This window comes from Adiantum capillus-veneris, chromosome 16 (assembly GCF_014529385.1).
Source record: "Adiantum capillus-veneris isolate H3 chromosome 16, ASM1452938v2, whole genome shotgun sequence".
NCBI lineage: Eukaryota > Viridiplantae > Streptophyta > Polypodiopsida > Polypodiales > Pteridaceae > Adiantum > Adiantum capillus-veneris.
In genome coordinates this window covers 130,880,559-130,952,647 of record NC_140946.1, presented here as the reverse complement: position 1 = coordinate 130,952,647, position 72,089 = coordinate 130,880,559, and the positions used below count along the sequence as shown (strand labels likewise).

Genomic DNA, 72,089 nt, shown 5'->3' with positions numbered 1-72,089 from the left:
ACATACAAGGAGAAGACAATAACGAGCATCACTTGATGCTTTTATGGGCTTAAAAGGGATTGCAATATCTTTCTCTACATTTTGCATTTTTGCATGAGCTCGTGAGGAGGCACCATCGACAAAGGACTAGCTCTTCTTCTTCACTATGGCAGCATTGATGCAACAGAGATTGCCATGGTTTCTTTTCTGCTTCATATTGGGAGAACTTTTGGGTGCCCTAAGGAGACCAAGGGTCATCACAAGGGCCCTGCCTCACTTTCCATACAAGTCACACAAAGGATGGAAGTCGCACAAGGCTTTGACTTCTCCAAGGTGGAAGATCTTTAAAGAAAATTTTGTACAAGCAAAGAGGTTTCAAGAGCACAACAAGAGTACAAGGTCTTATCAACTTCAAGAACCGTAGCTCACCTCAGACTCCACAAGAATAAAGGCACAAAAAGTGGTTTCAACGTTTGCAAGGGGAACCTCATTCAAGGCTGCAAAGTAAATGGGTGATTCTAGGATTCAGGCACTAGACAGAGCACAACAATCGGGATGGATCGTAAGGTTTGAGATTTCATCTTTTGGGGTTTCATAGCTTTATGTATAATTTTATATTGTAGGAAAATGTCATCATGTTAACCTTGGCTATGGTGTCCCGAGAGCCTACATATAGCACATGGGTCCAACTCATTTGTAGGGAGCTTTGTTTGTCCCTCTTTACTGCTCACAAGATTGTTCCTGGTTGAAGCAAATTGGGGCAATGGCCACTTGACTAGAAATCTGGCATCGTCGTGCACTATGGCCATCACCACGTGTGCCATGACAATTTCCTTTGTCAAGCTTGCCTTTGCCTTTGTCCTCTTGTGAGTTCCTGCTTTTGCCTTTGGCTTCACATTCCCAAGTCAAACAAAGCATCTTCTCGCATTTATAACAATGGCTCTAGGACCTCATGGGTATTGAGACAACTAATTGCGCATGGGTCCTACTGTCCTTGTCAAGCGTGCCTTGGGCTTTGTTCTTTTGCGAGATTTGAACCTTGCCTTGGGCGTTACAATTCCAAGCCAAATGGGTTACCAGATCCCTCGAGAATTTAGTACATGCTAGGGTCGCTATATGAGTACTAGCCTTGCTATCCTTGTCAAGAAGCAAAGATTCTTCACATGTGAGGTATCTTGTGCTACGACTTTCAATTCCAAGGACGGTTATTCAAGAAAGTTGGTAAGTTCATTCAATTTAAGGTTTACATTTTTGAACTTATTAGTCTTGCAGAATCTTCTACAAAGCTATCTTTACAAACAACAATTTCTTTGATCATGAAAGTTTTTGTACTAAGATGAAGTTGATAGCTAAATTTCATGAGCTACCTTATTTCAACATTGGGGGATCTAAGGTGCTTTTGTGATTCTCAATATGATGTATTATTCAACAAGGTCAATTATGTGTAAATGATCGACAAGGTTGATTTTCTTTTACCTTGATATCTATATGTCAGCAAGAGCACATGTTAGCTATGAGCACATGTGCTCCATAATGTTTTATCCTTTCAATATACTTATGCAAAGTAGGCTTCCCATTTAGGAATATTACATACAAGCTTCCAAAGTTTGAAATATGCTATCAATATACGGACATGAGAGAAATTTGCAGCATGTGTGAATGATATCTCACAAGGCGTCAGTGGGAACGAGGCCAAGGGGGCATGCTTGGTACATACAATAGATCTAAATTTATCAGCATGCATGGTTATGAGACAAACTCATTAGCTACATGGACATGAGCCAAAGTCAAGAACGGACAATAGAAGCCGATTGAAATTCACTCTCATGCTTGGTACATACAACATATCTAAATTTATCAGCATGCATGGTTATGAGACAAACTCATCAGCTACATGGACATGAGCCAAATTCAAGAACAAACAACAAAAGCCAATTGAAATTCACTCTCAAGCAAGAATTTGTTTTAAATTTCAAGACAAATTACTGTAGAGGGGCAACAAGGCTTGCAAATTTCATGTTCTTCTAGCTTTTTGGTGTTTTCAATTTTTCAAATGGACAAGATCTTCTTCTTTGCAAAGCAAAGTGCTTTGTAGGCCATATGAGAAATATGGATTCTACCCCATACCGAGATATTGCTCACTTCTTTGTAGACCATATGAGAAGCAAGGCTTCTATCCCATATCGAGATACTACTCATTGGTCCTTGGGATCAAGAGAAATGGTGGAAAGGTTTGAGGCATTGTCAATAAGAGGATATAATCTCACATTTGAAGTTTGGCAATGTTGAGTTGTGATGTATCTATGCCAATACAGATTGTGCAAGGCACGCATGATATTGACTCAAACGATTGAGATATTCATTGTAGCTAGGGCCTTATTACTATATTTTCCTAAATTGCATACATGGCATGCTAGTAAAGTAGAAGTAATTCCACCCTATCATTTTTTACGATTCCTCTATTACACTAGCTACTCTATCAAGGACATCCTTATTTGACTCATAGTAACGGTGGATTCCACTCAATTTAATGTCCACATGCACTAGAGTTACATGGTTTTTAGAGTGACACTAGTATGGTCGGCCGCCTCCGGCAGTCTCTTTCTCTCTCTCTATCTCTCTCTCTCTCTCTCTCTCTCTCTCTCTCTCTCTCTCTCTCTCTCTCTCTCTCTCTCTCTCTCTCTCGTGCAGTGCTCAATGTCATCATGGTCACAGGACACATTGGCGAGAGCATACATGATTTGGTTTGAATCAAGTGTGTGTGTTTGTGACGATTATTTGTGATCACATTTTGGTACAACAAAGGAGCCACCAAGGCAACAAAAAAGAAGAGAACATTCCCAAAAGCTATCAATAAAACACAATAAATTCTTCCAGTTCCCTCAATTATTTCAATTATAGTCCTTCAATAAGAGACAATGAAAAATAGAATGACAAAGACCCAAAATATACTTAAGCTTACACGTGGAATAACCACGGTCCAATGTTGCCTCTCAAACCTTATATATTTGTTAGTTGTAAAACCTCTTTGTACACAATGTTTTGAGTGTAAACCATTGGAGGTCTTCGGATTCACTTATATTCAATCTTTGAGCATCATCAAGAACTATTTTGTAGCTAGATACAAACCCAAAACTTTGAGTGTTTGACCTTGTGCCTTGTTGATTGTCGTTCCAAATGCAAGCCTCACAGGAAACTATCTACGCTTCATTTCAAAAGGTAGTCCCTAAGAAGCCCCTATAAAAAAGTCTATTTTGGGTATGAATACCCTTTCTCCAGCATGTGACCCAGTGATTACTTCTGCATCAATAATCCTGTGGTGAAACTGCTTACATATCAACCTTGTACCATTGCACAAACCTTGTCGAGGATCCAAGTTGCGAAGAAGCATAATTGGGTCATTCTCTTTCAATTGCAAAGAGTGTGGTGGAAAACCTCCCCCAAGCTCAAGAGAATTCAAAAATTCAGTTGTATAAAGAATACTGCTACAATCATATGAACATACTGAGTCTGCACTCACATATTCCTTGAATATTCCTCTCATTTTACCCATGGCCAAGTCATTAATGGCATCAACCTCCTTATTGCGAGGAGCAAGTATACCTCTATCCTTAAAAAACCTCTTGTAATCTTGAATGTGTTTCATATCTCCATATATACAATCAATGAGCCCTTCAAGACTATTTTCTGGAAGAAGCATATGATTTGGCAATGGGACACGTTCATTCAAATCTCCATGACCATTACCAATGCAAAGTATCCAATCTACAAATTCTCTTGCAAGTGCATTATTTGAGCCTTGAAACACACGCATATTGTCTGTTAACCGCAAAACCTTTATATATTTCCATATGTGTGAGTGACACAAATATGCATTCACAATATTTGCACGACTTCCTTTACGGACAACATGCAAGATTTGTCTAAAATCACCCCCAAACAAAAGCACTTTTCCTCCAAACAATACATCATTTTGCATCACGTCCCTTAATGTTTGATCTAGTGCCTCATAAGCATATTGATGGGTCATGGGAGCTTCATCCCATATGATCAAGGAAGCTCTCTTCAAAAGTTCAGCAAGCTAACTGTTCACTTTGATACTACATGTTGATTCCGAATGCAACTCTAATGGTATTTTAAACCTTGAGTGAGCGGTCCTTCCATTGCTAAGAAGTAAAGCTGCAATGCCGGATGATGCACATGCCAAAGAAACATTTTTTTGACCACGAATGCGAGAGAGCAAGGCATTATAAAGATATGTTTTTCCAGTTCCACCCGGTCCATCTAGAAAAATAAATACTTCCTTCTGCCTTTTCAACTGCCTCCATGACTTCATTATATGCAATGTGTTGCCCTTGATTCAAATAACTCTCCATTCTATCTGCCAAATCATTTTGTTCATGTGCATTGAATATTGTCTCCTCACTTAGTAATCCACCACTACGCTGGAATAAACGTGCTTGATCTATGCTAGGCATTCCAGAATAGTCAACAAGTCGTTTTCCATATTGTTGAAGCATATAATTTAGGGTAGATAATGCTTGGTTGTTTGCTATTTCATGACGAACATGCTCATCAAGCGTACGTGTGCGCAAAGAATAAAAAAAGTCCTCAGAAAGATCTTTGGAGAAATTATTCCATAGAGTACCTGGAGACAAAGGCTCACAAAACACCAAAATGATCACAAATAATTGTCGCAATTGTGATACATAACGTGCCTCTAGATAGCTCTTAATTTCATCAAGAACACCTTCACCATCTTGCGGCAAGACTGTGGCTCTATCATGGCCCTTATACACATATTTGTAAAGATATTTTACAGCTATGATAGTCGAGCATATTTCGACATTAATGTGAGCTTTATATCTCAATGAGAGAAGTGGATTATATGGCACAACCCATCGATTATCCAGCTTCATTTGTTTTGATAGCACATAATTTCCATAATCTCGTCGCATGTATGTTGGATATCCAGCGCCATCAATGCAAGTTTCTGCACAAAACTTGCGTGGATATTTAAATCTGCACCTCCCTTCTACCATGCATGGTGCATTTTGACTCAAGACACCACATGGAACGTGAATGTTACAACTTGTTATAACATTGTGCAAATCAGGGAACTTGTCTTTGTCTGGTAGCTCATCACAAACCATTTTATCATAGTGTGAAACATCAGTGGGATTGTACTGAGATGCAAGTATCAACAAAATATGAGCATGAGGAAGTCCTCTTTTCTGGAATTCTATCACACTGACATGGCCAATGACATCTCCAAAAATAGAACCCTATATAAGCAAATGCATCAAGTCTTTAAACTTATGATAAAAGACTCGTGATGTCAAATCAGGACGATCAAAAGCACTTTGCCTTGGCAATAAGGCATCATCAATCTCTTTCCAACGTGGATTGCATGTGAAAGTTATAAATAGGTCTGGCTTCCCACGCTTGCACACAATTGCCATGGAATCTTGATAGAGATGATACATATGTCGTGGGCCACCCACAAAAGACGAAGGCAAAACAATTCTTTGTCCAACATTAATACCTCTCACTCCTTCCACCACATCCCTAGCTACCACCATGTTTGCAAGGCCTTGATAAGCTTCAACACGAAGTTCCTTCTGATGGTTTCTCAACCATAGTAGCCTAGACTCCTCCATTGTGCTGTAAGCATCAACAATCTATTGCTGCAATAACCTACCTCCTCGTAAAAGACACTCTGCGGTGTCACTCCTTACTTGTATCCGAAATGTATAATACTGCTTTTGAGTCATAAAGTGTGTTCTCCTTTCAGTATTCCCACCGGCATCATCATCGGAGTTAGCATCATTATTGATATTGAGAAGAGGTATGTACCGGTGCCAGCAATCTTCTCCTCTTCGAAACAACAAAACATATAGTAAAGGCATATATGAGCGATGCAAGGAAGAAATTCTTTTAAGTCCTCTTTGATATTGCAATAAAATATCATGATGCCCCACATTTCTTTCATCTCCATGCCCAGGTATGATTGCTGCAACTTCTGAACCACGGGGTGCTAGGTACTGCCAACCATTTGAAAAAGCTAGAATATTGGTTAAGCTAGCAGACCGGCCACAGTAGGGATCCAAAGGAGAGAAAATAGGGATCCAAAGGGGGGGGCCATCTACAAAAGAGCCACGTGCAACAATGGGCTAAAAAGACCCTAAGGTTCAGCCCATTAAGACTTCCAAAATGCTAAGGTTCCAAAATTCAAAGGTTGTGTCCAAAGGTCAAACCTAGGGGAAATTGGATGCTTTGTGTGTGTAAAAAAAGTCTTTGCATATCCCTACATGGGAGGGGGCGAGCCCTGAAGGTAGGGGATGAGAGAGAAAGTCACACACACACACACACACACACACACACACACACACACACACACACACACACACACACACACACACACACACACACACACACAGGCTCCCTTTACACAAAGGGAATGAGGGACACATGTCAGCTCCCTAGGCCAGATGCCCACAAGGTGTGCCCAGTTTCTATTGGATGACCCTTGAAGTGGACCAATGAGAATTAAGCTAGAGTAAATCTAGTTTAATTAATTAAAAAACATTTAATAAAAGAAACCAATGAGAATTAAGTCTCCTAGAAGACTATTGGGCAGTCTCCCAAGGGGTCCAATGAGCATTCAAGAGCCCAATGGCTTGCCTGATTCCTATTGGGCAGGAGGCAAAGGGGTCCAATGAGAGTTTAGTTTAATTATTTAATTACCTAAAGCTCTCACAAAAGGGGAAAGGGGGACACATGTCAGAAGGCTATCACTTATGCTGCTTAATGGTCATTGGCTTGACTTGGGGAGAGCCAATAAGGGCTAAGCAAGAGAAAATAGCAAGAGGGCTCGCCCAAGAGAGAGAGGGGGCTCATTTTTTCAAGGCATTTAACACACACACACACACTCACAATCTCATGTGTGAAGCAAAGAAGACTATCTCTTCCCAAGCTTTAATGGAGAGCTCATCACCTACTCCAAGCTTGTGAGATAGAAGCCTACATCAACACTCTCTTGGCATGTGGATGCAAATCCAACCAAGAGCCAAGCTTCAATGCATGCTCATCTCCTCTACCGAGCTAGTTACTAAGCTAAGCTATGCTAATATGAGTGATTATGTGAGGAGATGTACATCTTTCTCGTAAGATTCTCCTTCTCCCTCTCAATCTATTCTCATACCCTGCTAGCTCTCACCATCTTCAAAGGTGTGTGAGGGCTGGGGTCTGAGAACGGGGATAATTCAAGTTGTGTTTGCTAAGTGTTTTGCTTAGTGCATGAAGATTTCATCTTCATAGCACTAGCTAGTCTTGAAGGAACACAAAGAATTGTATTGTACAATGTCTCTCTTGATGGGAGAAACCATATTACAAAGCCTTTTGGAGGGGAGACCGGCTCCATGCAAATTTGGTCCTCAACTGTTTTCATTAGCTTAATTTCTCTCTCTTTTGAAAGTATTGTCGATGCTATCTAACTAGCTGTTATGCTTTTTGTTGCTCTCTCCACCCAAGCACTCTTGTAATTCTCATTAGGAACCTATTCTAATGAAATGCCCACTATGTTCATGCTCATTTCCGCTACACACAAGTTAATAGGCCATTAAATGTTACATTGGTATTAGAGCTCAAGGTTTCTCTTTTCTTGCTCAAGAAGGGAGGTCCTCAAGCTAGCTACAAATGGTTGGTATTATTGATTGCCTGTGAGTAAGTAGAATAGGGATTTTTCAGCCTTGCAGTGCGCCTGTCTTTGTGCAGTTAACGGGGCATCACTGTCGAGAGCTATGGTCTTAATAGTGGAGTCCTACGGGGCTTGCCTATGGCTTAACCACTATTGAGCTATTAGAAGCTTGACAGGAGCCGGTGCTGTTTTGGTGTCGAAAGACCCTCTCTTCTATTCCTTGCAATTAATGGTATTCGAGCCGCGGGTACAGTAGCTTGAGTGCTTTTTTTAAAGGGGTAAAGAGGAGTAGCAACTAGGGCTTGAAGTGCCAAAGTACACCTAACTTTGCGGTTGTGTATGCCTGCCTCTTTCTTTGCTTTTTAGAGGAAGGCATGAATCTCCTATCTTCCCCTTCCCTTCTCTATTTGAGAAGGTTCATAGATGATGCCTTCGGAATATGGGGTGGTCCTCTCTCTAGCCTAAAAGTTTACACCTAAAAGTTGTTAGAATGGCTGACAATAGTAAAGAGTGTGAAATTAATGTTGATAACTTTGATTTTGCTCATGATCAAGCTACTAATGATGCTTCAATGCTTGTTAACTATCTTGTTTCTAGGCTTCAACAAGACATGGGCAATCCATCTCTCCAAAGTGAAGTGCAATGGCAGCTCCGTGCTCACGGGATTCTCCAAGCTCATCACCATGACGAGAGAACACCTAGGAAGACTCCTTGTGAGACTACCAAAAGAGGTCTCTCTCCGATTCGGGAAGAAGAAGAGAATCCATACGAAGGGCTCAAGAATTTACTTCTTGACGACGTATCTCCTTCCCAAAGGAGAACTCAAGAGCCTCCACAGAAGGAACGAGAAAGAAACGAGTCTCCCGCCACCTCGACGGAGATGGCTCCACGAAGACGGCGGGCTAAACGCTCTCCATCACCACCAAAGCGGAGAAGACCATCATACTCTTCTCCACGCCATAATTCAAAGAGGGATGATAAAAAGCAAGAGAAGAAAAAGGCGAGAAAGAGGACACCCTCTTCTCCATCTTCTTCATCCTCTTCCTCTTATGAAAGCTGTGGTGAAGACGACAAAGATCAAGACAAGAAAAAGGCGAGAAAGAGGTCACCCTCTTCTCCACCTTCTTCAAATTCTTCACCTTCTGAAGAAAGTGATGGTGCAACTTTTGAACCATCAAAAAGAAGAGGCCATAGGAAATCCTATGCCGCATGGAAGAGGTCGTCCAAGCTGAAGAAATTCAAAGAGGGAGGGAAGAGCATCTATTTCCTTACCTATGATGGCACCTTTGGTGCTACGGACAAAGTCTTGGCCTTTATCCAACAATTCGATGCAGCGTTTGGAGATGAGGGCTTCACAGAGTCCTCTAAGCTACGCCATGTAGCTATGCACTTTCAAAAGTCCGCCAGACAATGGTGGTCTAGCCTACGAGCCAACGGTGAAGCTCCACAAACATGGAAAGCTTTAAGAGCTTCCATTATGAAGCAGTTTTTGGCCACCGATGCCAAAGACAAAGTACTCACCGAATGGCGAAGCTTAAAGCTCTCTCCCAATGAATCCATCCACAAATATGTAGACAAGTTTTGGGACCTACAACGCAAAGCCACTGTCTTCAAAAAGTTGGATTTTGGGGAGGAAAAGCAACAATTTTGTGCTGGCTTAACCGAAGAAATGGCGGAGTATGTCAACTCCCAAAGGCCACGTACCATATCGACGGTAATACACCACACTATGGTGGCCTCTCGAATCAATTTCCAAGTGGGGGTAAAAGAAATAATAAGCCCCCGGAAAACAAGGGTTCCAATGAGCCTAAGGGGAAGGACAATGTCCAAAAGTCTCCTAAGGGCAACTCCAACAAAGCTAAAGAGAAGGGATTTTACAAAGGTAAGAATAAACTCTCTCCTGAAGAGCTTGAGCGTTATCGTAAGGATAACCGGTGTTTCAAGTGCGACGAACAAGGGCATGCGTACCGCGCTTGTCCCCAAAGGAAAAACCGCCAAGATCCTCCTAGAGCTTCCTTGGTTGAAATCCAAGAGGAGGAGACTCACCAAACTCACCACAAAGGATCTCCTCTATGCCATGCTTGGGGAAAGGTAAGAGAACATGATGCTTTTATTCTCTTTGACCCTGGTTCTACTCATAATTTTATATCTATGGAGTTAGCCACCAAGCTAGGCATAGAATCCTATGAGATGGGAGATGTCCTACCCGCAGACAGTGCCTTCAAGGGGCAAGAAGCTTCAGCCACTCCCTTAATCGAGAAATTGAGGATTCATGTCCAAGGCTATGTGGACAAAGAGGACTTCTTTATCTCTCCTCTCAAGCATGAGGATGTAATCCTAGGGGCACCATGGTTTGACCGCCTGGCTGCCGATGTTAAATTTCCTGAAAGGAGAATCTCCTTTAAGTTTAGGGAAAAAGACATGTATATAGATGCTAAGGAAATGGGTAACACTTTCCCCATTGTACATACACCAGCTTTCAACAAGTCAATAAAGAGCTCTATTTCCGTGTACATGATTTTTGTTAAAGACTCTCAAAATGAACTTAATGCTTTAGCAAAATAAAATAAAAGCAACCAAAAGGAATTAGAGTTATCCAATTTTCTCAAGGGGTTTCAAGATGTTTTTATTGACGACATCCCTTGTGAGCTACCTCCTAAACGAGGTAATGATGACCATGCAATCGAACTTCTTCCAGGAAGTTCACCGCCTAAAAAACCTCCTTATAGAGTTTCTCAAGCTCAACAAGAGGAGATTATGCGGCAAGTGCATGAGTTAGTTGAGAAGGGTATGGTTAGGCCAAGCTCATCTCCATTTTGCTCACCTGTGATATTAGTGCAAAAGAAAGACGGCACATATCGTATGTGTGTCGACTATAGAGCACTAAATAGGATCACTATCAAGAATAGGTTTCCTGTTCCACGGGTAGAAGACCTATTTGATAAGCTACAAGGATCGACCTACTTCAGTAGGATTGACCTAAAAAGTGGCTATCATCAAATAAGGATAGTTCATCAAGACATTGTAAAGACCGCATTTCGTACCACATTTGGTCTTTACCAATACATTGTCATGCCTTTTGGCTTGACCAATGCACCAGCCACATTCAACCGCTTGATGGAGAAGCTATTCAGGCCTCATCGAACCTTCACTAGAGTGTTCTTTGATGATATTATCATCTACTCTAATTCATTGGAGGAACACAAGCAACACCTCCAGGTAATATTTCAAGTTTTAAGAGAGAATAAACTTTATGTTAATCGAAAGAAAAGTGAATTTTTCTTGCAAGAGATTCAGTATTTAGGTCATATTATCTCTCAAGATGGCATCCAAATGGATCCATCTAAGTTAGAGGTAATAAAAGGATGGCCTAAACCAAGGAATCTTCATGAACTAAGAAGCTTTATAGGTATGTGTGCATACTATAGACGCTTCATAGAAAAGTTCTCACAAATTGCGGGACCATTACATGACCTAACAAAGAAAAGCGTTAGGTATACATGGTCTGCTAAGGAGAACAATGCTTTCGAAAAGCTTAAAGAAAAGCTTATCTCTCAACCTGTGCTTACACTACCGGATCTCTCAAAACCATTTGAGGTCCAATGTGATGCTTGTGGTGATTGCCTTGGAGCTGTTTTGCTCCAAGAAGGGCATGCCATAGGCTATGAGAGTCGAAGACTCGACCCTGTTGAGCAAGCTCTAGGAATATGTGAAAAGGAACTCCTTGCATTTCTACATGCCTTAGACTCATGGAAGCACTATTTATTGGGGACTCCTTTCATTCTGCGAACGGATCACCAAAGTCTTAAGTACTTCATGACGCAGACAAAGCTCTCCGACAAACAAAGGAGGTGGGCAAATTTCCTTTCGTAATTTCCTTTTCATATTGCTCACATTGCTGGCAAGCATAATCAAGTAGCTGATGCACTCTCAAGACGGCCGAGAGTGAATGCGGTTTCCATAGCAACTCACAATGATCTATCTTCAATGATAGATGAGTATGCTATTGATCCCGATTTTAGAGATGTGATTTCAGCCCTTGAATTGGGGAAGAAAGAAGAACCATTTACCTTACAAGATGGTTATCTTCTCTATGGCAATAGACTATGCGTTACTAACTCACTATGTGAGAAAGTAATGTATGAATCTCATGCTCCACCTTATGTGGGGCATAGAGGGATTCAGTCTACCTTAAAGGGAATTGAAACATATTTCTATTGGCCTACCATGAAAGTGAACATACAAGAGTATGTTTCTAAATGTGTGGTATGCCAAAAGACAAAATTTGATAGAGGGAAGCAACATGGATTGCTTCAACCCTTGCCAATCCCTAATTCACCATGGGAGAGCATATCCATGGATTTTATCTTTGGATTGCCTAAGTCTATCCATGGGAATACGGGAATATGGACGATAGTAGACAGGTTCAGTAAACAAGCTCATTTTATACCTGTCAAAAAGACTATCAAAGCCCATCAAATGGCAACCCTCTTCATTTCACAAATCTTCAAGTACCATGGCTTGCCAATGTCCATAGTGTCGGATAGAGATCCTAGAATGACTAGTAATTTCTGGAAGGGTCTCTTTGAGAATTTAGGGACAAGGCTAAACTTCTCTTAGGCCTATCATCCACAAACGGATGGCCAAAGTGAAATAGCTAACCTAAACATTCTCGATCTACTAAAAGCCTATGTAACGGAAGTAGATCAAAGATCCCAATGGGAGAAGTACTTACCCTTAGTGGAGTATGCTTACAATAATACTGTACATACTTCCACGGGAAAAGCACCTTTCGAGGTAATTGAGGGAAGATCAAAAAGTCCCTTGCTACTTAAGGTACATGGGAAGATCTTCGCTGCAGATGAGTATAGCCGAGACCTACAAGAATCTTTCCAAAAGATTAAGGATGCTATCTCTATCTCACAGCAAAGGCAAAAGGCTGCTGCTGACAAGCACAAAAGAGCCCAAACCTTTAATGAAAACGATTGGGTCTTGTTAAAGTTTCCCAAGGCTCGATTAAGGCACACAATGGGCAAGAATCCTACGGGCCACCAAAAGTACTATGCTAAACTAGCAAAAAGGTATTATGGTCCCTTTCAGATTCGTAGGCCAATCAATGAGATGGCCTATCAACTCAAGTTGCCCAATCATTGGCTCATACACAATGCTTTCCATGTGAGCCTATTAAAGCCTTAGAAAGGAGAGCCACCTCAAGAACCAACTATTGAAGACCCACCGGAGATCGAGGACCAAGAGGAGGTGCTGCAGCCCGAGTCCATTCTCCGACATGAAGACAAGGTACTAAGAGGCGGTAAGACTATCCGACGATATCTTATTAAGTTTAAGAATTATCCTTTTGAAGATGCTAGATGGATGCAAGGCATACAATTAAAGGATAACCTAAACCTTGTCAATGCTTACAATCCTTCCCAAGAGTAAGCAAATGTACAAAATGTTAAAAATGAACAAAGTTTTTGTCTTATAAGACTCTCTTTTTCTTTATTGTGCACAAAAATGAAGTAGTATGCATGCTTAGATCAAGTTTGCAGAGACGACGTCTCCCAAACACCAAGTAGAACTTGTCACTCTACTATGGAAGACTGATAGGACTAATGTGCAAACATGCTTGCGGCAGCCTCAGGCTCTCAAGCACCAAATGGACTAGTCATCCATTGTGGAATGATGTCGTAGGGTAACATAGGGATCCTCTACCCGCTAAGAAAAGGACTTATGAATATGCTTTATCTTCTCTACACCATATTCGAGGACGACTATGATTTCAAGAGAGAGGTAATGTCATAATAATCAATATCTAATTCTCCTAAAAGATTTTCTCATATTAAACTGATCATTTAATGTGGGGAAGTGCCAGGCGAGAAAAAGCTAGAATATTGGTTAAGCTAGCAGACCGACCACAGTAGGGATCCAAAGGAGGGAAAATAGGGATCCAAAGGGGGGGCCATCTGCAAAAGAGCCATGTGCAACAATGGGCTAAAAAGACCCTAAGGTTCAGCGCATTAAGACTTCCAAAATGCTAAAGTTCCAAAATTCAAAGGTTGTGTCCAAAGGTCAAACCTAGGGGAAATTGGATGCTTTGTGTGTGTAAAAAAAGTCTTTGCATATCCCTACATGGGAGGGGGCGAGCCCTGAAGGTAGGGGATGAGAGAGAAAGTCACACACACACACACACACACACACACACACACACACACACACACACACACACACACACACACACACACACACACACACACACACACACACACATACACACACAGGCTCAGGCTCCGTTTACACAAAGGGAATGAGGGACACATGTCAGCTCCCTAGGCCAGATGCCCACAAGGTGTGCCCAGTTTCTATTGGATGACCCTTGAAGTGGACCAATGAGAATTAAGCTAGAGTAAATCTAGTTTAATTAATTAAAAAACATTTAATAAAATAAACCAATGAGAATTAAGTCTCCTAGAAGACTATTGGGCAGTCTCCCAAGGGGTCCAATGAGCATTCAGGAGCCCAATGGCTTGCCTGATTCCTATTGGCCAGGAGGCAAAGGGGTCCAATGAGAGTTTAGTTTAATTATTTAATTACCTAAAGCTCTCACAAAAGGGGAAAGGGGGACACATGTCAGAAGGCTATCACTTATGCTGCTTAATTAATGGTCATTGGCTTGACTTGGGGAGAGCCAATGAGGGCTCAGCAAGAGCAAATAGCAAGAGGGCTCGCCCAAGAGAGAGAGGGGGCTGATTTTTGCAAGGCATTTAACACACACACACTCACACAATCTCATGTGTGAAGCAAAGAAGACTATCTCTTCCCAAGCTTTAATGGAGAGCTCATCACCTACTCCAAGCTTGTGAGATAGAAGCCTACATCAACACTCTCTTGGCATGTGGATGCAAATCCAACCAAGAGCCAAGCTTCAATGCATGCTCATCTCCTCTACCAAGGTAATTACTAAGCTAAGCTATGCTAATATGAGTGATTATGTGAGGAGATGTACATCTTTCTCGTAAGATTCTCCTTCTTCCTCTCAATCTATTCTCATACCCTGCTAGCTCTCACCATCTTCGAAGGTGTGTGAGGGTTGGGGTCTGAGAACGGGGATAATTCAAGTTGTGTTTGCTAAGTGTTTTGCTTAGTGCATGAAGCTTTCATCTTCATAGCACTAGCTAGTCGTGAAGGAACACAAAGAATTGTATTGTACAATGTCTCTCTTGATGGGAGAAACCATAATACAAAGCCTTTTGGAGGTGAGACCGGCTCCATGCAAATCTGCTCCTCAACTGTTTTCATTAGCTTAATTTCTCTCTATTTTGAAAGTATTGTCGATGCTATCTAACTAGGTGTTATGATTTTTGTTGCTCTCTCCACCCAAGCACTCTTGTAATTCTCATTAGGAATCTATTCTAATGAAATGCCCACTATGTTCATGCTCATTTCCGCTACACACAAGTTAATAGGCCATTAAATGTTACATACCATCTGGACCTCAGGTATTAAAAAATCTTGCATCATTGTAGCGGCATGACGAAAGGTATTTGCATATGGGTTTTCACGATGCATCATCGTTTGCAAAATTTGCAAAACATCTCTATCCACATTTGGTACATGGTGTAATCGATTATTCAACTCATTCTCTGTGTCAAAAAAGTACAGTTGTGCAAAGCGAGGGATCTGATCTATCGTTTCCCTTGAGTCATAGGCCCAATATTATGGTACACAGATCCATGAACTTTAAAAGTGTATATACCTCTGCCTCTAGAAAATTTCTCATCTACATGGGCCCCCAATGATGCAAAAGCTAATGAATTATTATCTGCCCTTATGTTTCTGAGAAATCTTTTTCTTCTAGGAGTCGTCCCTTGCATCAACTTTTTAAGCTCCATTGGTGGATCACTTAAATTAAGCAAAGAAAATTTACCCGATGAGCAACAATACTTTCCCACAAATGTTTGTATTGACCTCCCTTCTACCTTCCAAGAAAAAGCACCACAAATGGAACATCTAAATTCCAAGATGCCCAAGTTGTGTAGTACGCATTTATTATGGTAAAGAGAAAGCATGGAGCTATGCTTTAAGACCAAGGAATCTAGATACACTGTACGAAAAGAAAGGCTATATTTCTCAACTTTGGAGAAGTCATCCTCTCTAAGAGCATTGTGAGGATTTGTGTGGACATCCTGCAAGGGTCTATGAGTTTCAGTATTGTAGAGATTATTTTCAGAGTTAGCAGCAGTTGGTACTTGCTCATTGATAGAAACCCTTGATGAATAGGGGTCATTCGAAATATCAATCCTTGATGAAGAGGGGGCATTGATATAGACCATTGATGAAGAGGGTTCATTTGAAAAATCTACCCCATGCAGAGATCTTCGAGACCTAGACTGTGCAACTTCCCGTCTTGATTTTCGAGTAGCATCACACAATCTGCTATGTCTTGCATGTCTAGGAGTCAAAAAACGTGGTCGAGAAGACACCATCTGTTTCTGTTTCAAATAGAGATTGAATTATTCTCACATTTACATATTAGATCACATTACATTACAAATGAACAACATACATCATCATCATCATCATCAAAAACATTCTTAAGAAAAACAATTGTTCTTAACATCAAAACATCATAAGTATCATAGCTCATCCCTCAATAAGAGCTTACATATTGGGTGCATTACTTGGTGCACCTGGACCACTTGGCATAACTATACGACCAATCCTTTTTTCAATTGCATTCAAACGACTAATAGATATTTTTAAGGATTGAACTTCATTCCCTAGTTTGGTTACTTGCTCTTTCAAGGCTTCAACTTGCTCCTTGTGCTCTTTAAAGAGTAAAGAGAGTTTCTCCATGACCTCATACTGAAAGGTTTCAGTAAACCTATAGAGCTCATGTTGATTGAGCTACAAACGTCTCATTGTTGAGAAGAACTCTTCTCGAAAAGTCTCTTGGTCACTTTCACTTGTAGGTGCTTGAACCTCTTTCCAAATTTTACATAAATATTAATTGGACTCATGTTGGTTAGCTTCATTGCATTTACAAAATCCTTGAATAATGTGTAAACACTTTGAAGAACCTTCATCATCCCCATAACCTCTTGATCTAGCAAGTTGCTTTGTTGCTCGTAGGCTATTACGATATGGAGGTGTAGGCATGATAACCTCATCAACACCATGTCCTCCTATAGCAGCAATTGGAGAACCACTGGAAGGGCTATTCATCACTGCACGGACATATAAACATGAGTTATCTGAAAAAGGAACATTTATGTCTATCATGGACTTTGTTTTAATTTTACTACCTCTTTTTTAATACTGTATCATTTCTCTCTATTTATCCCATTCTTTCTTTATTTTTGGATCGAGTTTAATTTCGATTAACTTCATTTTTTTTGCAATGTTTACACTAAAACGGTCATCTATTAGTTCAATCCTTAAAAGTACACGACTAATAGATGATTTTTTTAAGGCATGCTAGAGAGAGAGAGAGAGAGAGAGAGAGAGAGAGAGAGAGAGAGAGAGAGAGAGAGAGAGAGAGAGAGAGAGTCGCCATGCTTGTCATTTCTCTCTATTTATCCCATTCTTTATTTTTTACATCAAGTTCAATTTCTATCAATTTCATTTTTTTTTTTGAAATGTTTACACTAAAATGGTCATCTATTAGTTCAATCCTTAAAAGTATACGACTAATAGATGCTTTTTCGAAGGCATGCTAGAGAGAGAGAGAGAGAGAGAGAGAGAGAGAGAGAGAGAGAGAGAGAGAGAGAGACTCCCCATACTTGCAGTGTCTGCACACAACAAAATCATAAACTAAAAAAGTCCATAGTCCAAACCTATGTCGACAAATACTTTTTTTTAAGGCATGCTATAGAGAGAGAGAGAGAGAGAGAGAGAGAGAGAGAGAGAGAGAGAGAGAGAGAGAGAGAGAGAGAGAGAGAGAGAGAGAGAGACTCCCCATGCTTGCAGTGTCTGCACACAACAAAATCATAAATTAAAAAGGTCCATGTTCCAAACCTATGTCAACCTTCTCATAAATTAAAAAGGTCCATGGTCCAAACCTATGTTGACTGCCTGAGAGGTCGAGGCTAGCAGCACTCTCTCTCTTTTTCTCTCTCTCTCTCTCTCTCTCTCTCTCTCTCTCTCTCTCTCTCTCTCTCTGTAGCATGCCCAGCTTCGAGAGGGTCCTGCTCTGCTCGAAAAAAACCTAGGTTTAGTGTAATCCCACCTACAACCTCTAAATTTTATATTTAAAGGTGAGAAAACCTACAAAAATTTGAAAAAAATGTGTAATTTTTGGTGTAAAAACCTTCAAATTTTGTCATTAGAGAGAGTCGTGCTTTGCGCTCGCGTCCTCATTAACGCTGGCAGGACCACCCTGGCCTCCTCCATGCGGTGTGAAACTGCACGCAGGGTGCGCACTTGCAGAGGTCTCTCTCTCTCTCTCTCTCTCACAGCATTCCTGCAGTGATGCAAGCACCTTGAACATGCAGAGCTGACTCCCGATTGTCTTTGCCCGGTTCGACACTATAATTATCTCTGGCGAAGAACGTGTCGGCAAGACCTCTCAACAAATATTCATGCAAGTTGCCTTGCAAAAGGCGGGTATGCGCCATGTGCATCATTGCACGCAGGTCATGCAAGTTGCCTTGCAAAAGGCGGGCATGCGCCATGTGCATCATTGCACGCAAGGTCGCAGAGGGTAGACCAGAAAATGTGACGCCCAAACGGCTGGCAGAGTCTGGCATAGCAAATTCATTTAGCTCTGTGGCTGCTCCTTTGAAGTCAAGGACATCACCTTTGGTCTCTGTATGTCTAGTGGTACTGGTGAGTTACTATGTGTCCACAATTTGAAGCAAAGTCTATGCTTGGATGTCAAGATGCCAGTACTTTACTCTTGTGGGATATGCAGGGCATCATCATACTACTGGCCTATTCATTTTCTAACTCCAATGAGTGTGTGTTTGACTTAGTTGATTGGTGGCTAGCAATTCAGTTTCACTGATGCTTGTAGTGTTTTTCCAAAGATTTGCAAGGGAGGGATCAACACTTGAAGGCTTCTCAATAAGCTTTGAGGATGAAAAAGGTTTACTTTCAAGAATGATCACAGCTTTGCGAATGTGTAATTTTGTTTCTAAGTTATCAAGCTAACTTGTTTTTTCTTTGCCAGAGGAGTTTGCTTCTCGGCCAGAGTGTACAACAACTGTGTGCCAAGTGTTCCCGTATCTAAAGAGAATATATGGAGAAACTATGAGTCATGTGCTTCATGTCGGGCCTTCTGCTTGTGGTGTGGTCTGTGTGTGTGTGTGTGTGTGTGAGAGAGAGAGAGAGAGAGAGAGAGAGAGCTCTTACTGCACGCAGGTCATGCTGCGTGTGTGTGTGTGTGTGTGTGTGTGAGAGAGAGAGAGAGAGAGAGAGAGAGAGAGAGAGCTCTCTCTTACTGCACGCAGGTCATGCTGCCTTGCAAAAGGCGTGCTGAATATGTGTGTGTGTGTGTGTGTGTGAGAGAGAGAGAGAGAGAGAGAGAGAGAGAGAGAGCTCTTACTGCACGTCGATTTTTTTGTGGAAACGCTGACTTACTGCTCTTAAAGCTTGACCCCTGGCCTGCAAAAAAAAATAGAAACGCAGAGTTAGAAATCTCTCTCTCTCTCTCTCTCTCTCTCTCTCTCTCTCCCCTAGAAACGCAGAGTTAGCAAGCTCTCTCTCTCTCTTTCTCTCTCTCCCCCACACACACATACCTGCGCTTGGAAAATAACCTCAACTGAGGTGTGGCTTCTTATAGCTGCACCAATATTCAACTCGACGTATTGCTGCCCGCAACCCGACAACCCGCAACCCGCAACCCGATTCTCAATCTGCCCGCACCGATTCTGCATCAATCCGCAGCCCGACGCAGAGCTCCACGCGGTAGTGCAATCGTCTTATAGACTGGTAGGGCAATGGACGCGGCAGGGTAGTAGGCTGGACTTCGATGAGCAAGCCTCCACGTAGGCTGGACTGGAGAGCAGGAGTTTATTCAAGCACTTAGGCTGGAGATCGGGTGTTGCTGCCACCTGGCAGTTGACCTTCTCAAATTAATATAAATATAGATATAAGATAAGGCCTTATTTGATTTTGAAGATTTTTCTTGATGCTTTTACTATTGATTTTAAAGAACGCATCCAACGAACCTCAAGAACCCACAGAACCCATAACTATAACCTTTGACTCAATAGCATTTGAGGCTGGTATATTTGTTTAGCTACGATAGCGGACACTTTATATCATTAGCTCTATGCACAAGGTGCAACCAATACAATTGATGATTTCAGTGAATAGTAAGTAGGCATAGCCTTACTATCAAGTAAATGATTAATGGGATGACATGAATCTACTACGAGAGCCTCAAGGTAGGTAATATTTTGTTTGGGAAAACCAAATAAAAAATAGAATGACTAGCTTCTTTTTGGTATTGGTAATCTTTCCTTCTTTTCAAAGATCCATAGATTCCAACTTTCCAGGATCCCATGCTTAGTTTGTAGCACCAATTGTGTCAATAGACATGTTCTATTCAAGGGTATGACCCAACTAATGAAAGATCACTTCCTAGGTGTTGATGGTCACTGCTTGGCCTCTTCATGGAAGTGCTTTCGAGGAAATACATCCTCAATCTTCCAAGGGGTAGTAGGATTTTCCCAAAGGTTTTGAATTTTCATACTCTAACCAAAGGATTTGGATTGTCATGGTTACACCTATGGTTATCAACTACATACTGGTTTATTTTCACTGAATATCTAATTTGGTGTTTATTAACAGGTCAAAGAAATACTAGGACTTTTTGAGACTGAGTTCGGGCAATGTACCTTTCAAGTATGGAATGTGCACTCGACTCCATGTAAGTGTGGGTTTTTCAAGCCTCAAGACCACCATAAAATCAAATTCAAGGAAAACGAGTAACCATCTTATAGTTCTTCCCATGGAGCATGGCTTATTTACTACATATAGTAGCCCTTGGTGATCGACATAAAACACAAACTTGATGGCAAGAAAATAGTATCAACATCTGTTTACTACATAAATCATAGCCAAACATTCTTGCTCTATAGTGGTGTAGTTCATTTAGAAATCATTAATCTAGCAACGAGCAAATATGATGGGGTAGTCCAATTTATGTTCTCCTGGGGGACTGAGTAAGAACACACCCACACCTAATAGCAAAATTTGATGCGTCAATATGCACACTGAAAATTAATTCGAATCGAACACTCATAAAACTAGAGCACTTGTGAAGGCCTTGTTTAGTAACTCATCAGCGTGGTCACATTCCTTGGTCTAATTAGATTCAATGAGAAGCTTGTACAATGGATGAGCTATCTCAATGAAGTGTAAAATAAACCATTGATAATAAGTGATGTGGCCCATGAATCTCTGAACCCCCTTATAAAACTAGAGCACTTGTGAAGGCCTTGTTTAGTAACTCATCAGCGTGGTCACATTCCTTGGTCTAATTAGATTCAATGAGAAGCTTGTACAATGGATGAGCTATCTCAATGAAGTGTAAAATAAACCATTGATAATAAGTGATGTGGCCCATGAATCTCTGAACCCCCTTATAGTTTGTAAGTGGTGGTAGTTCTAGAATGAATTTAGTTTTTCCTTCATATGTAGAAAAATTCCATTCTTGGACACTATATGCCATAAATGACTCCATGTTTAATCCATATTTGGGATTTGAAAGGGTTCAATGAGATGCAACATAATCTACACCTTTCATAAACGTGACAGATACCCTTTCCAAGAGGAATAAGTACAAAGTTCATTTAAGAAAGTTTCACAAAACTCCCTTAAATACTCTTTGAATCCAATTTTAGTAATCATTTGAAGGTAGAAAGGGAGTTCGTTAAGCCAAAGGCCAAGACAAAAAAATGCAAACAATCCAGATTCTATTATAACAGTAGTTTTATCTTGGTCCTCTAGTGCAATCATGATTTTATTGTAGCTAGAGCACCCATATAAAAAGCTATAATCATTCTTTCTTACAACTCTCTCAAAGCACACGTGCCAAATATGGAAAGGGATAATGATCTCTCCTAGTGGTTGCATTAACCTTTTTGAGGTATATAGACACTTTGAGTTTTCCATTCTTCTTTGTCACAGTGACTATCAGAGAAACCCATTTTGAGTTTTAAATAAGGTATATGATCCCACATTTGATAATATGTTCAAGTTCTACTTGAGAAATCTTTGCATACTTAGGATTCATTGGGTGTGTTTGTTGGAATCTCTTAGCAATATTAATCATTGGAATTGTATGTTGCACTATGGAAGGTGAAACATCCTTCATATCATGATATGAATATATCATAAACTCCTTTGAGGAGCTCCTTAATTACAACCTCTTCAATCTCAATAAGATCTTGGGCAATCAAAATTGGTTTAGACTCCTCACTCGAGTTTCCAATTCTATCTCCTTAACTATTACCACACCATTGTAGACCCACTACTTCCACCAATGTTGGGCTTTGGTGTACATAGCTTTTTTCTCGCATGTGGTATAAGCTTTGAAATGTTTATGCATAGGGTGTAATTCTACGAGCTTTTGTTTTGCAAGGCTCTTTGATTTAATTTTTTATTCATTTTTTTGTTGAACTAACTTTCAATTCTCGCATCTCCTAGCAGCACGACTCAGATTTGGCTTCTCTACAATTTGTAGTTGTGCAATGCCAAGGGGTCACAAACTACACCACATGACCTTCTAAATGTATTCACCCCAATTTTCTACTAAATTTCAATAAGCATCACATGCTCCCACATAACCGATTCATCATGTGGTGGATATCTTTTCTTTTATCCTAGCACATACATATGCTCAATATTATTCCCTTTTATATCTCTTACTTCTTCTGTCTAGTTTCTAGTTTTGGGTTGCTTTTGATACAGACTCACTATATTTGTCTTCATTCATCCTCTTCACTCTAGGATAAATTGTCAAAGGATGTTGTACCTGGACTCAAAAGTTTTGTTTCCAAACTTGAGCTAATTCCTTATCAAGCTCATAGTCAATTTCTAATGGTGATTCAATCTATATGTCACATTGGTCACAATCTTTTGACGCACTACCAATTTGGATGGCATCTATATCTTTATATTTTATGTCATTAGAGAGTATATGCATTAAAATCAACATGTTTATTTGGTGTCAATTGCGGCACTTTTTCCACCCCAAATGTTACCCAAGTTATTTCTCTACTTCCCCAAGTGTCTATGGTTGTCGCTAGATGTACCCAGTTAACGTTGTCTAGCTCAACCATTCCAAGTAGGACATCCATATAAGTAAGTCCCTTCCCTATGTTTGTCTCCTAAAAACATTTCTTGAAAATTTGCAAGATCAACTCAAAGAGCAAAGTCTTGGAGCTGTAAAGTAGACGTGGATTTTAGTCTCAGTCATGCACCATTTTTGCTTCTCTCATGAAAGGACGTCCTAAGATCATCTCATATGACATAGGATGCTTGGAGGAATCCATAATGATGAAGGTATGGCTTCCTTTGTGGCCAAGGACTTTGATCTTGAGATATTTAATCAATAGGTTTTGCAATAGTGCCATTGGCCATTTTTACCACTATGTTTGTGACTTTGAGGTGAGGTCTTCCCATAATTTTCCAATAGTTTCTAAGTTACAATGTTGACACCAACACCACCATCAAGGATTCCTTTCACAATTGCTTCTTTAGTAGTGATCGGTAGGGTTTCATTAGATTCATCACTTTCAAAGTATTGTCCCAACTTGTTAACACTATGTTGTTAATGGGACACGTATATGTCTTGGACACTTTTATGGTTTCCTAAGACCATTTTTATTGTATTATTTGAGTAGTTTTGAGAAGAAACTTTTAGTTCTATATATCAAAAAGGTTGTCTTATGAGTCAAAGAAAACTTGAGAATTCTTTTGGCTACTAATTTTGACTTTAACTTTATTGTTGCAAAGCATTTCTCAACCTGAACTGTGTAAAAAACCGTGTTTTGTTTTTTGCGTTTCTAAAAGAAATTGCATCTATAATACATGAAAACTCATCTTTGTGATATCTGTAGTGCTAGAGAACTTTTATTGGTAGTTCTCAACATATTTTCATGCTTATAAGGAGAATCAAATTCTACTATTAAATTATGATCTAAATACAAGAATTTCTTAATTTTGATTTTTTAATCAAATTTTACACCACTATTTTTTTTAGTGACTTTAATAGAATCCAAAGATAATTTTGATTATGCACATGGGTTTCACAACATGAAACTTTTCATCCTTGAGTTTTGGCGCACCCAATACCCTATGTAGCGAGCTATACAAGCAAGGTTGAGTTCTTTGATTCAAAAAAAATTAGAGTCATTCTACATTAACAACTTTCATAGTTTTGCTAGTTTTAGTGACCAACTATGCAGAAATTGTAGCTTATATCCATATCTAATCACGGTCTCTAAATTTTCCTAAGTATTGAGAATTCTCTAAGAGAGTGAAAATATCAAGATAGGGAGCCCAATTTTTTCATATTTGTTGTTTTAGTACTTTTGTATGATGCACAAACATTTCAATGGTGAAACTTTCTTTTAATATTTTTGAAGTTGTCCATAGCTACTTTTGAATGTAAAATTCCAAGAGGACCTCAGAAAACATGTACTTAGCAGCACCAATGAGCATGGCTATACAATCTTTGATGAGATGCCAACAAAATGGAAAAAACACACCTTTTTTGAACCTTATTCCTTGTCTCAAAACAAAATTGGTGAGGGGTGTTGATTTCATTTCCAAAATAATTGAAGGCTTTTCAAAAACATCCTTGCAAGATGAACTTGTAGATGCTGACTTATTTCAAAGAATAGTCGAGGAAGATCCAAATCCAGAATGGCAGGAAGTGTATGATTTCCTTCAGCTAGGCAGATTTACAAAAGATTGGTCTCAAAACAAAAAAAGACACTAATTATTCAAAGTTTGAAGTTCACCATTATTGCTGGAGCGGTTTATAGACTGGGTAGTAATGGTGTACTTCGGTGATGTGTGCCATTAAAGGGACGAATGCAGGTTATCATCGAGGCACATAATGGTGATGCATGTGGTCATTTTTCAGTTGATATCACATACAAGAAAATTTTTCAAGTAGGAATATGGTGGCACTCGATGATGGTTGATGTCAGAACTTTTTGCCAATGTCAAAGGATGGGTAGATGTACAACAATTGATATGACACCTCTGACTCAAGTTTAGCCACTAGGAGTTTTTATGAAATAAGAACTTGACTTCATGGGACCATTCAAGAGGGTAATTCCTAAAAATAACAAGTATATCATTATGGCTACGTGCTATGTAAGAAAATGGGTGGAGACTAAAGCACTTCTAGATAACACTGCTAGGTCACGAGAATATCATTTGTTGATAGGCTCTCCTATCAAAATAGTGTCATACCAAGGCACTCATTTCATTAATAATACGATGGAAATCCTCATGGATAAATATTCAATCAAAAATAAGAAATCAATGGCATATTAACCCAGATGCATGGTCAGGCTGAAGGCAGTAATAAAACCATCAAAACTATCCTTACTAAGATTGTTCAAAAGAAACCGTAGCAGTGGGATATCAGACTTTAGACAACATTATGGGCATATCTCATTGCTTACAACTACAGGAATGACTTCATTTGAACTAGTTTATGGAACAGAAGCAATAGTGCCCATGGAATTCTTTATTACAAGTTTATGAATGGAAGTTGAGTATGGGATGGATTTTTAATCAGATCTAAAGCAATGCTAGATGATCTACTATAATTGGATGAGACTGGACAGAGGGGGATATTGGAACAAGAAGTGGTGCAACAAAGAAGGAAGAATTGGCATGATAGTAGGTTCAAAGTTAAAGAGTACCAACGAGGTGACTTAGTACTATCATACCACTCTAAATTGGGACCAAAGAAGTCAAATTTTAAATTAGCTTGGTCAAGGCCCTATGAGGTAGATTGGGTATTCTCAAACAGGACAGTGAGATTCAGAGATTTTTTGGGTCTACTATTGCCTGGAGTATACAATGGGGCCAAGATTAAGCTATATTCTTCCAAAATAGAGGAGGTTCAAGTTGAACTAGAATCAGAACCACAATCAAAACCTCAAGGGAAAGTACAAGATTTGTTCTATGTCAGTTCAATCATGCAACCAATTGAGGAGTCAACACCAGTACCGTTTTTTGTCTTTCAGTCAAAGTCAACAGTTTCAACGCACCAACGCAAATTCTAGTCATTCGACCAGTCCAGTTAGGAACAACCAACCTAGTCATAGCACTGGCCAGTCGCAAGTGGCAGATGCAAACAATCTTGGAACAAATTTCACTAGTAAGATTGATCAGACAAGCCAATGCATGTTTGACACGTCACAAGGATAGTGCAAAGATCAAGGGTGGGTAGCTAGTGGAGCATTCATGGCAAGGATATGTATAACTATGCGACGGGTTCGTTCATCTACATTTTACTTTCAAACTCTCGCACCACTTGGATCTCAACCTGAAGAACACGCTTCGAGTCCACAACAGCCTGACTCTTCTCAGTGTAGTGAAACACCTTCAAAAGTCACCATCCTTGACACACCTCACTACTCGTTTAGTGACTTGTGTATGACATCGACAACAAGTAAGTCATCTTCAACCGAAACTTCTTTGTCTGAGTCATGCATGGGCAGAAAAGTAGAGTCACAATGCATGGAAGAAACATTGGACAAGATGACCGCAGAAACAAAAGGCATTAAGGAGTCATTAGGTATGGTCCCATACGTTAAGATAGCAAAAAAAAAAAAAGCAAAAGAATGAACCATTTTTCCACACTGTTTTGGTTCAAAAATGTTGTGCAAGAGTAAGGCTAATGATGAGATCAATATTCCAAGTTTTTTTCATCTCATAAGGAAACTTTGTGGATATATAGCACCTAGAAATTTAGTTACAAACTCTTCATATAATTCAAGCAAAATGGCCACTTAACAATACATAAAAGTGTCTCAGGACATAAAAGTGTGCCATTACCAACCTATTGTTAAGGTCCTAGACCAGTCTCTAGCCTTCCCACTGTCAGAGAGCGTGGTTCTCCAAGGTCAACCGAGAAAGTGTCGAGCTTTTGGTTGTTGATAAGAAATTGGCATAGAATCAAACCAAGTGAAATGAGTGTAGTTAGGGGTTATTTTAGTGTTAATAAAAGCATGTACTCAAGATTAGTGATTGATTACGAGAGAAAATTGAGTATTATGTCAAATTTACAACTATAGCAATAGAAAATAAGAACACGACAGATTATGATCTTTGATAACCTTGTTACAACTCAATCGCATACTCCATCATTGATATGCACCTCAGTCTGAAACCCCTAATAAAAATCCCCAACCCGATGAAAAAAAGTGGTTGCCAAACATAGATCCCACCCTGTAAGATTCTTATGGTCCTGAATCCCCAAGATTCCCATGTAATAAAACCCTTTTTCCCTTCATCGCATCCTTCTCCTACCCTTTTTGTCCTTCAATGTGTGCCTTGCAGCTCTCTTGCCTTGCCAAGAGTGATCTATCCCGTGATGAGATTCTGGGAGAGCACAAGAGAGCCTTTTTTTGCTCACCCATCCTTCCCCAATCAAAAGTCGGCCAAGTCCCTTCTTTATCTTTTCCAATCCAATGTTATTTCCCTCTTAGGAGAGATATATAGATGGATATCCTCCTTTGAGCATGACAGTGAGAGGTATCTAGAGAGTTATCGAGTTTGACTATAACCTTTGAGATTATTAAGATCCTAGAGTGAGCTATTGAACCTTTTTGAGAGAGAGGTATCTAAGGCTTGATGCAAATTGAAGCTTCACAATATATTTGAAGTGACAGAACATGAGGGAGAGCTATGGAAGATTCGGCATGAGAGAGATATGAAAGCTTATGGCCCATCGATCATGAGGGAGAGAGAGATACAACAGCTTGAGAAAGATATGGGGAGATTCCAAGTTTTCCAATGCATATAAGATTTGAGAGCCTCCAAACTGAGATCATCCCTTCTTTTTATTAGTCCCCCCCCCCCCTCCCCCCCCTCCCCCGTGGCCTCCTTCCTACCACTAGTGCTAGCGCTAGTAGTTAGCATGGTCACAAACCCTATGATGATGTGGTAGTTGATCTCTCATCATGCACCAAACTGAGAGTAAGATGCACCAAATATGATCTCCCTTGAAGGCCCTATTTTTTCCTCATGTCTTAATAATCAATATCTAATTCTCCTAAATGATTTTCTCATGTTAAACTGATCATTTAATATGGGGAAGTGCCAGGGGAGAAAAAGCTAGAATATTGGTTAAGCTAGCAGACCGGCCACAGTAGGGATCCAAAGGAGAGAAAATAGGGATCCAAAGGGGGGGCCATCTGCAAAAGAGCCATGTGCAACAATTGGCTAAAAAGACCCTAAGGTTCAACCCATTAAGACTTCCAAAATGCTAAGGTTCCAAAATTCAAAGGTTGTGTCCAAAGGTCAACCATAGGGGAATTGGATGCTTTGTGTGTGTCCAAAAAAGTCTTTGCACATCCCTACATAGGAGGGGGAGAGCCTAGCATGTAGGGGATGAGAGAGAAATCCACACACACACACACAAGCTCCCTTTACACAAAAGGAATGAGGGACACATGTCAGCTCCCTAGGCCAGATGCTCACAAGGTGTACCCAATTCCTATTGGATGGCCTTGGAGGTGGACCAATGAGAATTAGGCTAGAGTAAATCTAGTTTAATTAATCTAAAAACACTTAATAAAAGAACCAATGAGAATTAAGTCCTCTAGAAGACTATTGGATAGTCTCCCAAGGGGTCCCAATGAGCATTCAACAGCCCAATGGCTTGCCTGATTCCTATTGGCCAGGAGGCACATGGGTCCAATGAGAGTTTAGTTGAATTATTAAATTACCTAAAGCTCTCACAAAAGGGGAAAGGGGGACACATGTCAGAAGGCTATCAGTTATGCTGCTTAATAGTCATTGGCTAGCCCTGGAGAGGTCCGAGGAATTCCAAATTGCGAGCGAGATTTTTCGAGCGAGCTTTAAACCGAGCAGGAAAAAACAAGGTACTTCATAAAAAAAAGAAAACCCGTCAAGGTTTACCTATTGCTTTGAAACACCACCACAAGTGTAAAAGAAGAAATTTTCTCATGTCTCCTTGATTATGGCCTTGAGGGAACATCCCCCTTGGGTGTAATAGTTGGAACCATTTATGGGCATGTAACCTAGATAATGGTACAACAAATGAAAGATATTTTATTTTTATTGACCTTGGCTATTGCTATTGCATGCTATGGACCTTGGTTATTGTGACATTGACATTAACAATTCTTGGACATAGTGGCCCCATGATTTAATGGATACCATTCTTCAATTACTACCTTCGTTCGTTGTGACCAAATGAGGGTGGTTATTCCAAATACAAAGTGAAAAATAGGGCACTCAAAGGAATGTTATGAGCACGACTACAAATTCTCCATCTGCACCGAGGGGTACTGGGGTTCCCAAATAAATAGCAGAGTATTAACTCTATTCCCACTAACCCCCTGGTTGCACCCAACGCCAAGTACTTGAAGATATTAAAGATCTATTGGTTGGTTGGGTTTGAGCGCAGACAGTCCGGGACAAGGAGGTGGCAAGTGGAGATGTACGTGTAGTTGAAGGCGAACGCAGCAAATTTACAGGCTGCCACTACAATACTAAATGAAGATATCGACGCGCCTATATTGACGGCCATGCTTTTCCACGCGTATATCGACGACATTAGCGGGCGTCGCTATACGCGTCGCAATGTGCGTCGATATACGAGTGGAAAGGCTTTATTTGCCACGCGTATAGAGACGTGTATATCGACGCCAAAAAAATTGGGGGAAAAAGCGAAACCCACGCGCAGAGGCCATTTTCACCTGCTCGGATCTTGGCCGAAACCTGTTGCGCAGGTATTATGTCCATCTCCACCCTCCCCAACCCCTCTCTCTTGCTCTCTCTCTCTCTCTACCTCTACATCGTGTGTGTGTGTGTGTGTGTAGGAAAGAGAGAGAGAGAGAGAGAGAGAGAGAGAGAGAGAGAGAGAGAGAGAGAGAGAACGGTGTGTGTGTGTGTAGAAAAGAGAGAGAGAGAGAGAGAGAGAGAGAGAGAGAGAGAGAGAGAGAGAGAGAGAGAGAGAGAACGGTGTGTGTGTGTGTAGAAGAGAGAGAGAGAGAGAGAGAGAGAGAGAGAGAGAGAGCGGTGTGTGTGTGTGTAGGAGAGGGAGGGAGAGAGAGAGAGAGAGAGAGAGAGAGAGAGAGAGAGAGAGAGAAATGTGTGTGTGTGTGTGTGTGTGTAGGAAAGAGAGAGAGAGAGAGAGAAACATGTGTGTGTGTGTGTAGGTAATCAAAGAGAGAGAGAGAGAGAGAGAGAGAGAGAGAGAATTAATGTATGCTTAGGAAATTAAAACTAAAGAAAAAAAAATTAAATAGAGAAATGAAATGAAATGTTATATTAACATCTTCGAAAGGCCAAAGTGACCTATGAGACATGAGACAAGAAAGTTACAATGTGATGGATCTGATACAAAGTCAGAGTAAGAAGATGACAAAATAAAATATTATGGAATCCTTAACTGCTGGGTGTGGACTAACCGGCTAAACGAGCTAGTTGGGATAGGTAGATCTCCTCTATGGTCAGTACTCTGACCGGACGTTGTGCATGTCGAGCCAAAGTGACCTAGCTAGATCCTCTGATGCAGCCTCTGTCGATGTTGTGTAGTCCTCCGCAGTCGTGGGCGTCTAGATCTCCCTAGATCAGTCGCTCGTTCGATCATTAGAGAGATAGGGAAGTAGAGAGCGAGAGAGAGAGAGAGGTAAGTAGAGAGAGAGAGAGAGAGAGAGAGAGAGAGAGAGAGAGAGAGAGAGAGAGAGAGAGAGAGATAGAGAAAGAGAGTTTTATATATATATATATATATATATATATATATATATATATATAGAGAGAGAGAGAGAGAGAGAGAGAGAGAGAGAGAGAGAGAGAGAGAGAGAGAGAGAGAGAGAGAGAGATAGGGAAGTGGAGCTCCAGGAGTTACGGCAGAGAAATAGAGAGAGATAGGAAAATAGAGAAAGAGAGATAGCGAGAGCGAGATCAAGAGAGAGAGAAAGAGAGATAGCGAGAGCGAGATCGAGAGAGAAAGAACGAGAGATAGGGTACGTAGACAGCGAAGAGGCAAAGGGGTTTTGCCTGGTACATGCATTTCCATGTACACCTGGGAGTTCATGTATGTGTCTACCCATATAGGATTTGACCAATAAAGACGAGATTTTGACCCGGTGGTCCTGATCTCCGTACACCTCTGGACCGAGGTGTACGGAGATTGGGCAAGACTAGAGAATGCGAGGTAGTTTACATTGTGAGGAGTATATATATATATATATATTAAAACAACGTTCATAATCATTGTAGATGGCAACGTCATCAACTAACATGGAGGAAAAGATTGCATGCTTGTGCACGCTCTGCAAGTATCAAATCCTGCACAAGCGTAGGATATGTAATGAGCATGTGCACAAGTACGGAGAGTTTGCTAGAGAAACCGTATAGAATCTGCGATACAACTCCTACGGAACGGGCATTGATTTCCACGACATAGCACCTACATCTGAGAGAGAGAGAAAAAAGATTATGCGTGAAGGTCCGACCAATATAGAGCCATGGATGGAAGCAGAAAAGGGCTTACAGACAGAAGACGACGGCATGGAGGAGATGCTGGATGCCTTCTTCCAGACAAGCGAGGAGAACGCGAACGAAGCAGCACCAGAAGCCGTGCACCTATCTCCTGAAGACATGTTGAGAAAGTTGGCACGTCAACCAATCTATGAAGGCGCCAAAATATATGTGCTTCGTACTTGTCTGGCGTTTTTGAATCTTCAGTCAGTGTACGGGTGGTCAGATGCAAGCGTCACTGCTTTGTTTAGGTACGTAATTTACAAAAGAGATTTTCCGATTGCAACGTGATGTGCTCGGAGAGCTTTAATTTTAATTTAATGTGGCTTAAACAGGTTATTGTGGGAGCAACTTCTCCCGACTGGCAATGAAATGCCTCCCTCCAGGCCAGACGCAAAGAAACTTCTGACCTCAGTTGGCTTGGACTACAACAACTTGGATTACAACAAGATTCATGCATGTCCAAATGATTGCATTCTTTTTCGCAATGAATTCGCAGATTGTCTGTCGTGTCCTAAGTGCGGAGCAATGCGCTACAAACAAGATGCAGTTGGCGAGACAGTGCCAGCTAAAGTGTTGCGACATTTCCCTATTATTTCTAGGATAAAAAGCATGTTTCGTTGTGGTTCCATTGCAAAGTTGATGTGGTGGCATTCTACGAATAGATCCACTAACGCAACATTTAGGGTGCCCGTTGATTCGAAGGCTTGGAGGCACATTGAAGATACCTGGCCACATTTTAAGAGTGAACCACGCAATTTGCGTTTGGGCATGGCAATGGATGGAGTCAATCCATTTGGCTTGAGAAGCTCGTCATGGAGCAGTTGGCCTGTGTGCCTTATCAATTACAACCTCCCGCCGTGGCTTGCTATCAAGAAGGGTCATTTGATTTTAAGCTTGATTGTACCTGGTAAGTTCAAAGCAAAAAACATGGATGTTTATCTAGCTCCACTAGTTGTCGAGCTCCAGGAGTTATGGCATGGGATCGACATAGCAGATGCGGTTGAACCAGTAGGACAACAGCATGCAAGGATCCATGGACTTCTTATGTGGACTATGCATGATTGGCCAGGATACAGAGAAGCTTCTGGTAATGGTTATTGATTTACAAAATTCTCGCTATTCGCAAGCCCTTTTCCTTCGCCTGATTCATGCTTTGATATATGCACGACTAACAACCTCGGGATACAATGCATGTCCAATTTGCGGGCAGTCTTTGGATGTGCGCTATTCTACCTCTCTTCGAAAGACAATTTATCAAGGCCACCACCGTTATCTTCCAGATGGCCATCACTTGCGCGAAGGCCAGCTTGGTCGCGTCGAATGTCATCCTATGCATGTACAAGAGTGGCGTCGCCGATGGGAGCAACATGAGGGGCAACCTGTTCCAGGAATGAAACGTTTGTCCATTCTCCATACATTGCCATACTGGGGTGATCTACAAATTAACCATTTGCTGGATCCAATGCATATATTCAAGAATGTGGGAGAGCTCCTCTGGAAGACAATCATGGGAATGAAAGACAATCGAGCTTCACGAGATGATTTGCAGTCGGTTGGAAAGATGCCAGAGATGTGGCCTTTCACCAATGCAACTGGTCAAACAAAACTTCCAAGAGCGCCATGGGTATTGCTAAAAAACGAAGAGCGACAGGTGAAAAGGGTGATTTCAGAGTTCAGGACGCCAACAGGATATATGCGATGTCTCAAGACAACATTCACCCGTGACGATCAACTGTCAGGGTTGAAATCGCACGACTGGCATAAGTTCTTGCAATTCATTCTTCCAATTGCGATCAAGGGGTGTTTAACGGAGAGGAGCCGCAAGGGCAAGACTGGTGGGAGAGGAGCCGCAAGGGCAAGGGGTGCCGAAGAAAATGAACCTGGCCATGCGAGAAAAGATCATGAAGTTCTGTATACTAAATTCAGCGCTGATGCAAAAATGGCTTGAAAGGTATGAAGAAGAGAAAGAGAGGCGCAATCTAGAGCGACAGGATTTCAGGAGAAGTCGAATGACTAGAGGCTTACACTTGCCAGACTATCTCTCTCCTCTACCTGAATTCCCTACAATGGCATGGTTGGACAAGACAGTGAGAGCAGCTTGACAGATCGTAGAACCCATATATCTCTAGAAGAGGAAGAGCTGGCTATTGGATGTGACTGGAAGTATCATACGTACATACATGGCACTGTGGTCGCATGGAAAGCATTTTAGAACACAACAAATTGACAGCAGAAGAAACACGTTTGACAATGGGGTAATGGTTAGTTTCATGCAAAAGAGCAGGGCCAGTGCTAGAGACACGAATGAGAGCACTAGCAACCTGGATTACTGTGGTCTGGTGTCAGATATCCTGAAAGTAAGCTTCAGGCGGTTTGAGATGTTTTTGTTGGATGTGAAGTGGTTCAAGGTGATTACTTCTGGTCGCAATGCAACGGTACACAGAGATGGAAACAAACTTGTGCAAATAGATTCTACAAAGACTTGGACAGATGTGAGCGACACATTTGCTCTCCCCGAACATTCCGAGCAAGTGGTCTTTGTACCGGACCCTCAAGAGCGACAATGGTGGTTTGTGGTTCAGGTTGCTCCAAGAAATAAACAAGTATTTGAAGGGCAAGATCTCCTGGAGGAAAGTCAGTCAGACGACGTCCATACTAGTGTGACATTAGATGAGATGGACGAAGGTATGGCAGAGGAAGCTGACAAATATACGAGGGATGACGCAGACGAGCCAGAATTGACACTTGTAGATGAAGATGCAATGGATGAAGACAATCTGCCAGAACGAGTTGGGGCAGAGTTATGTTTGCAATTAGAGATAGACGATGATACGGTGCAAGATCTTATCGATGATGCCTCACTCGTCGAGGCCTAGGCCTGTAAGTGTTTGTGTGAAGACTTTGATTTAAAATTAAGCTTAAAGTTAATTTAAACAACTGTGTTCTGACGCTTTATTTTACTTTCTTTGTGCAGGACTTTAGTATGGCAGACGAGATTCCAGATCCCGCTTCCATGAGTGCAGATGCATTCATGGGCTTCGTTACACAGATGACGCCTCCTCAGATGGCAGAGGCTTCTCAGTACTGGGTAGCCAGAGGCACGGGTACTACGCCTCCGGGATTCACACACGAGGGTCCGACGCCTAGGGGGGGGATGCCTACGGGGTTCAGGACGCCTATGGGTACGACGCCTTCTTCTCCCATCACGGCCGCTTCGACACCTAGGGGTGGGGAAGAGGCGGGTACATCCTCATCTCCGCAGCACAGGCATACTCGCAGATCTCGACGATCGTCAGGTGGAGGTGGTGGTTGCTGTGGAGGAGGGTCCACAGATGCTTCGACCCCTCCTCGCTCATGACCCCCGTCTTACCCAAGCACACCTCTCGACACACCTCTTGGCACACCTCCGACACCTTGGGGGGCACACGATCCTAGTGCCTCCAAGCTCTATACTGTACGGGGAGATGGTTCTGTTGACATGGATAGAGTCGGGACTGAGATGCGACAGCGGATTCGCCAGGTCGTGGAGCTATAGTTTTCGACCAGCATTCTGACGTCTTGGGATCAGCAAGAAAAGAAAAAAGTCACTTACATAGTGGAGACCATCCTGAGAGAGTACTAGCCTGCTCCAGGTTCTTCCGTTGTTTCGGCGAGGTGGGTCAAGGGTGTTGCACGGGACACCATCAAACATCGATGAGATGCAGCTCGGAAGGCTTTCAGGACCGGCTCGCCGAAGCCTTCGGGCATCCCACACGAGACGTGGCTGCTGATCAGGGAGGATGAGCGGACAGTGGCCACGCGGTTTAGACAGCAGCGTGAGGCCGCGCAGGTACGACAGATGACTAGGGGGACATCTCATCTTGGCAGCGGAGGCTTCGACACCTTTCGCTATGAGTTTGTGAGTTTCTAATCCAATCTTAACTATGGCGTTTTTTAAAACGCGATGAATCATGTATTCTTATTACTTTGAGTTTTGTATAAACGCAAAATCTTGCGATGCATCGAGCTCCATCACGCGAGGAGGAGTCAGATGGATATCGCAGAGGTAACTATGAAGTACTGAATGATCTTGAAGCTTCAGGAGAGCCTGTAGACTGGGAGGCCTTACAGTCTCGCTGATCGCTTGAGGTGAGACGTTAATATGTGTGAGTTGATTTAATTAAGTCAGTATATGTGAAGTAATATCAATACTAATTTTGTGAGTTGTCCTATGTGCAGGTTGTGACGCCTAGTCATTAGTGGACCAGATTTCATCTATATGCTTTGTGAGACACAGACACGCTTCTGTGTCTCTTTTTTGTACAAACAGTGTGTTCAGACAGTTATTGTTTCCCTTATGGTTATGATTATTGTCATTGTCATTGTATAGACAGTTATTGTTTCTCTTTCTGGTTATGCTTATGGTTATTGTTAATTTTGTTTATGGTTATGGTTATCTGCATTATGGTTTTGATCAAAGTGGTTATAGCCGGTTATGGTTTTAAGTTATGGTTATGGTTCGTTATGGTTATGCTTTTAAGTTATGGTTATGATTCGTTATGGTAATGCTTTAAAGTTATGGTTATACTTTTAAGTTATGGCTATGCTTTTCAGTTGGTACGGTTGTCTTTCATTGGCCTTAAATCTCATGTGAGATCCTACATGGATAGCATGTAGGAGGCGTATACATGATATGGTTTTTTTTGAAAAGTTTATGTAAAAACAAAGGGAACTCTGCCGAAATTTCTGCGCACGGGAGCATGGTTGATATTTTGGTGCTGCTCGCTTTCTTGGGTAGAGGGCAGGAAGTCTGGCTGTGGCTGTGTCCATCTTTTACCTGGGCATAGGCGAGGCTACCTGTCCTCTGCCCAAGAATTTTTTTTTCTGCTATGGTCGTCGCTATGTGCGTCGCTATCCGCGTCGCTTATAGCGACTGGTTTCATAGCGACGCGCATAGCGACGGGCCGCGTCGATATCTGTGTCGATAACACGTTTTTCTGTTGTAGTGTGCGCAGGTCAAATCCATGCAAACTTCGCTTAACCCCTACATTTTCAATACACTGCAATGGAAATACGAAAATCCCGGAACTTGCCTTGGCGATGGAGTGCGACCGAGTATTAGTAGAAATATGCCAACCCCAGTGTCCCCACACCTCTAGGCGCGACTTGGCACTAAGTGTTTCAAACTTTTTCGAGACTCTTCCTCTCTTTAGCCATGAATGTTTGTGCAGATAGAAAGAGATTGACGCTACCTTAGCTTGGGACCCTACCCTTTCCAAGAGACCATTTTAATTGGCATGTTTTTTAATAACAAACTTCTCAAACAATCTAGACTTATGTAAAAATATAATGTATTTTCACCTTCCAATGAGGCTCGGTTCAAATGAACCCAACGGCAAAGCTCAATGGTTCTTGACTACCTCTATCGGCTGTATGTTCACACAAGCCAGAAGCACAAAACAACAATGTAATTGAAGGAATGATACTCACCCAGCAACCACACTTCAGTGGCAGCATGTTGAGCACGCACCGATCATGGTTTGACTTGTGCCGCCCGCGTTTTGCATTGAAAAGTGCCTTGTAACCGAGTTTTTCCAAGGAGGGAGGGAGGTGGTCGGCCAAGCAACGGTGCGTCTGGAGAAAACCTGTGATTCTTTTGCTCAATTTGTGCATGTCATGCAAGATGCAGACACTTGTGCCTCTCTCTACCGTCGGCTCATATAAACCTAACCTGAGATTACAATTTGAAAGTTTTTAGATTCATCAAAGAAATTCGACATTGCAGTAAACTAGGATATGTGAGAAATGGCATACTCTCTCTCTCTCTCTCTCTCTCTCTCTATCTCATTTGCAGTAGCTTGGATGCATATTGAAACAATGATGACCAAGTTCAAATTCTAGATGTTGCAACCTTTTAATCTTATACGTTTAAATTTTGAATATTTAAAAAAAAACTAGTCTTGCTTGGTGGGCCTTGCTATAAAACATCTGTAGAATATAATAGGACATATGCAAATGCACATTTAGCATCTAGCATTGAGCGGAACAAGAGAATGACTAATTTGGCAAGGGTGTCACTGCGTGAAAGGGATATATACTCAAAAAATGCTATGGAAGGAGACAAAGTTAAGTGCATCCATTGTTAGAGATTATAGGGGTAGCTACATTTGAGATTATATCCAAGCAAGGTTGTACTACTATGTGTACAGATGAATGTTTTTTCTAGTATACATGCAAGATGTAAATTCTTCCAAACGAAAATTATTTCAAATATATTTTTTCATTGAATGGTACGGTAGCGCAACACGCCCGCTCGCATTTTTGAAGGTGGATTGGAGTGTGTTTTGCCTTTCTTCTTTTATAGTTCTTTGTGTTTTTCCTTTCTTATTTTGTAGTTGGTCCTAATACAATGAATGAGGACAATGATACATGGAACTTCACCTTCTGTGTTCTGTGTTATGGCATCGACAATGCATGTTGCACCGTTTGCCACACCGATTGTCAAGTGAATATTTTCAGTGATCATGGAGTACACACAAATTGCCATCAAATCTAGCTCATTGAACTTAGGGTCTAGGAGCCACTACTGAAGGATATTTATGTTACCTGTGTTCGTCTTCATTTCAAGTTTTGTAATGTCGGTTTGATTGTACAATTTATTCAAGGCAAGGTTGTTATGGTGTTGAACGTCTGACAACGAAACGTCACATTGAAAGTGCAAAGTATATTGTGCACATCATACAGAGGTGTCATACAAAAGTATGGTGGAGAGCTGGCACTGTGGTCTCTCCAAAAAATTATAAGAAACGGAAGCCGTGCCCTACCCCATAGCGTTTATGTGTTGCGCCAAGCAAACGTATGCGCATGAAAAATTGGATGCAGATAACGGACCTTTCAATGTTGTCGAGCTGGAGTTGCGCTTGTGCAATTGGAACGTGCACTGTTGTGAATATATGTCCTCCCTACCATACACAAAACATGCAGATGTAACTCTATGCTCTATGTCCTATGATCAATATTACCCTCTCTTTCTCTCTCTCTCTCTCTGTCTCTCTCTCTCTCTCTCTCTCACACACACACACACACACACACACACACACACACACACACACAGAGTTGTAAGCTGCTTTGGGTAGCAATTATGTCTTCTTGCCTCCTTGCTGACTTACTTGCGTTATGTATCGATACCAAATTGATGTTTGTATTTACAACCATCTAAACTTGATCCGATAGCGCTACGTACATGGACCTTTTCTCATAGGATCTATGTCCACTTCGGCGTTTATTCTTTCCATTTCTTCGGCCTCTTTCGTTTGCATCGCGAACACCCTGATAGAATCAACAGAAAAATGTGTTGAACGAGCCTACGAAGGCAATGAATTTTGGTGGTTCGACTCCAGATTAGGCCAACTGATCATCGATTGAAATATGATTATCTTTTGTTTCAGTAGCACTAGAACAGACCTCTACCATTGGTGGATCGCACGAAATATCTGATCTTTGAGAATGCTCATCACGGCGGCAAGCATCCGAAGTACCCTCTAGCTTGATGATCTACGAAATATAACCAGGGTTTGAAAGGTCTCCGGTACTCCTTTCCGGTTTTTCCCGGCTTACTGCTGCACAGGCAAACTGCGTGGAAAAGAATTGGCGTGAATCTTGAGAATTAGGCATGGGAACCTTTTGCATTAGAATATATACTTGGACCCACATAATGCTATCCATAACTATAACTAGTTGCACCTGCAAAAACGAGCTGAGTAAGTTAGTTGAAGCTGGACATATTGTTCAGCTAGCCACTACGTCTTGTTGCACAGAAAGCTGCTATGATTGAAGGATGGCCGAGGAGAGAAAGATGAAGCCATGAGAGGATAACTTACACTCCTCTCAGAACCTGCGCTTGGTGCTGCAAAATCTACTAGATAGAGTACGATCTTTGTGGAACTGGATTTTGTGTGGATGCATGCACATTCACTGTGGTGCACAGAAAGACAAGCTCCATAGTTTATTACTCGCCTGTAGCACAGGGTTGTTGAATCTGGTTCTGAGCTTTTGGCGCGGGGTATTTTTTAGAGCTTTTCATGGCATGATGTTTTAAAAAGTTTTTTATATCTAATGCCACGTGGTGGCTTCTGCGCCTTGGGTTCACCAAGTTAAAAAAATCTGTCTCTAGCCATTCGCGCCAGCACGGACAGTTGCAGATAGTTTTTTTTTCACTATAAAAGTGACGATGAAGCCCGTGCAGACCAGCCTCATGGACAATCGCATCAACCGATGACATGGCCATGCATACAGGCGGAGTTGTGTGCTCTTCTCCATCGCCTTCTCCTTGTTCTCCTCTCTCTCTCTCTCTCTCTCTCTCTCACTAACGCACATAGGAGAGAGAGTAGGCGGCATGCCCCTCGTGTTCCAACGTGTGTGAGGGTGGGGGGGGAGGCACAGTAGGAGCTAGCCTATACGATATCAGTTCTACCCGGAGACGTTGTGTCGACTCAATGGTGCACAGAAAGACAAGCTGTTACTCGCCTGTAGCATAGGGTTGTTGAATCTGCTTCTGAGCTTTTCGCGCGGGTTCTTTTTTAGAGATTTTCATGGCAGTGCTTTTTAATTTTCTTTTTTATATCTATTGCCACGTGGTGGCTTCTGCGCTCACCAAGTTAAAAAAAAAAATCCGTCTCTAGCCATCCGCGCCGGCGCTGACAGCTACAGACATTTTTTTTTTCACCATAAAGTGACGATGAAGCCCACATAGGCCAGCCTCATGGACAATCGCATCAATCGATGGCATGGTGACAGCCATAGGCGGAGTTGTGTGCTGCGGCCTCTCCTGCAGTCCAAGATGCTGCGCCAGACGGGTACTCCCAACATCACTGTTACAATTGCTTCTTCTCTATCGCCTTCTTCTTGTTCTCCCATCTCTCTCTCTCTCATACTAACGCACATAGGAGAGAGAGAGAGAGAGAGAGAGAGAGAGAGAGAGAGAGAGAGAGAGAGAGAGAGAGAGAGAGAGAGAGAGAGAGAGAGAGAGAGAGAGAGAGAGAGAGAGAGAGAGCACGCGGCAGGCCCCTCGTGTTCCAACTTCCGTGTGTGAGGGTGGGGGGCGGGGGGGGGGGGGGGGGGGGGGGGGGGGGGGGGGGGTTACAGTAGGAGCTAGAGGACTCTAGCCTATATGATATCAATTCTGCCCGTAGACACTATGTCGACTCTGCATGCTGCCAACCCTCGATTCAGGCACCCTCGCACAGAGAGAAGCTTGATAGGACCAATAGGTGACAGGTCTTATTACTACTTTAGGTTCGGGTAGAGATCGAGGGTATGCACGCTACTCCAGGGTTGAAAAAAAAAAATATGTCTCTGGGTGAAAGCATGTTAACCTGTCGCGCTTTTTGTGATAGTTAGCAGTTTCAAGTTAGCACATCTTCAAAAAGTTGGGCATCCGGTAAATTTTTTACAAATAATATCAAAATTTGTGGGAGCTTGTACATTTGGATTCCTTGTTTCAAGTGCTTTCTATTGATATATCATATGTCATAGATCTTGGAGATGTAGCTTAAGTTATTGTACTAGTTAGCATATGTCAAAATTGTGCTAGTTAGCATTGTCCGGGACATGAAAAAGCATGACAGGTTAACATGCTTTCACCCCTCTAGCCATCCGTGCCGGCGCAGACAGCTACAGACAGTTTTTTTTTCATTCATGCTCGTCGAAGGTGTTCAAAATCCCTCAGGCTTCTTTGCCTCTCTCTAGCGATCAGCGCCTGGATGGAGAGAGAGAGAGAGAGAGAGAGAGAGAGAGAGAGAGAGAGAGAGAGAGAGAGAGAGAGAGAGAGAGAGAGAGAGAGAGAGAGAGAGAGAGAGAGAGAGAGAGAGAGAGAGAGAGAGAGAGAGAGAGAGAGAGAGAGAGAGAGAGAGAGAGAGAGAGAGAGAGAGAGCTAGCAACAGCCTTTTCTCTCAGCTTCCGAAACACCTTGTGGACGTGCTACTCTGCTCCTCTGGACGACTTCATAGAGCTCTTCCTGTTTGATATGTCCTTTCGGAGTCGGACAACCGTCCTTGCCAGCCTTGCCTTTCGGACAACCGTCCTTCCAACCTAATCATGGTCTTCTTTGTTCAGAACCTTGGGAAGGCGCCAGCCTTGCCATTCTCCCGAGTCCCTCATGATCCTTGCCCCCTTATAGTATCAGCTTGAAAGCCCCATTAGGGGTGCATCCCTGCAAGTGGAGCTTCAATTTATATCACTTAGGCACATCTTGATAGTATTCACCTGAGAGAGGGATTCGAATCAACTAGATATTCCTACAGTGGTTGACTCTCAGTCTTTGCCATTGCTTCTCGTTGTCCAAGCACATTAGTGCTACTGCATGCACTCCTTGGCCAACTCTACCTCTTGGACATGATGCCAACTCTAGCTGAGCTATGGATATATCGCCTCTCTGTTGAGCATCACCTCTAAGCCATGCTAGCAATTGTCAGCTCACCACGTCCCATGCAGCAAGCACATAAGACCAGGGAATGTCTACCGATGGTTGTCTTGTTGAGGAATTGGTTGAAGTATGCCTTGACCTATCGTGAAGTGGTTGCCATTGTGATGCAACGACTCATCTCTATGGATGGGAAAGTAAGGACGGACAAGTATTATTGTGATGGGTTTATGGATGTTGTGTCCATTGCAAAAACTGGAGGGAACTTCCGGTTGCTTTAGGATAGCAAGGGAAGATTCACTTTGCACTCCATCAGCCTTGAAGAGTCTAAGTACAAGCTATGCAAGGTCTGAGCTGCTTGCTTCGGTGAGAAGGGGATTCCCTACATCACTACATTTGATAGGTGCACCATTGACTATCTAGATCCCCTTATCAAGGCCAATGACACCATTAAAATTGAAATTGAGACTGGAAAGGCTGTAGAGTTCATCAAGTTTGACATTGGCAACATTGTTATGGTTACTGTGGTCGCAGCAGAGGCAGGATTGGGATTATCAAGCACCGTGAAAAGCATGAGGGAATTTTTGAAATTTTGCACGTACAAGATACTGCCGATCAAGAGTTTACCACCCAGCTTGGGAATGTGTTTACTATTGGTAAAGGAATAAAGCCTTGGCTGACACTACCAAGAGGCAAGGGTATTAAGCTGTCTAGTACTAGGGTCTCTTGACACAAAGAGTCTTTTGAATCAGGCTTGGCTTATGCTCATATGAAATTTTTGAGCTCAAGCTAATTTTGAATGCTATGATTTCTTTTACTTTTGGGACATTTTAATATGAGTGTATCCAAGCTTGTTATTAGGATTAAGGTTGTGCTTTTGATATCTCAAATGAGGAATTTTGAAGAGGTGTATCTAAGTTTTATATTGTGTTGTTATGGTGAGCAAGAGTCTTCAGAGCTGCTTTTTACTGAGAGAGAGAGAGAGAGAGAGAGAGAGAGAGAGAGAGAGAGAGAGAGAGAGAGAGAGAGAGAGAGAGAGAGAACAACTGTGTGGGAAAGCAGTTAGTATTATAGAGAACAAGAAGTTGATTTCAACATGCAGGAATCTAACTACAAATGACCATAAATGAAGAGAAGTGCATGATGAGGCAGGTCGATGCAGGCGATGGTGATCAGATGCAGCTTCTGTTGTTGCCGAAGATGATGCGGGCGATGTTGATGTTGAGGCCAGGGCAGGTAGTGAGGGATAGGTTGGGCAAGGTAAGCTTCACACATAGAGAGTCAGAGCCTAGCAGGCCAGCACCAGATTCAGTAGGGACGTGCAATGTAGTGCCGGAGGAGGCGGCTATGCTACGACACCACTCAGTTCGGCCATCTCCACCATTAGCACCAGAAACACTGCGACCATGCGCTTGCCAGAAGCCATCTCTCTCTCTCTCTTTTAAAAAGAGAAGGAAGCATCAATGCAAATTTTCTAAAGAAGTAGTACATGAGCGACCCCCCATCATGCTAGGTCGCTCATGTACTACTTTTTTAGAAAATTTGCATTGACGCCTCCTTCTCTTTTTGAGAGAGAGAGAGAGAGAGAGAGAGAGAGAGAGAGAGAGAGAGAGAGAGAGAGAGAGAGAGAGAGAGAGAGAGAGAGGAGAGTGAGGGTTTCTGTGTGTGTGTTGTTGCAGCCATCTCACTCGTCATCACTTTTCTCGCTCGTCGGCAAGCTCTGTAAAGTTGCCTTGCTATCACCTCTACCTCTCTCTTCTCGTCCATCCAGGTGCTTTTCGGTACAGGCCGTCCAATGCTCGGCTGTATCGTGCAACTTTGTTTCTATAGTATGAGGTTATTGTACGTGCAAGTGCCAGCTTCGATCGCTCAACCCTAGCCAATCCGAATCCGTATTCTTTAACAAAAAAATTGCTCAAACATATGAAGCCCAAGCGAGAAAAATCCAAGCCAAAGAAGAGTAGAAGTAGAGGCGATTATAGTTAAATAAATAGAGATTGAGCGAGAAGATAATATTTTCAAATATTATGTTACTTTTTTAAAGAGTAAACTTTGATCTTTTGGAATTTAGGAGGTAGTCTATCCTTAAAAAAATATTTTTGTTGTAGTGCATCAATATATAACAAACAATAAATATTCTGTTGATGATAAAATTTACTTATTGCGTACAAACACTTGCTCGGGTTTGTCTTTGCTCGGAAAAACTCACTCGGTGCATAGTAACACTCAGGAGGTCCAATGGGAGGATAGCAAGAGCAATTAGCAAGAGGGCTCGCCCAAGAGAGAGAGGGGGATGATTTTTGCAAGGCATTATCACACACACACACACTCTCACACAGTCTATGTGAGAAGCAAGAAAAAGACTATCTCTTCCCAAGCTTTAATGGAGAGCTCATCACCTACTGCAAGCTTGTGAGATAGAAGCCTACATTGACACACTCTTGGCATGTGGATGCAAATCCAACCAAGAGCCAAGCTTCAATGCATGCTCATCTCTTCTACCATGCTAATTACTAAGCTAAGCTATGCTAATATGAGTGATTATGTGAGGAGATGTACATCTTTCTTGTAAGATACTCCTTCTTCCTCTCAATCTACTCTCATACCCTGCTAGCTCTCACCATCTTCGAAGGTGTGTGAGGTCTTGGGTCTGAGACCGGGGATAATTGATGTTGTGTTTGCTAAGTGTTTTGCTTAGTGCATGAAGATTTCATCTTCATTGCACTAGCTAGTCTTGAAGGAACACAAAGAATTGTATTGTACAATGTCTCTCTTGATGGGAGAAACCATAATACAAAGCCTTTTGGAAGGGGGACCGGCTCCATGCAAATCCGGTCCTCAACTGTTGTCAATAGCTTAATTTCTCTCTCTTTTGAAAGTATTGTTCATGCTATCTAACTAGGTGTTATGTTTTTTGTTGCTCTCTCCACCCAAGCACTCCATTAATTCTCATTATGAATCTATTCTAATGAAATGCCCACTATGTTCATGTTAATTTCCGCTACTCACAAGTTTTTAGGCCATTAAATGTTACATTGGTATCAGAGCACAAGGTTTCTCTTTTCTTGCTCAAGAAGGGAGGTCCTCAAGCTAGCTATAAATGGTTGGTATTATTAATTGCCTGTGAGTAAGTAGAATAGGGATTTTTTAGCTTTGCAGTGCGCCTGCCTTTGTGCAGTTAACGGGGCATCACCGTCGAGAGCTATGGTATTAATATTGAGTCCTACGGGGCTTGCCTACGGCTTAACCACTATTGAGTTATTAGAAGCTTGACAGGAGCTAGTGCTGTTTTGGTGTTGAAAGACCCTCTCTTCTATTCCTTGCATTTAATGGTATTTGAGCCATGGGTATAGTAGCTTGAGTGCTTTTTCTAAAGGGGTAACGAGGAATAGCAACTAGGGCTTGAAGTGCCAAAGTACACCTAAAAATTTTACACCTAAAAGTTGTTAGAATGGCTGACAATAGTAAAGAGAGTGAAATTAATGTTGATAACTTTGATTTTGCTAATGAGCAAGCTACTAATGATGCTCCGATGCTTGTTAACTATCTTGTTTCTAGGCTTCAACAAGCCATGGGCAATCCATCTCTCCAAAGTGAAGTGAAACGGCAGCTCCGCGCTACGGGATTCTCCAAGCTCATCACCATGACGAGAAAACACCTAGGAAGCCTCCTTGTGAGACTCCCAAAAGAGGTCTCTCTCTGATTCGGGAAGAAGAAGAGAATCCATACGAAGGGCTCAAGAATTTACTTCTTGATGATGCATCTCCTTCCCAAAGGAGAATTGAAGAGCCTCAACCAAAGGAACGAGAAAGAAGTGAGTCTTCAGTCACCTCGGCGGAGATGGCTCCACGAAGACGGCGGGCTAAACGCTCTCCATCACCACCAAAGCAGAGAAGATCATCACACTCTTCTCCACACCATAATTCAAAGAGGGATGATAAAAAGCAACAGAAGAAAAAGGCGAGAAAGAGGACACCCTCTTCTCCATCTTCTTCATCCTCTTCCTCTCATGAAAGTGATGGTGAAGATGACAAAGATCAAGACAAGAAAAAGGCGAGAAAGAGGTCACCCTCTTCTCCACTATCTTCAAATTCTTCACCTTCTGAAGAAAGTGATGGTTCAACCTTTGAACCATCAAAAATAAGAGGTCATAGAAAATCCTATGCTGCATGGAAGAGGTCTTCCAAGCTGAAGAAATTCAAAGAGGGAGGGAAGAGCATCTCTTTCCTTACCTATGATGGTACCTTTGTTGCTACGGACAAAGTCTTGGCCTCTATCCAACAATTTGATGCGGCGTTTCGAGATGAGGGCTTCACGGAGTCGTCCAAGCTACGCCATGTAGCTATGCACTTTCAAAAGTCTGCTAGGCAATGGTGGTCTAGCCTACGAGCCAACGGTGAAGCTCCACGAACATGGAAAGCTTTAAGAGCTTCCATTATGAAGCAGTTTTTGGCCACCGATGCCAAAGACAAAGTACTCACCGAATGGCGAAGCTTAAAGCTCTCTCCCTATGAATCCATCCACAAATATGTAGACAAGTTTTGGGACCTACAACTCAAAGCCACTGTCTTCAAAAAGTTGGATTTTGGAGAGAAAAAGTAACAATTTTGCGGGCTTAACCGAAGAAATGGTGGAGTATGTCAACTCCCAAAGGCCACGTACCATACCGGCGGTAATACACCATACTATGGTGGCCTCTCGAATCAATTTCCAAACGGGGGCTAAAAGAAGTAAAAAGCCCACAGAAAACAAGGGTTCCAACGAGCCTAAGGGGAAGGACAATGTCCAAAAGTCTCCTAAGGGAAACTCCAACAAAGCTAAAGAGAACGGAGTTTACAAAGGTAAAAAAAAACTCTCTCCTGAAGAGCTTGAGCGTTATCGCAAGGATAATTGGTGTTTCAAGTGCGGCGAACAAGGGCATGCGTACCGTGCTTGTCCCCAAAAGAACAACCGCCAAGATCATCCTAGAGCTTCCTTGGTTGAAATCCAAGAGGAGGAGACTCACCAAACTCACCACAAAGGATCTCCTCTATGCCATGCTTGGGGAAAGGTAACAGAACATGATGCTTTTATTATCTTTGACCCTGGTTCTACTCACAGTTTTATATCGATAGTGTTGGCCACCCAGCTAGGCATACAAGCTTACGAGATGGGAGATGTCCTACCCGCAGACAGTGCCTTCAAGGGGCAAGAAGCTTCAGTCACTCCCTTAATCGAGAAATTGAGGATTCATGTCCAAGGCTATGTGGACAAAGAGGACTTCTTTATCTCTCCTCTCAAGCATGAGGATGTAATCCTAGGGGCACCATGGTTTGATGTCCTGGTTGCCAATGTTAAATTCCCTGAAAGGAGAATCTCCTTTAAGTTCAGGGAAAAAGACATGTATATAAATGCTAAGGAAATGGGTAAAACTATCCCCATTGTACATACACCAGCTTTCAACAAGTCAATAAAGAGCTCTATTTCCGTGTACATGAATTTTGTTAAAGATTCTCAAAATGAACCTAATGCCTTACCAAAAGAAAATAAAAGCAACCAAAAGGAATTAGAGTTATCCAATTTTCTCAAGGGGTTTCAAGATGTTTTTATTGACAACATCCCTTGTGAGCTACCTCCTAAACGAGGTAATGATGACCATGCAATTGAACTTCTTCCAGGAAGTTCACCGCCTAACAAACCTCCTTATAGAGTTTCTCAAGCTCAACAAGAGGAGATTATGCGGCAAGTGCATGAGTTACTTGAGAAGGGCATGGTTAGGCCTAGCTCATCTCCATTTTGCTCACCTATGCTATTAGTGAAAAAGAAAGACGGCACATATCATATGTGTGTTGACTATGGAGCACTAAATAGGATCACTATCAAGAATAGGTTTCCCGTTCCACGGGTAGAAGACCTATTTGATAAGCTACAAGGATTGACCTACTTGAGTAGGATTGACCTAAAAAGTGGCTATCATCAAATAAGGATAGTTGATCAAGACATTGTAAAGACTGCATTTCACACCACATTTGGTCTTTATGAATACATTGTCATGCCTTTTGTCTTGACCAATGCACCAGCCACATTCAACCGCTTGATGGAGAAGTTGTTCAGGCCTCATCAAACCTTCACTGGAGTGTTTTGATGATATTATCATCTACTCTAATTCATTAGACGAACACAAGCAACACCTCCAGGTAATATTTCAAGTTTTGAGAGAGAATAAACTTTATGTTAATCGAAAGAAAAGTGAATTTTTCTTGCAAGAGATTCTGTATTTAGGTCACATTATCTCTCAAGATGGCATCCAAATGGATCCATCAAAGTTAGAGGTAATAAAAGGATGGCCTAAACCAAGGACTCTTCATGAACTAAGAAGCTTTATAGGTACGTGTGCATACTATAGACGCTTCATAGAAAAGTTCTCACAAATTGCGGGACCATTACATGACCTAACAAAGAAAATCGTTAGGTATACATGGTCTGCTAAGGAGAACAATGCTTTCAAAAAGCTTAAAGAAAAGCTTATCTCTCAACCTGTGCTTTACACTACCGGACCTCTCAAAACCATTTGAGGTCCAATGTGATGCTTGTGGTGATTGCCTTGGAGCTGTTCTGCTCCAAGAAAGGCACGCCATAGGCTATGAGAGTCGAAGGCTCGACCCTGTTGAGCAAGCTCTAGGCATATATGAAAAGGAAATCCTTGTAGTTCTACATGCCTTAGAGTCATGGAAGCACTATTTATTGGGGACTCCTTTCATTCTGCGACGAACGGATCACCAAAGCCTTGAGTACTTCATGACGCAGACCAACCTCTCCGACAAACAAATGAGGTGGGAAAATTTTCTTTCGCAATTTCATTTTCATATTGCTCACATTGCTGGCAAAAGCATAATCAAGTAGCTGATGCACTCTCAAGACGGCCGAGAGTGAATGCGGTTTCCATAGCAACTCACAATGATCTATCTTCAATGATAGATGAGTATGCTATTGATCCCGATTTTAGAGATGTGATTTCAGCCCTTGAATTGGGGAAGAAAGAAGAACCATTTACCTTACAAGATGGTTATCTTCTCTACGCAATATACTATGTGTTACTAACTCACTACGTGAGAAAGTAATGTATGAATCACATGCTCCACCTTATGCGGGGCATAGAGGGATTCAGTCTACCTTAAAGGGAATTGAAACATATTTCTATTGGCCTACCATGAAAGTGAACATACAAGAGTATGTTTCTAAATGTGTGGTATGCCAAGAGACAAAATTTGATAGAGGGAAGCAACTTGGATTGCTTCAACCCTTTCCAATCCCTAATTCACCATGGGAGAGCATATCCATGGATTTTATCTTTGGATTGCCTAAGTCTATCCATGGGAATACGGGAATATGGATGATAGTAGACAGGTTCAGTAAACAAGCTCATTTTATACCTGTCAAAAACACTATCAAAGCCCATCAAATGGCAACCCTCTTCATTTCACAAGTTTTCAAGTACCATGGCTTGCCAATGTCCATAGTGTCGGATAGAGATCCTAGAATGACCAGTAATTTCTGGAAGGGTCTCTTTAAGAATTTAGGGACAAGGCTAAACTTCTCTTTGGCCTATCATCCACAAACGGGTGGCCAAAGTGAAATAGCTAACCTAACCATTCTTGATCTACTAAAAGTCTATGTAACGGAAGTAGATCAAAGATCCCAATGGGAGAAGTACTTACCCTTAGTGGAGTATGCTTACAATAACATTGTACATACTTCCACGGGAAAATCACTTTTCGAGGTAATTGAGGGGAGATAAAAAAGTCCCTTTCTACTTAAGGTACATGGGAAGATCTTCGCTGCAGATAAGTATAGCCGGGACCTACAAGAATCTTTTCAAAAGATTAAGGATACTATCTCTATCTCATAGCAAAGACTCGATTAAGGCACAAGCCTTTAAAGAAAATGATTGGGTCTTATTAAAGTTTTCCAAGGCTCGATTAAGGCACACGACGGGCAAGAATCCTAAGGGACACCAAAAGTACTATGCTAAACTAACAAAAAGGTACTATGGTCCTTTCCAAATTCTTAGGCCAATCAATGAGATGGTCTATCAACTCAAGTTGCCCAATCATTGGCTCATACACAATGCTTTCCATGTGAGCCTATTAAAGCTTTACAAAGGAGAGCCACCTCAAGAACCAACTATTGAAGACCCACCGAAGATCGAGGACCAAGAGGAGGACTATCCGATGATATCTTATTAAATTTAACAATTATCCTTTTGAAGATGCTAGATGGATGCAAGGCATACAATTAAAGGAAAAACTAAACCTTGTCAATGCTTACAATGCTTCCCAAGAGTAAGCAAATGTACAAAATGTTAAGAATGAACAAAGTTTTTGTGTTATAAGACTCTCTTTTTCTTTATTGTGCACAAAAATGAAGTAGTATGCATGCTTAGATCAAGTTTGTGGAGACAACGTCTCCCAAACACCAAGTAGAGCTTGTCACTCTACTATGGAAGATTGATAGAACTAATGTGCAGACATGCTTGCGGCAGCCTCAGGCTCTCAAGCGCCAAATGGACTAGTCATCCATTGTGGAATGATGTCGTAGGGTAACATAGGGATCCTCTACCCGCTAAGAAAAGGACTCATGAATATGCTTTATCTTCTCTACACCATAGTCGAGGATGACTATGATTTCAAGAGAGAGATAATGTCATAATAATCAATATCTAATTCTCCTAAATGATTTTCTCATGTTAAACTGATCATTTAATATGGGGAAGTGCCAGGGGAGAAAAAGCTAGAATATTGGGTAGGCTAGCAGACCGGCCGCAATAGGGATCCAAAGCAGGGAAAATAGGGATCCAAAGGGGGGGCCATCTGCAAAAGAGACATGTGCAAAAATGGGCTAAAAAGACCCTAAGGTTCAGCCCCCATTAAGACTTCCAAAATGCTAAAGTTCCAAAATTCAAAGGTTGTGTCCAAAGGTCAACCATAGGGGAATTGGATGCTTTGTGTGTGTCCAAAAATGTCTTTGCAAATCCCTACATAGGAGGGGGCGAGCCTAGCATGTAGGGGATGAGAGAGAAAGCAACACACACACACACACAAGCTCCCTTTACACAAAAGGAATGAGGGACACATGTCAGCTCCCTAGGCCAGATGACCACAAGGTGTACCCAATTCCTATTGGATGGCCTTGGAGGTGGACCAATGAGAATTAGGCTAGAGTAAATCTAGTTTAATTAATTTAAAAACACTTAATAAAAGAACCAATGATAATTAAGTCCTCTAGAAGACTATTGGACAGTCTCCCAAGGGGTCCAATGAGCATTCATCAGCCCAATGGCTTGCCTGATTCCTATTGGCCAGGAGGCAAAGGGGTCCAATGAGAGTTTAGTTGAATTATTAAATTACCTAAAGCTCTCCCAAAAGGGGAAAGGGGGACACATCTCAGAAGGCTATCACTTATGCTGCTTAATAGTCATTGGCTAGCCCTGGGGAGGTTCAATGGGAGGATAGCAAGAGCAATTAGCAAGAGGGCTCGCCCAAGAGAGAGAGGGGGCTGATTTTTGCAAGGCATTATCACACACACACTTTCACACAGTCTATGTGAGAAGCAAGAAAAATACTATCTCTTCCCAAGCTTTAACACTAGGTTGGTAATGGGACACTTTTATGTCGTGGGACACTTGTATGTCCTATTAAGTGACCATTTTCCTTGAATTATGTCAAGAGTTTCAAAATGGATTTTGAGGTGCTATCTATCTTGAAAGTTGTCTCATGAGCTGAAAAAAACTCAACATTTTTTTGGAATATCAATTCCATCTTTAACCTTGTCCTTGCACAACATTTCACAACCTAAACTGTGTGAAAAAACGGGTCCTGTTTTTGGATTTTTTCAACTTTTTGCGACTATACCACTCTAGAATTCATATTTGTGAGGTCTATAATGCTGGATAACTATCTTTAGTAGTTCTCAACATGTCCTGATGCTTCTAGGGAGAAATAAATGTTAAAGTTGTAAGTTATGACCAAATTATAAAAATTATCAAATCCTGTTTTTTAGCCAATTTTAGCTCTTCTATGATTTTTTTGGTGGCTTTCATGATATCCAAATGCAGTTTTGGTTTTCTATGTCGCATATTGTAACATAAAGCTAATATTCCTTGAGTTTTGGGGTACCTAATATCCTATTTTGCATAGTAGACAACGATGGTTGATTTTTTCAATTATCGAAGAAAACGAAACATTCTAGTATATCAAGTATAGCTTTTTCAATATTGTTAGTTTCTTGTGACAGCTACATGCATTTTGTAGGTAGTAACCATATCTAGTCATAAGTATCAAATTTGGCTAGATATTGAATAGTTTCTATGGGATTCTACGACTCATAATGTTGAACCCAATTTTTTCATGTTTGCTGTATTTAGCACTTCATCTTTGTCCCCAAGATTCCCCATGGTAAGAGATGTATTATTCTTTTTACATGCTCCATGGCTTCTTATGAACCTAAAGGACAATAGGGAGCTAATAAAACATGCATATATTATTCGTATTGAGCGTGGCTATAGAAACTTTGATGATAGGTTTGCAGAATGGTAAAAATTCAACTTTTTTGTACCTATTTCTTTTGGAAAAACAAAAAATAGTGAGTGAGAAGCAATCATATGTTTTGATCACCAACCCATTGAAGTTAACTAGGGAATTTATCTCAAGTCCTAGAAAAATCCCTAATCTTATTTTTATGCAACAAAACGTAAGAAATGACTGTTTTGATGAAAATGTACTGGTCCATCAACTTTGGAGGCTTGGTGTGACCAAAAGATGAGAAATTTTACAAGTTTCTTATTTTTTCCATGTGTAGTAGTCCTTGAACTATAAACTCATGAAAGGATTTTACAAAATGATTGGATCTACTATGGTTTTGGAGGTTTTTTTCAAAACCCTGAAAGGACACTTTTATGTCCTGTTAGGTTACCAACCTAGTGTTAATGGAGAGCTCATCACCTACTGCAAGCTTGTGAGATAGAAGCCTACATCGACACACTCTTGGCATGTGGATGAAAATCCAACCAAGAGCCAAGCTTCAATGCATGCTCATCTCCTCTACCATGCTAAGTACTAAGCTAAGCTATGCTAATATGATTGATTATGTGAGGAGATGTACATCTTTCTCGTAAGATACTCCTTCTTCCTCTCAATCTACTCTCATACCCTGCTAGCTCTCACCATCTCGAAGGTGTGTGAGGTCTTGGGTCTGAGACTGGGGATAATTGATGTTGTGTTTGCTAAGTGTTTTTCTTAGTGCATGAAGCTTTCATCTTCATTGCACTAGCTAGTCTTGAAGGAACACAAAGAATTGTATTGTACAATGTCTCTCTTGATGGGAGAAACCATAATACAAAGCCTTTTGGAAGGGGGACGCGCTCGATGCAAATCCGGTCCTCAACTATTGTCAATAGCTTAATTTCTCTCTCTTTTGAAAGTATTGTTCATGCTATCTAACTAGGTGTTATGCTTTTTGTTGCTCTCTCCACCCAAGCACTCTTGTAATTCTCATTAGGAATCTATTCTAATGAAATGCCCACTATGTTCATGCTAATTTCCGCTACACAAAAGGTTTTAGGGCATTAAATGTTACACCTCGTCTTGCTTGTCTTTGTCTGATCAATGTAGCATTCATACAAGCTTCCCATCTTGCCTCTGTGCTACTCCTTCGCTATTGCCTCGCCATGCCCCTCATTTTTGTCTTTTGTTCACATTGAGCCCCACACACAAGGTGAATGGTGCTAGAGTTTCATAAAACCCATCCACACACAAGCAAACATCAGGGCACATACACTAATTACAAGATTAAGAACCGTCTTAATCAACCTAATTAGTGATCTTAAATATCGCAAATTGAATGCTCATAGAAGGATAGGAGTGACTCATAAGTAAGAAGTCATCACACACACTCAAATCTAGAATAATGAGAAAGGTGAAACTACTTCATGACATAATGGAATAGAAGAATTGAAAGTAATGAAGAAAGTAGAGACTAGATTAAGAATGCTCTCTAATTACAATGGATTAGCACTAGCCTCTTAAGCATGGGAATTAAGCTCAAGGCTAAGCCATCCATAGAGTGAACACTCAAAAGAGAGAGAGCTCTCAAAAGTCGATCCTCAAGAGTGGATACTTGAGAATGAAGATTCCTTGCATAAAGGCTTCCTTATAAAGGATTTCACCACAATCCCTTCTACTATGGGTTTAAGTTTGAGCCCTCTAGTGATCATTTACACTTTCGGAACTCCCAATGAGCCCAAGACTTAAACAATGTAAGTTGGAAATATTGTGCAATCCATAGCACATCTCCCGCTTGATGCATAATTGGTGTAGCCTGTGTTAGCCACTGCTAACACTACCCTCCTTACTACCACCGTACTCCTGCTATTTGATCACCTATCCCTCTCTCTCTCTCTCTCTCTCTCTCTCTCATGCTCATAGGCCAACATAATAAGAAGATAAGGGAAGAGAAAGCTTCATACGTTCAAAATAATTCAAAAAACTATTTTTGACACCGGATCTATGGGTTGGGTATGTCCCTTTCACATACGGTGCCCACATTCAGTCAATTGAGGCTAAACAAGTTTTCTATGTAGTCTAGTGCACCACTCATCGACCGTCACCAACCCTAGACTATAGACCTATGGGATTGACAAGCCCATTCCATAATTGAATACATATTAAAAATTATGAAGATAACATGCAAAGTTAATAGCTCTCATCTATGCTTGCACCTTGAAGGTGAGTGGCCTCGCAAGGGAGAGAATTCACGATGTGATTGCAAGTTGGGGTTGTTGCAAAAATATGCCGTGTTTGATTGTGTTTTGATTGCTCAATTAAGCGAATTGGTGGCCATTGGAGAACCATGTTGTGCTAGGAAGTGCCTTGGTTGGTATGTATGCCATATGTGGTGTCCTTTGAGGGCAATGGCCGCCCAAAAGTCAAACTCAAAGGCAACTCGTAGTGGGGTTCAATGTGAACAAAACAAAAAAAATGAATGCCACATGTGGTGTCCTTTAGCAATGGTCACCCAAAACTCAAACTCAGTAGCTTTTGATGAAGTTCCTTGATTGGAATGTGGTGATTGGAGAGGCCAACACCAATGCAATTAGTGTGTGCTTGTGGTGAGTGTGCTTTGGGATTCTAGTCTATGGTAAGTTGGACTTTGGTGGGATTAATGTGTAGGTGATGCTTGATTGATGATATGATTAGAGTTAGTGATTCATGGCTAATCTCTATTGCATTGGATGAGCATATTCTTGAATCCCTCATTTGATACATCCGATGCTGGTGCTTCCATGCCCTAGCCAGGTTGTCGATTGCAAAATTGATAATTTTGTTGGTCTTGGGTTGATTAGGCTATGCTACAATTGCCCCCAACATTTGGCGACGTTGTCGGGGATCGATAACCTAAGTTAGTGAGTATAGGATGTTTAGAATAGAGTAATTTCATTACTAATTTCATTACTAATTTCATTGGTTTTTGAGTGTTTGTAGCTCAATTTTGTTTTGATTTGATGATGTTTGTGCAAGTAATTGAAGCTATTTTTTAAGTTTTGAATACCCCAAACCCTCAATTTCACTAACTTCTCACTAACCATTGCTAATTTTGCTTCATTTCTATGCTAATTATACTAATTCCATTCCAATTTTCACTAATTTTTTACTAGCTTTGCTAACCGAGATGCTAACATTTAATGTGTAATGTATGTTCAATCCCCTTTTAAGAGGTGGAATCATCACTCTGAACAAGTTAATTGTGCTAATTTATGCCTAATTTGATGATTTGAGTGTTTGACTTTTGGCCTACAATGGTCAATTTTGGAGTCGATTTGATGGTGCACAGTGCAATGATGCCCCTTCGCGTGGAGCAAAGGAATATCTTGGAGTGTGATTATGATGTAAGTGCACTCACTTTTTCATGTCTATTCTTGATTGATTAATGTGGTTCAATGTGTGCTAATTATTTGCTAAAATTAGATGTGTAAATCAATTGACTTATACTTTGCACCTAATTTGATTCACTTGGAATGAAATTGATGGTCAAATTTTGGCTAATGAACTTTTTGTGTGTCAAGACAATGCTTAATTCTCATCAAGAATTCATGTGTGTGCATAAAAATCATTGTGTGTGTAAGACACCAAAGAGGAAAAAACTGCCAAAAAATTCAAGTGTGTGTGCATGCATAGAAATTGATTAAATTGATGATACATGAGTATGTAATCATGTCATTGATGTGTGTGGTAAGCTAATTCAATCATTGGATAAGCATAAATGCCAAAAAATTGTGCAAAATTTGAGTGCATGTGCCCATCCAAGACCACTTGATTTTCAATGATTGATGGTCAATTGGGGCTTACACCTAATTGAGCCAAATTTAGACTTTTGTGCTTAATTTTTGTGTGTGTGCATTGTTTAATTAGGTCAAAATAGTGTTAATTGTTTAGAAATTGAGCATGTATGCATTCACTTATGCTTGATTGAGTTTGCAATTTGAGCATTGCAATCAGGAATTTGATGGAGTTTTTGCATATAATTTTAATCTAAATTTGGGTGTGCCTAGCCAATGGCATGAGCTATCCAATGAGAAAATGAATGATTGGTGCCACCATTAATAGTGATGATTGAAAGACCTAAAAGGTTGATGTGTATGATTGACTTGGGATGATTTAGTTGATACTCAATTGAAAATGATTCTATAAGAATGACCATTTTCGTGTATGTCTATTTGATTGGATATGGTAAAAATTTCATTGAGTTTTGACTTTGCAATGCCATAATCAATTGGCTGTAGCCATGCAAACCATAATGATAGATCCAATTGGATTTGGATGATTGAAACTATTAGATATGAGCAATTTAAGATTGCAATGATGAATCTCCCTATACCTAATCTATAGACATAGAGCTATATGTCTACACCCAGTCTACACCTAATGTACATTGTGTCTCTAGACTTATATTTAATCTATACAGCTTTCTATATCTACAACTAATAGAAGTAGATTAGGTGTAGAGAGAGTATAGGTACATATACAGATAGATACATATATACATGTGCATACACATATAATTTATTAGACCTAAGTAGGGACTAAAAGTCCCAATAGTCTAGTGGCATCTCTGTAGATATCATCACAATCTCAATCGTGGTAAAATTGAGGATACGTTGTGGTAATCCATACATGAGTGGATCAAATACATGGGTTTAGATTTAGATGATGCTACTTGTAGAGATATTTTGAAAGATGATTTATAAATATTTTTTATACTTTATTTTACAAAAGTTTTTTTCATGTCACACATTCATCACTCTCTCTCTCTCTCTCTCTCTCTCTCTCTCTCTCTCTCTCTCTCTCTCTTTGTCGCTATCTATCTATCTATCTATCTCTATAGTTTTATCAAGCATGCTAATTTATGTTAATCAAGTCGGTTTGATCAATTTAATGAGAAAACATCGTTCTTTTTTTTAAAAGAATTATTTGCAAAAAAGAAATTCTTTGTAATTTTTTAGAAAATAGAAGGATGTACTCAAATTTGCATATTTTGGCTACGAAGCATTTCACAATAATACTAGAGTTAATAATGCCGGTTATAATCTCTCCCTTTTTCACATCCACCTTCACACATTTTCTTTTGTTGTTGTTCTGAAGAGTTATGGGTGTAAGTAAAGCCAGCTTTTTGTGTTGTGTGCAGTGTGAGACTGCTTCTGCTACTCAAGAATGCTTTGAAGAAGAGCTCCTTTATTGTGCTCCTTAACACCTCTTCATATCAAGAGAGATTGTCAACACCACTATGTAAAGCCTTTCAAAATATGCGACAAATGCAAGGATGTAGTCTCTCGGGTGAAACGCGTGGAGTGTTTGGAAAAAGAGTGCAAGTCAATGTTAGGGTACGATGTCTTTCTTACTTGCGGACCAACATTAGTGACAAAGGTGTTATAGAATTGACATTTCATTACTTATTGCAGCTGACAGGTGGAAAAGACTAGACCCAGCTTGACCTATGGAAATGTATTTGTATATCATGTACATTTTATTATTCAAGTGCTCTTTTATGAGCTTTGGCCAATTATGACCGGCCGGCTAGTTTGTACTCACTTTGACCATTCAAGAATCTATAAATTAAATACGTGCAAGAGGGAAATGGTCACTCTTGCACGGGGGGAGATTGCACCCAGTGTCCGTCTCATTCTTCTCTCTCGTCGTGCCAGGCATAGCACTCCTCTCTAGGAGGTGCGCCTGCACGTGCTCTCTCGTTCTATCACGCTCTCTTTCTCTCTCTGCTCCTGTACAGCTTGGATTATGCGTTATGCGATTTGAGGTATGCAGATTTGTTCGTTTCATGGCTTGTAGTATATTGTTTTTGCTATTTTGCAGGGCCCGCGACGTTTTCGTCTGTAGCAGTGGTATCAGAGCATAGGCTACGCTCCAAGACTCAAACATTAACAAGCCGCAGCTAAGTATTTTGCTTTCTTATGTTTGTAGATTCTGCTAATTGCCTCAATTTATAGTAATCTATGTTGGATGCATGATCTAATTAGTGATTTATTTTTGGAATTAAAGAGATTCCTTATTTGTTGTCATGATATAGTGATTGTTAGTGTTATTATGTATATAATTAAACATAATAATAGTATGGATTAAACTAAATTATAGAGGGATACTGAACGAAAAGAAAAAAACTATATTAATTTCCTTAGATTCGAGGGAGAAGATAACTAAAATTGTAAGAAGAAGAAGAAGGAATTAGGAGAATTATGATGATCAATTGGCTTTAAGTACTTTCCGACGAGTCTTGAAAACTCAACGCTAGGAAGGATGATTGATCCTTAGTCGCGTATAATACACTTGCTTATATGCTTGTAGACTACATAGCATGCGAGATAATCGTGGGATAGAATGAGGTTCCTTTTTTTTAAAGTAAACCCCAATGCTCTCTATTGCCGAGAGGAAGGGGATGGCGAGGAGAGGGTGAGTAAGTAGCAGGACCAGGAGAGATCGACCTAGAGAGGTCTTGGATCATTGACGCCACCTGCGGCATCAAGGGCCGTTGATGAGGTGACAGAGAGAATCATGCCATGGCATGTGTCTGCAGAGAAAGTGTCCGCAGAGAAACCAGGTGCTCCTTGATGTGCTTGAACTCACATGAGCTCCCGGTCACACACTTCTACTGTCCACTCCTAGCACACCATGATTACACCCACCTTGGGGATTACACCTTGGGGATTGTACCCACCTTGGAAATTACCCAGGAGGCGTGCTGCAATGGTCGTTGGATTAGTCAAACAAGGCTTCGTGTAGATATGCAAGCCCCCTTGCAGCGCCGAGTGCACATACACACAACTCAATCTCTCTCTCTTGCATGGAGCCTGATGTAAATCACTTCCAACCATAGCCTGCCTCTCCTTCTCTCAGTTGTGCCGCCATCTGACTGACTCTTCCTCTCCCCTCATGACTACACACATGAACACTACATTGCTTCTCTATTTGTAACTACCACTCTCGCTTCCCTGCAATAACCCTAGACCACTCACTTCAAAGCGCCAGGCAACCCTCAGCAACACTCACTCTCTCTCTCTCTCTCTCTCTCTCTCTCTCTCCCCTACTCGTTTGCAAGGGACACCGTCTCTTTCTCCCTCTCCCTTTAGTTGGCAGCCACCCTTTTGGTGGTATACCACCCACCAACCCACTGCAACGTTCTGTGCCGCTATCTCTCTTTCTCGTTTTCTCTCTCTACCCCTCGTCGTTGCAGAACAGCTGCGCACACACTGACTCCAACCACCACCAACTTGCATAATGACCCCGCGCAGATACACACAATTTCAGCCGCCAGCTCCTTCAGAACGTACCATAGCTTTTGCATGACGGCGCCAATTGCATATACCACCAGTTTCCACCAACCTTTGGTTCTGCATGGCGTCAACCCACCACCCAGCAATCTCTGGTGCCTGTAGTTCTATGGTGTAGCCGATCTACCTTGTGGCGCACACAATCTCTCTCTACCTCACCACAACCACCAACTCACTCTCTCCCTCTTGCATGGCAGCGGACAGAGATCGTGTGTCTTCCCTAGCCTTGCCATGCATTGGGAACCCTCTTTTACTGCCCATAGTGAGGGACTGGAAACCAACCCCAGCCAACAACCTTCATCCACGAGCGGTGCCCTCCCTTTATCTATGGGGTGCTAACTCTCCCATGCACCACTCTCTCACGTTCGCTTCCTCAGTGGTACATACCCACATACGGCACATGTCTCTCTCTCTCTCTCTTCCCTCTCGTACTGTAACAAACTCCCATGCACACTCCTCTCTCCCATCACCACCATGCCTTGTCTATCTCTCATCTCTCCCTTTTTGATACCTTCAGAGCATGGTATGCCATCTGCTCCTTCACAAAGGCCTCCGCTGCACCATCGTGATACAAGTTGAAGGTTTTGATAGCAAGAGGCACTCCAATGGCAGCCTTACCTTCAAGCACATTACTATATCTTCTCACTCCCGTTACACGACCTGTAAGACCAATATCTTTCCTGCTATATGTAGGCAACTTGTGGAACCTCTCAGATGTGAAGACATCAAGACGTGAAGACGTGGAAATCCGATATCTCAAGATTGCTTCTACCAAGACATACAAGAGTGCAGCAAGAGGAGTGGATCCAATTTTAACCATAGGAGGATATTCCAAGGTCTTCACAGTAGCATTTGCAGCTCTTTAAAAAAAAAATATATATAAAATGATTGTAATTGCTCACAGAGCCATACTTTTTCTCATCTAAAACCATATCACCAAACATCTGATGAATAGTGTCTGTGACCTTTTGACCTTCTTGGGGTTATTGAGGGCATTCTCAAGTTCCTCATTCTCCTCCATGTGAAATTGCCAGTTGCCCTTTTTCCTTCACCGTTCCCAAACACACGTACAGACATACGGGTCTATCACATACCTCCTGCGCAACAGAGGTATCTAAAAGCACGATGTCTGTGCAATTGTATTTTCTTCTGCTTCCTGCACCCATAAAATTCAAGGAAATGTTCAAAAGATCAGCTAGCAAATCTACAGTGATAAATAAATCCTCCAATGCATGGCGAATGTTTGTCCCGTCGAATGCAGGCCAAAGCGGTGCAAAGCGCTCCAGCGGAGGAAAATATGATAGTTGTTTATCATCCACGGAAGCCGTCAATGCCCTAGCGCCTTCTCAAAATCCAGGACATCTCTCAAACGAAGACACCATTTGGGGAGAGACGGCCTGAATGCACGAGCGTGAAAACCGTTGGGAGACTCGAGGACATATTTCCTTTTTGACTCAAATGTAATTTTGTCCTTTGAAGGCGTTTAATGTAACATTCTATTTCATTTCGTTTCTCCTCTTTCCCCCTCGTCTGTTGCATCTGACACCTCTACAATAGTGCCCCCCACCCTTAATTACATTGCCAATACACCCCATCAACAACTACAATCTGGCTAGATAATAATATATCCACAAATATAACTCAAGAATAGTGAGGAACATTAACGAATGATAAAAATTTGTGATGGGTAACAAGACAAATTTACGCAGCCAGTGTTTCGAACACAATGGATTATATCACACTATTTGTAGAGACTTTATGGTATTCTGTCGGTACGTAGCACAATATTTTAAACACCTTTGCGATCCCTAGCAATGCTATTAGCATTTTATATTCAGTTGGTTAATGCTAGCACACGTTAGTACAAAATGTTCTATGCTCATACTCCTACTGCCAACTTGCACGGCAACCACTTTTTGCAACTTCATCTAATTACGACCCGGCTTTATTGCATGCTCTTTCTCAGATTCCTTGTATCGATCAACATTGTCAAATATCCCGCATTCTTAATTAGGGACTTAAAATTTGTTAGACTTCTCAAACTATGAAGATTTTCAGGGTTTTCTCCTTTCGAATAGCTCATTGTTACATTTTACTAGTTGCTGTATATTAGCGCTGCTCCGCACCATTATGTTTAGTTCGTTTACCACAATTTTAAGGAAATAAACGTATCTGTCTTGATTGACCGTAATCAAATGATTTTTATCATGATCTTCACTTGTTACATTTCTCTAACTCATTTAAGGATTCACAAAAACCTATGCAGGCCATAATGCGAGGAAGTCAGATACGTAATCTCTTTACTTTATTTTGCAAACTCATTTTTACAGCTTTTGTACTAATATCCTAATCATATTTTATCTGATTTTATGATACCCTCTTGCACTGCTAAGGTCATGCCCTCTAATTGTATTGAAAGAAATTTTTGTTGGGATGATTTGTCAGTAAGCTATGCAGCTACTCAAGCGAGCTACTGTGATCTGGGATAGTGAACAACAATTTGTAAGTGCTTTGATATACTGCATTGTGATGTCAACAACGTAGTAAATATACTTTTTCTCATTTATGTCGTGTCTAGTCCATTTGTCACATGCTCACAGATTCGCCGATTTAGGCAGTGTGCCAATGCTCATCTAGTGCAGATTCGCCGATGTAGGCAGCACAACAACAAACTACATATTCACGCTTTTTAGACAATATCCAATGCAGATTCGCCAATTTAGGCAGCATTAGTGCAGATTCGCCGATTTAGGTAGCACGTTTTATTGGTGTAGACTCGTTAGATGAGGCAACACCAATCACAAAATCATGCTGCAGTGGCTGGCCACTACTGCAACTGGTATGATTTTGTTACCCGGGTACATCATGAAAGTGATTTTGATTTGGTCTTATATTGTGGAATTGGAATTGGATTGGGATTTGACACCAGATGATTCTTTTATCACGACAGTTTTTATGTGATGAGACTTGACATTATGAGACTGATGATGAGTGTGACCAATGATATCGTGATTCATCAGGGTATGACATATACTGCTTATTCTAATGGTATGGAACACTAGAATAGGTAGTATGTGGATGACGGCAGGCATAAAAAATATGTATAATTTTATGGATTTTCTTTTACTAATTCAATCAGATTTCTAATCATTGTTTTTGACAAGTATTGTTTGCAGATTTTTATCTTCGCAACTGAGGACAAATGCTTTTCAACGGAGAGGTATGTTATAGAATTGACATTTCATTACTTATTGCAGCTGACAGGTGGAAAAGACTAGACCCAGCTTGGCCTATGCAAATGTATTTGTATATCATGTACATTTTATTATTCAAGTGCTTTTTTATGAGCTTTGGCCAATTATGACCGGCCGGCCAGTTTGTACTCACTTTGACCATTCAAGAATCTATAAATTAAATACGTGCAAGAGGGAAATGGTCACTCTTGCACGGGGGGAGATTGCACCCAGTGTCCGTCTCATCCTTCTCTCCTTTCTTCTCTTCTCTCTCGCCGTGCCAGGTGTAGCACTCCTCTCTAGGAGGTGCGCCTGCACGTGCTCTCTCGTTCTATCATGCTCTCTTTCTCTCTCTGCTCGTGTACAGCTTGGATTATGCGTTATGTGATTCGAGGTATGCAGATTTGTTCGTTTCACGGCTTGTAGTATATTGTTTTTGCTATTTTGCAGGGCCCGCGACGTTTTCGTCTATAGCAAAAGCATCCAGGGGTGGCCTTACGCAACTTAATCTATCTAAGAAACCATCCTTTCATGTTGCATTGCCGTTTTTTTGTCCAAATTGATTAAATTAAAAATTATGGTCTTAATTTTTTTTTCCATAAGAAAACTAGAAAGAAGTATCCAAATTTGAATATTTTAATGCCAAAGAGGGGTCTTGTAATACAAGCGTAATAGCATTGGTAATGCGTGTGATAATACTAGTGGCAATAGCAGTGATATCACATATAGTAATATTTAATTTGCAAAAATATTCCCTTATGTCCCCCTTGCTCTTCTTTGGCCACCTCATTTTGGACTCTCTCTCTACAAAAGGTTGTAAAGGGCTGTGATAAATGTTTTGAAAATGTTATAGTGACCTAGTCTGGGTGATGCACATCCATCTTGCAAAACCAACTTTAGCACATAGCATGGCTGCAAAAAATTTGAGAGCATTTTGGTAGCACAACCATAACCAAAAAAAAAACCAAGAGCCACGCAGGCTTCCACAACCATAAACATGAGGGATCTTCAGATCTTGACCATAAACCATAATCCTTACTATACCAACTCCTACTCTTGTAGTTTTGACTGTACACGCTACAATCAACCGATCCAACACACATTGCTCTGAAAGATCATTTTTCTATGAATACAAATGTTTGACCAGCTACTAATCATAATTTCAAATCACCATTTTGAAAACATTTTAACCATATGTAATTGATGTACCATGACCACATCTCACTCCCCTTGCACATAGAGCTAGTTTTGACCTAAAAGGGTGGAAAGAAATACGCACATGCACATGAGACATCCACATCTTTCCTCCCAATTGCTTTATGCATCATACATCATGGCATATCCTTAACCAAGATGCAAAACATCCCCGTCACTTTGATTACTCATATGCCATAACTTCACATCTCGGTGCAAAACAACTTTTTCCTATTTTTGGATGCACACACAACACTATCACTTTGTCACATTACTTCACCCATTTGCGACTCATGCTAACAATTGTGATACGATACGAAAGTCATTTTATGATAAACTGTCCTAGACAGTTTGTATTTCCTAACTGTGCATCCACACATAAGTTTATGGACATAAAAAAATGGAATCAAATCACCAAAACAAACCATAAAACATATATGAACTTCACATCAAATCCACAAATCTGTATGGTACCCCTTCTTAATAGCACCCCTACACGTTTAGGTAATCTCATACAAAGAACAACTAATAATCACACTCATGAAGTGATAACAATGATTTTATTACACTTATCATCATATATAATCAAATTTTTTATTTCTATAAGTGGGTTTATCCTTCCGATAATTCCATATATTGGCTCTCCGAGAAGCCTCGCAGGGTCCAAAGCATTGACCAATGCCAATGGGTGCAAGCTATATTTTGACCATAACTTTTCACTCCGACCAAAAATTTCAAGAGAAAATTCTTCAAATGATGTATTCAATCTGTGATTCAAAGGGTTTGGCTTGATTCATAATGGTTTAGGAGATACAACCAAAAGAGTGTCTGTATTGCCTACATGACATGAAAGAAACAAGTACTTTTTATGTATCTACGTGATCATATACACACCAAATGCATATATCAGTGTGCTAAACATGATGAGACAAGCATGGATCATCCTCTTACACTTACAGGCAAGCCCATACATGCCTATGTACACAGAAGAGAAACTACCAAGAGCGTAGTTTCCTTACACATAACAAAAACAAAAGTGTAGAGAGAAAAAGATGATGACTATCGAGTTTAGAGCTTCTTATCATGAACAAGAAATGATAATGAAAACTCTTCTCAAATTTTTGAAAGAGCGTGGTGATGATATTTATGTAGAGAATTCCACCACTAAGTTAATGTAAAGCACGTTGTCGTGTTGTCGTACGTCTAAATGGAGAATTTAATGCAGGAGTCACATATTCAATGTTTTTTATGAGTGATCGAATTATGATTGGGAGCATAGCATTTTTGCATGATGGCAAGCTTGCAATGGCCGTCATGTGGCATGGGAATGTTTTTTTATATCATAACTTGGAATCTGAAGTTGTTAATGTCACAAGTTTCTGGAGTAAAGATTATGCTATGGGCTTGAACGGAGGATTCTTAAAGTCGGTCACTCTAGAGACTCAACATGAATAGATTAGACAACTAGATTTGATGGTCTTTACTCGTTCTGTCAAACTTATGTGGGCGGCTCTGTGGGTGGCGCAGTGCGACTCAATCATAACCATGTGGATATTGCCATTAACTGGTCTGGTGGTTTGCATCATGACAAAAAGTGTGAAGCATCTGGCTTTTGCTATGTTAACAATATAGTGCTTGCTATATTGGAGTTTTTAAAATATCACCCGCGTGTGTTATACATAGAAATTGACATATACCATGGGGATGAAGGTGGCGAGGAAGCTACAAAACATAACTGGCTCGAAGGCAAGGCCGTGAGGAATGTTTGAATGGTTTCCTAAGAGCACTTGTTTTTTTAAAATATATTTATATATTTAAGGGAAAGAAAAGGCTATTCTTGGGGATTAAAGCAGACAACACAGGGGAGATTAAAAAGTCGTCAAGGAGATTAGGGAGGTCGTCATTGAGAGGGAGCTGCAGGACTTGACGCCATCGAGCAGGAGAAGGGGGAGCCGCCCATGAGTAGTAGAACAAGCATAGACAAGAGGAGCCTCCGACAAGCCGAGGGAGACTAGAGGAAGCGGGTGCAGCTGGGAAGCCTAGGAGTCGGCTGCAGGGGACTCAGGGAAAACCATCGTCGAGCAAACTAGCTGACCAAGAGGAAAGGGAGAAGGAAATAAAAGCAGGAAGCATGACAAGAAGGGTTCCGTGGAGGAGGGCATTTCTATTGAATAGGAGGCCGAGAGGAGCCTTAAAGAGAATATTGGCGTTTTCGTGGAGTTGTCAAGCAAGAGTAGTTGAAAAAGAGCCATCATATGAGAACAGAGAACTAGTGGAGGAGACTTGCTAGTAGTTAAGCCAGTTAAGGAGGGAAAAACTGGGTTGCAAAGGGTGGACAAAGCCGCCGAGTAGAGATTGAAGAGGAGAAGTTCTACTAGAGGAGCTACACAGGCGATCAAAGCCAACGAGCAGAAGGGGCGGTTGAAGCCATCTAGAAGAAAGCTTCTTTAAAGAAAAGCAAACCGGCAAGACTTTAATTTGAGTGTGTCGTTTCAAACCGGCTTTCTTACTTTATAAAATAAAATAAAAAGGCTCAGTTCTCACACCGAGTCTCGGCACATCAATTATTTAAAATGTAGAAGACTTACTCTCTTTTAGATTCAAAATTTGGCAAGCAAGAGAGGGTTTTGACATAGAAGGGCTGATACAGAGGAGCAAGATCGAGAAGACGAGCGTTCTGATTGATGAAGGCGACTTGTGTGTTTAAAGCAGTAAGGAAGTGGTCTGTGTGAATTAGAGTAAGGGAAGTTGAAAGAACCAAGAATTCTCGTGTTAAGGAAGAGCAAGGCGAGATAAAAAATTTCTCGCGCTCTTTTGATAAAGGGCATGGATTCTTTCTTTTTCGCTCTTGACCCCGGGGAGGTCACCTAAGAAAAATGTAACCTATCACGTGAGTTCAACAGAAGGGTATTTAAAGTTCTTGAAACTTACAGAAATATATATATAGAAGGACATTATTTTTTCAAATTTGAAAACAATTTACACACTTTAAAAGAAAAGGGTACGTTATATTCCTAACAAAATTCACAGATAAGGGGTTTTACAAACATGTTTTGAACGCACGTGATATGGTAGTTTTACACATAGTGAACCTCCCGAGCTCTTGACTAAGAAGAAGTCTACAGATTCTTTATTAATGGTTGTACTTTAGTTCTAACCAAAATTCAAGTTGATAGCAAAAAGATTTTGAGTTTTTAAAGCGCGTCTTGTATCTCCAAAGTATTATTTTGTGTTGTTTCACCACTCACCAGTTCCCACAACAGGAAACCCCATGTTGATCCCATCTCACTAACCGCACTAATTTATCCCCGACATCTTTGGTGAACCCAACGTGAAGCAAGCCATTAGGAAATTTCGGAGGTCATTTGGAGGGCCATATGAAGAGAGAGAAAAATAGAGCGCGTCCAATGAGCATGAAGGCTACGTTACGTAGGAAAGTACCTGGAAAGACTCAAAAAATAGGAAAATAGCATAAAACTTTCACGAAACTAGGATTGTAGCATAGTAATTTCCTTCCTTTTACCGAGCTTTTAGGTGCTTGCGTGTGGTCCCACTTCTGATATTCTCTTACGGTCATTAACGTACTGGAGGGTGACCATTAAGCCCGCACAAGATATTGGAATTTTAAAACACTTTCCCTCCATTAGAATGCTTTCAAAGTGAATCTCCCTCCACTAAAGCTTTTCTCTGAGAGTTATGGCGTCCACGTCTTCTCGCCCAAGAGCCTCCAGGTGTTTACTGTCTCTCACACCAACAACCAACAACGGCACTTTGCCTAGAAGGCCAAGTAGTAGCATATCCTCAATTACAATACCAGCTTCAATAAGTGCAGACAACCAATGGGTTGGACAAAGGATAAACAAAGGTTCATGGGTCCTCATGCAACCAAGAAGACCCAAGAGGTCTAGTGGTATCAACGTTTACCGCTCAGCATGGAAGGCCAGGGTGTTGGATTTCAAAGTTGAGATCGGCAAAAGATCTGTAAAGGAAGTTCTTGTTCAGCATGTGTTTACCCATCCAGAGGTGATAGCAAACGGTGGAAATGTATCAGATATACATCAATCACGTTGCAATTGTAAGTACTCTTGACATGTGAACTTATTGATACTCTCATTATAACTTTTCTTATATATTTTGCAATGTTTCTCCCGCTTGTTATGAGTAATGTCTCCACTCTTCACAGCTCAATTGCATTAGATTTGTCATTTGTACTTATTGATACTCTTAGTTTAACTCTTCTTATATATATTGCAGATGTTTATCCCTCTTCTTATGAGCAATGGGAACCTGTGGAGTGCATAATAGGCCTCTTCCATGTTGTACATGCCCATATTGGTTCTCTACAGTACTCAGAGAGGAGCAGCAAAAGATTGGCTGATGAGGGAATCTTTTTTTATGACCACTTTTACCAACTCAGCTCAGGGAATACGAATGGCATGTTGGTGAAAGTGCCTCTACCAACCGATTGGAACACTGTGGACTGGCCAGTTCCCGAGGAAACAATGGTGGAGGCAATGCGAAGTAAGCTCTACAAGGATATACAAAGGTCTCTACGTAGCTCTATTCCTACCAAACTGGTTAGAATTGCAAACTTTTGTCCTGTTGCACTCTTCATAGAGCTGTTTCATAGTTACAACATCAGAGTTACAAAAACTATGTTCATGTGCAAGTCATTTCAGCAGTCATCCTGTGACAAACTTCTTGACAAAGGATGGTATGCAAAGGAAGAGATTGGTTTACGGTGCGAGGTCGCGCTTGATACTCTAGTTGTCAAGTACATGATTGCAAGGCAATCACTGTTACTCTCATTTTGGTATATGCGATCACAAATGCTAAACGGTAAGTACATTCCTATGGACCAGGTTTCTGCAGGTTTGGAAGATAATCCTACTGTGGATGTGGAAGTGATTGATAAAGAGCATGGCCTACTATTGGTGGTTACAATAAGGGAGCTATGCAGTCTTCAGCATTTGCGAAATGACATCATTGAAGAGTCAATGGACAAGGAACTATCAGATTTTTCCTTTTTCTTAGCTGGCCGTAAGGTGATGCGGCGAAGGGAAAAAGATATTTTGTGCAAAGAGTTGGATGGTCGGGTTGAAGTAGTGTCAATGTAATAGATATTCTTGTAAACCCAAGTGTATACAAATGACTTTCAAGACATGAAGTTTATTGATCTCATTTTTCAATTGTGCCCTGTGAAAAAGTGTGCTTGAAATACATTTCTTTACCACGTCAAATCTCTCTCTCTCTCTCTCTCTAGAAAAGACAAAGACAGATAGAAAAATCATCTTAATTCATTAGAAAGTACAAACTCGTCCGTGAACAATGGACTGAGATACAATTTGTGTAAGTATGGAATCAGAATGTCTTCAAGGTAAAAATCGAAGGAATGCCCCTCGAAAGAAGGTGGTGAGATAGTTGTTCCCGACGGATTTAGTTCTATCTTTTCAGGAGTATCATCAATTAGTAGTGTATTAGTTGCATCAAAGGGTACACCGATTTGGCTAAACGGTTTGTACAAAAGAGGTAATCCTGGTTTTTTAGGGTGGTAGTGGCCCTCAACGGTAACGCATTTTCTTTGATCATACAAAAAGGCAAAATCTGACGTGTGAGCTTGGCATACACTGCAAACTATTGCAACTAGTGGCGATAAGTTTTGACTTTGCATTGAAGACCATATGGCAACTCTGAAGCGCGGAAGAAGAAACTCAATAAATTCCTTGGTTCCTGGATGAACCACAACTCGACAAGTTCCCATCCGAAACGTTTGCAAATCCTCAAAGGGTCCTCTGTCACCGAGAGGCACCCGCATCAGCAGCAATCCATTGACGTCCAAGATAATCAACCTCTGTAAAAGTTGACAAGTACATATAAGTAGTTAGAAGCTGAACATATTTTGCCATACTTGAATAGACATTACCGGAACAACCGTATCTACAGGTAGCAAGGGTCCATACTGGGTCTCTGTAGTGTTCATGTCATTGTTGCTCTCCTCCGCTTTATCTTCATAGTCATCATTCAAATCTTCATCAGGAGTCTCCCCCATGGCCCTTTCTGCCTGATTCAAGGTTGATCGGCTTGCCTCATACATCTTTGCCTGATCCATATCATTTTGCTCATCCCTAGGCCTGCTTTCCTCATCCATATCCTTTTGCTCATCTATAGGCCTGCTTTCCTCATCTTGGGTTTCAGCCATAGGCTCTTTTGGCTCCTCCACTGGCTGACTTGGCTCTTTCATTGTCTCCTCCGGTTGAACCTTAGCAGCTTCCATATGCTCATTTGTCCTTTCCTCATCCTCGGCTCTTTCATCTTCTGCTGATATGACACCCTCGGCCCGATGCGATTCCACTGTATCGAATGTAGGGGTTTTTCGTGGTGGCACGTCATGTTTTGTAAGATCAATAGTGCGCTCATCCAAGCCGCTATCTTCAAGCTCTCTAGGGCTAGACATAGTAAGCAGGTGTTGTATTAAACTTACCCGGTATCTTTGCAAATAATCATATGTGTAGTTTTTTAAAGCACTCTGCAAAATTGAAAGACCACATGGTGAGAATTCTTTTATAGACTAAACCAAAACTAACTGAATGCATTGCCAAATGGGTACCTTAGTCATGAAAGGTTTTAATGCAAAGTAGCTTTGCAGGACATATTCTGCATGGAGAAGACATCTCCAGCCGCAAGAATTCCCATCGGTTTGATTTGGGACAGGTACTTCTTTGATTGGGGCCTTGTATAGTTCATACCTTCCACATAGCTTGCCATAGGCAAGCAACAACCTCTTTATACAACTGCACAAAGCAATGTCAAGATGTTAGCATGAGGCTTCAAATTTACATGGATATCTATAAGAAACACTTTCTGATACAAAACACTTACAGCCTAATTTCAGGGTGGGTTCCTTTTATTGAATTGAACACCCACACTGCTGGTTCGTCAACATCAAGGCATATGAGACTCCAGTGATGGTTGTTCTCATATGGGAAGATGATCACAGTAACTTCCAGCATAGCACAGTGGAGAAACCAGCTCTCAAAGGTCCCAGATGGACTGTTCTTTTGTCTAATAATTACAGACATTTGTGGATCAAGGAGAAACACCTCTGTGTGAGTGTGCAGTGGGAGTTGACTTTTGATCAGGCTGCAGAGACTCTACCTGAGTTAGCAAACCTATTATCTGAGTTTTCAAAGCTAGCAAGATAGTAACACTTACTTAAGACAAGCATAGATAATTGTGTCTGAAATCTGAGCATCTGGATTCTGCAATAAATCGATGTCCACTTTTTCCAGAGCTAGCTTTCTGGTTCCATCTACAAATGGTATCTCTGCAAGCAAACCATTCTTCATTGAAAGTAGAGTTTCTTGATTCATTGCCTCTATAGACAGGGTCACATTGCACTCTGTTTGTTTCTGGGACTCCACTGCTACTTTTGCTTTCTCCTTAAGCTCCGCTTCCCTCATTTCCTCTGTTTGGCGAGCAATAGTCTCTGCCCTTGCCCTTGTATTCACTTCATGTGTGACATCTACAACTGTGAGCTGAGGCACTAGCTCCGGGGGGTATAACAAAATTTCTCTCATTTTCTTATCCTTGCAGACATTGGGGACCAGCAGTTTGTCATACCTCCACCTTATTCTTTTCAATGTCTCACTATCTTTGTCCATTATAGTAACCCGGTGGGCATGGGCTGCAACAATGGTCATGTCACTGAAGTACTCCAGTAGGAAGTCCTCTGCTGCTTCCTGTAGAGCCATTAATGCCACCACCTTCCACCTTTTGGTGCCCCAGGTAGCTTCATCACATATGGACCTCACCATCCTCTGGAAGGGCAGCTTTGGTATGCATAAATCTACACATTTCTGTGCCTTTCTGATTTCTCTGAAAAGTCCCATGCAGGTTTGCAGCTTCTTCATCCTTGGCCCTTTCAGAATTTTATTTGGTTTTCCAACTCTTTTCTTTGGGGTTGCAGATCTGCCACTTGCTTTCGATGCTAATCCTGGA

At 41.2% G+C, this 72,089-nt stretch overlaps 2 protein-coding genes across 2 annotated transcripts; one reads left to right on the top strand and one right to left on the bottom strand.

Annotated features, from left to right (window-relative positions):
* Positions 1-3,205: 3,205 nt before the first annotated feature.
* LOC147439873 (uncharacterized) lies at positions 3,206-4,009 on the bottom strand. Its single transcript, XM_086484075.1, has one exon. It carries the CDS (start codon positions 4,007-4,009, stop codon positions 3,206-3,208), a length of 804 nt encoding a protein of 267 aa, XP_086340201.1.
* Positions 4,010-41,857: 37,848 nt separating this feature from the next.
* On the top strand, positions 41,858-57,572 carry LOC147439872 (uncharacterized). The gene is made up of 4 exons (XM_086484074.1): positions 41,858-41,989; positions 42,167-42,448; positions 42,945-43,202; positions 57,510-57,572. The coding sequence occupies exons 1-4, from the start codon at positions 41,858-41,860 to the stop codon at positions 57,570-57,572; spliced, it is 735 nt and encodes a 244-aa protein (XP_086340200.1).
* Positions 57,573-72,089: the final 14,517 nt, after the last annotated feature.

Excerpts from the sequence above, each read along its gene's own strand:
- LOC147439872 (XM_086484074.1), top strand. The coding sequence starts at position 41,858 with ATGCAGCAAGCACATAAGACCAGGGAATGTCTACCGATGGTTGTCTTG. Across the intron at positions 42,449-42,944 it reads TGGGAATGTGTTTACTATTG|GTCGATGCAGGCGATGGTGA; the intron begins GTAAAGGAATAA and ends ATGATGAGGCAG. Across the intron at positions 43,203-57,509 it reads CAGAAACACTGCGACCATGC|TGTGAGACTGCTTCTGCTAC; the intron begins GCTTGCCAGAAG and ends TGTTGTGTGCAG.
- LOC147439873 (XM_086484075.1), bottom strand. The coding sequence starts at position 4,009 with ATGACCCATCAATATGCTTATGAGGCACTAGATCAAACATTAAGGGAC.